The following is a 60948-nucleotide window of genomic DNA, read 5'->3' on the forward strand; positions in this document are numbered from 1 at the left end:
TAAAGGGTTCATATGTGAACCTTTACCTGCAGTCAGGACTCGGGTTAAAGGGTTCATATGTGACCCTTTACCTGCAGTCAGGACTCAGGGGTGAAAGGGTTCATATGTGAACCTTTACCTGCAGTCAGGACTCAGGGGTTAAAGGGTTCATATGTGACCCTTTGCCTGCAGTCAGGACTCAGGGGTTAAAGGGTTCATATGTGAACCTTTACCTGCAGTCAGGGCTCAGGGGTTAAAGGGTTCATATGTGACCCTTTACCTGCAGTCAGGGCTCAGGGGTTAAAGGGTTCATATGTGAACCTTTACCTGCAGTCAGGACTCGGGTTAAAGGGTTCATATGTGAACCTTTACCTGCAGTCAGGACTCAGGGGTGAAAGGGTTCATATGTGAGCCTTTACCTGCAGTCAGGACTCAGGGGTTAAAGGGTTCATATGTGACCCTTTGCCTGCAGTCAGGACTCAGGGGTTAAAGGGTTCATATGTGAACCTTTACCTGCAGTCAGGGCTCAGGGGTTAAAGGGTTCATATGTGAACCTTTACCTGCAGTCAGGACTCGGGTTAAAGGGTTCATATGTGAACCTTTACCTGCAGTCAGGACTCGGGTTAAAGGGTTCATATGTGACCCTTTACCTGCAGTCAGGACTCAGGGGTTAAAGGGTTCATATGTGACCCTTTACCTGCAGTCAGGACTCAGGGGTTAAAGGGTTCATATGTGAACCTTTACCTGCAGTCAGGACTCGGGTTAAAGGGTTCATATGTGACCCTTTGCCTGCAGTCAGGACTCAGGGGTGAAAGGGTTCATATGTGACCCTTTACCTGCAGTCAGGACTCAGGGGTTAAAGGGTTCATATGTGAACCTTTACCTGCAGTCAGGACTCGGGTTAAAGGGTTCATATGTGACCCTTTGCCTGCAGTCAGGACTCAGGGGTGAAAGGGTTCATATGTGACCCTTTACCTGCAGTCAGGACTCAGGGGTGAAAGGGTTCATATGTGAACCTTTACCTGCAGTCAGGACTCAGGGGTGAAAGGGTTCATATGTGAACCTTTACCTGCAGTCAGGACTCAGGGGTGAAAGGGTTCATATGTGAACCTTTACCTGCAGTCAGGACTCAGGGGTGAAAGGGTTCATATGTGAACCTTTACCTGCAGTCAGGACTCGGGTTAAAGGGTTCATATGTGAACCTTTACCTGCAGTCAGGGCTCAGGGGTTAAAGGGTTAAAGTGTCCCTGAAACACATCTCTTCAGAGCTCCTCTTCCTCTTCCTCTCAGACACTAGATGCTGCTCAGAACATCTCAGTCGTTCTTTCCTTTACACACACACACACCACTGAGTTGCATCTTAGCCACAGCACCGTTGTCATCAACATGCAGTCTGCGTTCTATTTATTACAACATCAAACCTAAACGACCCCCCACACACACACACACACAGATGCATAGTCAGCTCTTAATGTTGGTTTGCACCAGTCGTCATCTGAATCTGACATAACTCGATTAGCATGGGGAGGCGCTGCATCAGTGAACCCCCCCGCCCCATGCTGCTGCTCCTCTCATTGCTCATATGTGTTTCCCTGTGTCTCAGTGTCAGTGTGCGGACCCCCACCCCCACAGGTGGCCAAGATGAATGAGAAGCTGATGGAGGCCAGCAGTCAGTTCAAGAAGAAACAGTCTAAAGGCACCATCGATGTGTGGTGGATGTTCGATGATGGAGGTAGGTGCTGCTTCCCCACCTTTACGTCATTAAAATGCAACAAACCTCCTAGCTGTTGGTCCCAGTTGTCGGTCGGAGCGGAGGAAAACCATATTTCCTTCTGTAAACACAGAGTGTATCTGCGTGGTCTCGTATTCCATCAGGACCTCTTTAGTGCATATGGGTCACTTCAGGACCTCTTTAGTGCATGTGGGTCACTTCAGGGTCACATTCAGTTCAGATTCAAAACTGATAGAAGTAGGGTGACCAGGTGTCCCGCTTTGTGCAGGACTGCACAGCATTATGACCCTTTTTTCCACGTCCCACAAACTGAGATGATGTCCCACATTTGATTGGCTCTGGCTCTTCAAAGTGCAGGACAGTCGCCTTCCTCCAAACATGACTTTCATTTTATAGCAGAGACAGCATGATCACCATTGGCTGTATCCGCTGCCAATCAACCAACATACACGCGGGGTCAGGAGTCCATCAACCTGTCACCGGCGTCCTCCTGAGCTCCGCCCACTGGCACAGAAAACCAAGACAAAAGCCTCAGACACCAACATGCAAATATTGGCAGAAATCATGGAAACTCCGCGCAAAAAAAGAAAATGCAACTACAGAAAAGAATGGGAAAATGTTTATATATGTGGGTGAAAGCGGGGGGGGGGGGGGGGGTTCACATAGGGTATTCTGCGAACTATGTCAAACTTATTTCTCCATCGCGTATGGAGGCGAGTAGGACTTGAAGCCACACACTGTAATCATGTGATGTTTGGTTGTTTGGTTAGATTTGATCCATATTCCTTTTGCCTGTTTTTAAGTTTGGAGTTTGAACTGAGAGACTTGAGGTGACAAAATATGCTTTTGTTAATTGTGTGGATTTTTTTTTTTTTTTTTACAAAATTCAACAGGATATTTACCTTATCTTATTCTATTTTTATGACTGTGTTAGAATGCTAAATGTTTGACTGTTCTGTGTTTGGATCCAGAAAGGTTTTTGGTCCAAGTAATTTTAGGTTGGCTGGAAGTGGAAACAGCTGTTCTAATGTTGTCAGTTCTGCCTTTTTTGTTTTATTGCACATAGATTAGTTTACCTTTGAGGGATGAGAACATGTACTCAAATTACAAAAAAGCTGATTTTCTAGAAGAATTTAATTACAATATTTGAAACTAGAGTTGTTGTTTTTTTTGTTTTTACAAGTAGATTTTTTGTTTTGTTTTTACAAGCAAAAAAAGTTGTTGAAACCTGTGGAAAAAAAGCAAAAAATAAATGCCCAGTGCAAAAGTCTGCATACTGTGTGCAACCAAATCAAATTGTAGTTATTCATATTTATAAGCTCGACAATAAGATGCACATTGTTTACAAATCTAGACTTTGCTCCAGCATTACGGTTACGTGTCCCACATTGTCCCACACAAACACACTCCTTGTCCCACATGTGGCTCGTAAGCGCCTGGTCACCCTAGATAGAAGTCACATTTACTCGTATGTCCAGTTTTGTTTAGTTTTTAGTCATAAAATCATTCTATTGGTCAGTTGTCATTGTTTTTAAAACATTTAACCAATGAAAAGTGTTGAAAACGGCTTGTGACTACATCTCAGAACTCCATTCATTTATTTAGAATACATTTTAGTTTCCTGAAAAACAACTGTTTTGGACATAAGAGGTTTCCGCCCGACAGCGACGATCTTTTGTGTTCTGAAAGCAATTTGAATGAAATGTAAAAACACAACACTTCATCTGTTTGTCAGGCCTGACTCTGCTGCTCCCCTACATCCTCACAACGAGGAAGAAGTGGAAGGACTGTAGGTTGAGGATCTTCATCGCAGGACAACCAGGACGCAGCGAGCTGGATAAACAAGAGTATGTAAAAAAACAAACAAACAAACAAACAAAAAAACAACTGAATGAGAGAGGTTCCATCATTGATTATATTTTAAAAGGTAGATTATTTTATATCTCATCTTTTCCACTGACCCTCAAACTGTGTGAATATAACTTGTGCATTAAAATTTGCCTAATGGAAAAACGAAAATTTCTCTAAAACTCTCATTTTTCGATGAAACATTTTTGTTCTTGCAAGAGGTGGTTTTTTCGGCGTAGCGAAATTGGTATATCCTGCAAAACTGCAATGAATATACTTTTTTTTAACAACTTTATTTATCATTTTTCCATAACATTGACATCATTAAGGCATTTCTTACACAATTTGAGAAACAATGAAAAGACCTTTTTGCGCAACTAGAGTCACAAGAACAAAAAACTACGGATGTTGATGGATGCTACAACGAGAGAAGAAGAAGAGTTGAACCCAAACGTGTGTGTGCATGTGTGGACACACCAGGAAACCACGTCAGTTTAGAATTTAGTAGGAGACAGAGGGGGAACCAGCATTCTAGATTCAAAACAACACAGATTTATGTTCCTGTTTATGGAAGGACTTCTACTGACATCTCGTGATAATAAATAAACAAATCATCACATTTGTGATTTAATGGAAAAACCGACATTACGCACCTATGTTTTTTCGACATTTAGTAAATATGGGTAAAGTTTAGCTCATACGTCCAATGGCAAGGCCAATAAAATGTGATCATCTGTTTTTCAGGATGAAGACTCTGCTGGAGAAGTTCAGAATTAACTGCAGCGACATCACTGTCATCGACGACATCCACGTCAAACCCAGCTCCAGCAGGTACCAACAGCTCACAGGAAAACCATTATCACAGCCATGAAATATCAGCATAGTTCACAGTAACAACAGTAACCTAACCTCTTATTGTTTTCCCTCCAGCCTGAAGAAGTTAGAGGACATGATTGAGCCGTTCCGTCTGTTCGAAGGATCTAAAGACCCGGGTCAGGCCGAGGCCTTGCGGAGAGAACACCCCTGGAAAATCACAGATGAGGAGCTGAGCATGTTTGAAGAAAAGGTCAAATACAACAACACTTTAAACACACAGACAACGTCCTGTAGATCAGGGGGCTGCATTTGGAGTTATATATGTCCATGCAAAAAACTAACTGTAAGCTGCTCATCAGCTGTCGGCTGCAATGAATAATGTCCGGCTGGATGGTAAGGTCACAGTTAGTCTTTAACGTGTAAAGACTGTGACTATGTTCTTTTCAAAATTGACAAGTATAGATGTTGATCCTGTAGTGACGATGCAAGGAAGAAAACAGGAAGTAGTAGACAATAGAGCTGGGTATCATGGCCAATTTCCATAATCGATTCGATTTCGATTCATAACGTTCTGAATCGATTAATCACGATTCGATTCAATTCAATATCAATTCGATTCAGTATTAATTGATTGATTCAGAGTAATTTAGAGATACCAAAGTACAATTTTGAGTTGTAACCTGATTATTTGAGTACCGCAGTCATGCAACACATCAATACTGGGATCAGTATTGATATGAGAAAGGAAATAAATATGACATTTCAGCAGTAAATTGCTGAATGTGCTCTTAAATAATGAACGGCACAGAAACATTGACATGTTTTTACAGTGGCTCAGAACGGACTTCGTCATCTTTACTCTGTTTTATGGCTGGAGGCTACTTCACACTGGGGGGTTGGGTTGGGGGGGGGGGGGGTGCGCTCCGTGATTGTTGGTCGGGGGGGTGGGGTAGCAGTCGGACATTGTCGCTTTACTATTCCTCTACCTCCATACTCAGCCATAGGTCATAGTATGGATCCAAGTTATTATTCCAAGAACAACCGGCTTCCGCGACTCGCCGGGCGGCCAGTTCCTTCACACTGCAGGTTCGAGTTTGAGGCCGGAGGACCTCCAGTGGAAGGGGTTTCCCCACCACGTCTTTTTCGCTAGCGAGACCTAGTCTTCCCCAGGGGTTCACAAGACGGAGCCACCCGCGGTTCTGCGTACTCCCGGTCCTGCTCTGAAAAATCGATCTCATCCACTATTAATCGATTACGCAAAATTAAAATGAGATCGAGCTAAGATCGATTAAATCAATTTTTTTACCCAGCCCTAGTAGACAAGGTCAAATACTTAGGTGTGACCATCGATTCTAAACTCTGCTTCAAACAACAAATCAACAGAAAAGGTAAACACAATGTGATTTAATTCATCCAGTTTCAGACAAATCAGAAATAACTTGAGACCTGTATTTAATTAACACAGTGATCGTTTCACACCTGACCTACTGCATAACACTGGCATGGAAAACCACTTTAAAACCTGTAGAAACAACAAACAAACAAACAAGCTCTGGAACATCTTGGGTGGGCTGAGCCCCTTATTTATTGCACATGCTCCATTCAGTTTATAATAAACTAACTAGAAAAGCACTCGGAGAGCGCAGACCTCTGCCAAGAAAGATCAGTCCCCCCCCCCCGCCCCGATCACCACCAACATTTAATCATTTCCTCCTTGTGCCAGTATCAACATTTCCTGAAAATTTCATTAAAATCCATCCATAACTTTTTTGAGTTCTCTTGCTAACAGACAAACAAACAGACAAACCCTTGGCGGAGGTAAAAAAAATAAATAAATAAAAAATAACAAAAGTCAACAGAGTGTAACGGAAGAGAAATGGAGCAGTTGAAGCTGGGTACCAGTCATGTGTATGTCAAATTATATTACATTCCAAACAATGTTTGTTGAGGTCTAATGAAAAATGTGTGGTAAATGGGATTTTCAATGTTAAATGTAAATGTCCACAGAGTCCACATTCCTCAGTGGATGTGGACAATTTTGTGCCAGATACAAGACATTGTTATAAGCTACGGGTGGATCAAATTGGAGGCTAATCGGAGTGGTTTTGAATTTTCTTTTATGAATTTTCGAAAATTGCTCAATGATGAGAGATAGGAAAATTGTAGATTTTGTGACCTTGAACTTTGACCTACTTGGCCCAAAATTTAATAGGTTGGTCCCAGGGCCTCAGCCTATCCATGGGTAAAATTTGGTAAATAAGACTACAAAATAGGTCACATGTTGCTGCTGTCCTTCATTTAACTGTTCATGTTGTTGTTGTGTAACTTGTCTTTATAAAAAAATTTTTTTACACATGTGCAAATATGAAAAGTTGAAATAAATTAGATTAACCTGTATACATGCATGAGGACATCAGAGTACTGGGGTGAAATTTAGGTGTGTTAATCCGATTTGTCATAATCAGATAACTGCTGTTATCAGATGAAGCCGATCAGATTATCCTGTTTACATGATCAATAATAATCTGAAAACTCCAGAAATCAGATAATGATGGGAGGATTGGTGTGGATGTCGCCACTGTTACTAGTCACAAGTGTTTACTATTGGAGGATTCTGTTGGGTTTCTGTAAACTGGCTTAGAGTCTGGTTTTAACCAACGCGATATGCAAAGTGTCATGTGATAACTTTTGTTATGATTTGGCGCTATATAAATAAAATTTAATTGACTGAACTGTAAACAGGCTCGTTCTAATCACTGGCTCTTGTTCTTCACAGACCCACCTGCAGATACGACTGAATGAACTACTCCGGGAAAACTCCATGTCTGCCAATCTGATCCTTGTGTAAGTACAAACAGCTGTTTCTGGATCACTGAGCTGCAGACGCTCCGTCCAGTCAGACCAAACCTAAACTCAAACCCAGGCTAACGTCCTCCCTGTCCTCTGTCGTCCCTCTGCAGGAGCATGCCCATCGCTCGGAAGGAGTCCGTGTCAGATTATCTCTACATGGCCTGGCTTGAATGTTTGACAAAGGACCTTCGTCCCCCCACCCTCCTGATCAGAGGAAACCATAAGAGCGTGCTCACCTTCTACTCCTGAGAAGACTCTGATTACTGAGCACAGTGTTCGGTTAGCCGGGAAGGAAACGAGGGACAGAACGAGGACAACAAGCTATGTTCAGAGTGATCCAGATCCAGAGACAACACTACACAGCAGTTCCACTCCAATCGAAGGGGTGCAGGGATACTTTCATCTAGTTGGGAGTAGGGATGTAACAATGTGAAAATTTCATATCACGGTTATTGTGACCAAAATTATCATAGTTATCATCATTATCACGGTATTGTTGAAATGTGCTCAAAATGTTCAAAAAGTATTTGTCTTATACACAGCCTGAAATAATTTAACCAAGTTGTATTTTGGAAAAAAAACAAAAAACAAAATAATTGGCACAATGAACCTTCTGTTGCAGAAACATTCACATATTAACCCTTAGTGGTCTGAGCCTATTTTGTCCATTTTTCAGTCCTTTTGATTTTGCCTTTATATACTGTATAAACAAATGTTTACTATACCCATGTTTGGGATCTGTTTTTTTCAGCACAACTTCATTTATATCATCTGTCTATTTTTTTTTTCCACTTTAACCTACTATAAAAACATAAAAGGACAAAAAACACAAAAAATATATAAAATCCGATTTGAAAAATGTATATAATTTATTGCATAAATAACACAAAAATGCTTAACCAACCTTTTCAAAGACTTTGAAAGTGAATATTGGTTCCAAATATTAAGTATAGAAAATTAAAATTGTAATAAATTAAAACTATACTCAAATATTTGACATAAAAGCAGATCTTTATATAGGGCTTTTTCCCCTAAAAGTGCAGTAATCAAACACGGTTATCATGATAATTAAAATTTAAACTGTAATACTAACCATCTGCAATTTTACTGCAGTTTATTGTTATACCGATTATCGTTACATCCCTAATCAGTATCTACAACAAAAAAAATACAAATGTGTCCTGAAAACTCAACTAGTTCTCCACAACTAAAGCGAGTTAATGTTTTGTCCTTTGGTTTGTTGTTTAATGAAGGCATTTGGCATCATCCATCAGATCCACTGGAATTAAATGACGCTGTAGCCTCAGAATAATGTTTGAATATAATAGGAGGAGCACTGCCAAAGTTTAAAGTATCTGAACCAATGAACCAGATAACCCTTACTTTTCATTTCATACAGTCCCTTAAAGCTGTAAACTCATCCCATCACTACGATGGCCCAGAGGTGCAACAAAAAAAAACAAAAAAGAACAGCTCCCCCAAAAATTATCCACTATAAGAAAAAAAAGAGAACAGCCCAAAAAATTATCCACTATATATTTTTAAACTAACTTGATTTTTAGTGCACTGACCTCCACTTCCAGTGTATTGCTTCGTTAGCATTAGCCACATTAGCTGAAGGCCTTAAAAATGTTCAGCCTTTGCCTTTATTTTTTGTGGTGGCCTTAATTTTAAAGCAAGAGACCTTCTGGGTAAACAGCGCCCCCTGAATTGAAAAGGTGGATGATGTTTTTTGTCTTATAGTGGATAATTTTTGGGGCTGTTCTCTTTTTTCCTTATAGCGGATAATTTTTTGGGCTTTTCTCTTCTTTTTCTTATAGTGGATAATTTTTGGGGCTGTTCTCTTTTTTTTCTTACAGTGGATAATTTTTTGGGCTGTTGTCTTTTTTTCTTATAGTGGATAATTTTTTGGGCTGTTGTCTTTTTTTTCTTACAGTGGATACTTTTTTGGGCTGTTCTCTTTTTTTTCTTATAGTGGATAATTTTTCGTTCTCTTTTTTTCTTGTAGTGGATAATTTTTTGGGCTGTTCTCTTTTTTTTCTTATAGTGGATAATTTTTTGTTTTTGGGTTGTTGCACCTCTGGGCCACCGTACATCACACATCCTCCTGACTCCGAATAAAAAAACAAAGCCCAGACAGAACACACTGACCACATACTAACAACTGTGACTGTAAAATACATGTAAATAAGCCCGTATCAATGGAATGAAAGGAGCAGATGACAAGTAATTAGTATGAAAGACACTTTGATTCTTTTTTAAACTCCGTGTTAATATTTACTGAGTACAATACACTGCTATTATTCAGCTGAGTCACTTATTTTTAAAGAAAATTAAGCATGATACATATGTACCCAATTTTCTGTCATTTATTATTTAACTATGTATACTGTGATGTGTAACTATACTGTGATTTTCTAATATTCTGAATTAATAAAAAAAAAAATTGTATTCTTATTTGTGTGTCTTATGTGTCTGTGTTTTGTACATTGGACAATCACATGACAATAAATGATATCTATATATGAGATCTTTAACCCTTAAAGACCCAAACGTCCTCCTTTAACCCTTACAGACCCAAATGTCTACCTTTAACCCTTACAGACCCAAATGTCCACCTTTAACCCTTAAAGACCCAAACGTCTGCCTTTAACACTTAAAGACCCAAACATCCACCTTTAACCCTTACAGACCCAAATGTCCGCCTTTAACCCTTAAAAACCCAAACGTCCACCTTTAACCATTACAGACCCAAATGTCCAACTTTAACACTTAAAGACCCAAACGTCTTCCTTTAACCCTTAAAGACCCAAACGTCCACCTTTAACCCTTACAGACCCAAATGTCCGCCTTTAACCCTTAAAAACCCAAACGTCCACCTTTAACCCTTAAAGACCCACATGTCCACCTTTAACCCTTAAAGACCCAAACGTCCACCTTTAACCCTTAAAGACCCAAATGTCCAACTTTAACACTTAAAGACCCAAACGTCTTCCTTTAACCCTTAAAGACCCAAACGTCCTCCTTTAACCCTTAAAGACCCACATGTCCACCTTTAACCCTTAAAGACCCAAACGTCCACCTTTAACCCTTACAGACCCAAACGTCCACCTTTAACCCTTACAGACTCAAATGTCCGCCTTTAACCCTTAAAAACCCAAACGTCCACCTTTAACCATTACAGACCCAAATGTCCAACTTTAACACTTAAAGACCCAAACGTCTTCCTTTAACCCTTAAAGACCCAAACGTCCTCCTTTAACCCTTAAAGACCCAAACGTCCTCCTTTAACCCTTAAAGACCCACATGTCCACCTTTAACCCTTAAAGACCCAAACGTCCACCTTTAACCCTTACAGACCCAAACGTCCACCTTTAACCCTTACAGACCCAAATGTCCGCCTTTAACCCTTAAAAACCCAAACGTCCACCTTTAACCATTACAGACCCAAATGTCCAACTTTAACACTTAAAGACCCAAACGTCTTCCTTTAACCCTTAAAGACCCAGACGTCCTCCTTTAACCCTTAAAGACCCACACGTCCACCTTTAACCCTTAAAGACCCAAACGTCCACCTTTAACCCTTACAGACCCAAACGTCCACCTTTAACCCTTACAGACTCAAATGTCCGCCTTTAACCCTTAAAGACCCAAACGTCCACCCTTAACCCTTCATTGGTGTAAAATACAGTTCTTCATCTTTTCATGGTCATCAGATATGACCATATTTGGACATTCAGGGGCTCTGTAGTTACCATGGAAACACAGTCATCTTCTACAACATTGGTTCCCCAGTCAAACCCATGCAGTTGGATCAATGACAGTGGATGAAAACACTGGGTTTATGTTCAGTTAATGATCTATATTTAGCAGAAAAAACACTTATTTGGGTGGTGGGCCAAGTCAGTCTATCTCGTTTCGTTCAGTAGTTGATCGGTACCTCTTCGCTGTGAAGCTGATTTTCTCAAAACAAATTGACAAAATAAATTAAATAGCCTTACTGATTGTTTCCCAGCTGACCGTTTGCTCCGTAAAAGAATAATACACAATTCTTTATGAGCAAAAGTGTGTCGGGATAAGATCCAATCAGAATTCTTGTTGTTTCCTCGTGTAATTGTTTTGGCCAATCGTGCAGTTTGTTCAAAGAGCGTCTTGGCAGAGCCGGAACATAAACAGTCTACAGATGCACGCTTCCTCCTGAGACAACCATCAGGTACGGCTTGCTCTGTAAGTACTGAATATATCTTGAATATGTGCATATTGTTGTAGTTATTTTCATAGGCTACAGACTGTGAGCATTGCTTGCCCTTCAATGCGTTACCATGGTGACAACAATAACTGTTCAGTGTGCTACTCTGTACAGCGAGTTAGCCGATAGCTCAAGTGCAAACTCTAGAACACAGGTCTCAAACGTGCGGCCTGGGGTCCAAAACCGGCCCCGCCAAAGGGTCCAATCCGTTCTGCGGGATGAATTTGTGAAATGCAAAAGTTACACTGAAGATATTAACAATCAATGACATTAGGGATGCACCGATACCACTTTTTTCCAGACCGAGTACGAGTACTTACATTTGAGTACTTGCCGATGCCGAGTACCAATACGAGTACTTAATAATCCCATTCCAGTTCTTAGTTCCTTTTGTAAATGTGCTTTATTGTCATCATTAGTCTGACTGGAACAAAGTGCTGCTACTGACATTTAATGTGTTGGAATGAGCGTTTTTCAATTAATCCACCAGGGGGCACCGCTCTGAATTAACCATACTGGACAAATACCACGAAGAAGAGAAAAATCTTTTGAGAAGAAGAAGAAGAAAGTCAGTAATAACAAACATGGAGACGACAGAGGTAACACTAATGTGATACTAATATTGCAGCGTTTTCTCTGGTAAGGTTTAAAAGTTTAGCTTCAGCAGGAAGAGAAAAGAGAAATGAGTCAGAAGTTTGGTTTTCACTTCTGTTGGCGGCAGTCCGCACCGCTCCGTACTCCCGCTGGTATTCTCATTCTGTTTACGCATCTGCGAGCACCTGGTAAACGGATGGAATGTATGCAGAGGACTGACAGAACGCTGCGTCCGTATCTGTCTGTGTCTGTAACGTTACTTGCAGTCAGCGTTACTTTTATCACCGTCATTTATTTTGAAAAATCTCCACACTCTTCACACATTATTCCACCGCCGCGTACCTGCTGCACTGAACTGGGAATGTCACACGGCCGTAAGTGGTATCGGTGCATTTGTATCGGATGTCTTTTACAAGTATGAGTACACACACTGAGTATCAGAGCCGATGCCGATACTTGTATCGGGGCATCCTTAAATGATATTAAAATAATTTTAGGTCAATTCAATCTAAAGTGGGTCAGACCAGTAAAATACTATCATAATAACCGACAAATAATGAAAACAGCACATTTTTCTCTTCATTTCAGTTTTTAAAAAAATTAATACGACATAAAAATACTGACATTTACAGACTAGCCTTTTACAAAAAATGTGAATAACCTGAAATGTCTAAGCAGGATTCTAATTTTACTAATATTTTGCCTGTTACTAAATGTTTTGTGCATTTGTAGATCCACTGTGATCTGTTTGTTATAATGCACATATGTATAAATTAAAAATTAAGGCATAATATTATTGTACGGAAGCGTATTGCATTCACAAAAAAAAATAATTTCGGCTCTGTTTTTCTGAATTAATGAGATAATTATCTCGTAATTACGAGAAAAAATAAGTTAAAAAAAAAAAATCTGTGCTGTTTTTCTGAGTTTATGAGATACTGTTTCCTGAAAAAAAAAAAAAAGCTCTGTTTTTCTGAGTTTATGAGATACTGTTTCCTGAAAAAAAAAAAAAAGCTCTGTTTTTATGAGTTTACGAGATACTGTTTTCCGAAAAAAAAAAAAAAAAAAAAAAAGCTCTGTTTTTATGAGTTTACGAGATACTGTTTTCCGGAAAAAAAAAAAAAAAAAAAAAAAAGCTCTGTTTTTATGAGTTTACGAGATACTGTTTTCCAGAAAAGAAAAAAAAAAGCTCTGTTTTTATGAGTTTACGAGATACTGTTTTCCGGAAAAAAAAAAAAAAAAAAGCTCTGTTTTTATGAGTTTATGAGATACTGTTTTCCGGAAAAAAAAAAAAAAAAAAAGCTCTGTTTTTATGAGTTTACGAGATACTGTTTTCTGAAAAAAAATAAAATGTGGCTGTGTTTCTCTGTCAGTGGGACAGTGGTCCCTGGTCCAGGCAGGAGCTCCTTCTATCTGTGCTGCTGAAAGCCTCGCGGGGGAGCGTGAAGTTGTTTCCGTTCTCGTAACCGGTTCCGATTACGGATCATGGAACTAGTTTCGTTCACAGAAAACAGAACCAAGCCCCGCTTCGTGCACAGATCAAGCCCTTCAAGCACACCGGCGCTCGGAGCCTGTAGCCCGGCTTCCTGACATGGGCACGACCGCGGTGATGGGAGTTGGCATTAATGAAGTCAAATAAAATGACATTCACCAGCATTAAAGAAAATATACACAGCAGAAGAGTGCAAATGTGGATTCATTTATTTGTCGGACCTGATGGAACGCATTAGTCAGAACTAGATCCATGGAGGAGCGGCTTGGTGTACCGGTTCGTCCCCCCTCCAATAACTTTCCATCAGGTCCAGGTGGACAGCTATCCGCTCCCCGGTGTGTAAGCTGGACTGGAGCGGGTGGACGGAGCAGCTCAACTCGACAGAACCCCGGCGCTCGGAGCCTGTAGCCCGGCTTCCTGACAGGACAGGACGCGGTGATGGGAGTTGGCATTAATGACTACCACTACTACTAGGACTCCTGCCATGGGGCGGGTGTCCTGTCCCGGTGCATTGGGCCGACCAGGTGAACCAGTGTTTTCCATGGCTGGTGGTCCTGTGCCAGCTGCTCTGCGTCCTCCATGGTAACTCCATGTTGTTGGAGGTCGCCTGCAATGACGTCGAGCCATCGGGTGCGGGACTTGCCTTGTGGTCGTTTCCAGTCTGCGGCCTTTGGGTCAAACTGAAGGATGGCTCTGGTTGTATGGTCAGGAGGGAGGCGGAGGACATGACCGAACCAGCGGGGGCGACGTTGCGCGGCCATGCTGGATGCTTTGGGCTGGCGTGTGGGGGCTCAACTCGACAGAACAGCGGCGCTCTGAGCCTGTAGCCCGGCTTCCTGACAGGACAGGACGCGGTGATGGGAGTTGGCATTAATGAAGTCAAATAAAATGACATTCACCATGATTAAAGAAAATATGCGTCTTGGTGTCCCGGTTCACCCCCCACCCCCGGACAGCTTTCCATCAGGTCCAGGTGGAAAGCTACGGGGGTGGGGGGTGAACCGGAGCACCAAGCGCTCCTCCACGGATCTAGTTCTGACTAATGCGTTCCATTAGGTCCGACAAATAAATGAATCCACATTTGCACTCTTCTGCTGTGTATATTTTCTTTAATGCTGGTGAATGTCATTTTATTTGACTTCATTAATGCCAGGACCTGGAGTACGCTGCTGACACCATCCTGCTCAGCACATCCTACAGTCAGCTGACAGATGCTCTGGGCAGTTACAGTGAAGAGGCACAGAAGCTTGGCCTCCAAGTGAACTGGACAAAAACCAACCTCACGCATGTCGGTGATGGGCCGGATCCACCTCCCTTGCAGCTTGGTAATGACATTGTAGAACCTGTCAAGAGCTTTGTGTATCTGGGGTGATGACAGACAACGGGGACCTAAAACCAGAGATTACCCGCAGGAGAGCCCTGGCAGCATCAGCTCTGCAGTCTCTCTGGAAACCACTGTGGCGGCACCAGACCATCTCACGCAGGACGAAGCTCCGGATCTACAACTCTGCCGTCCTCTCCATCCTGCTCTATGGCTCGGAAACATGGCCCTTAAACCAGACTCTGGCTGCCAGAATAGATGGCTTTGATAGCAGGGCTCTCAGAACCATCGAAAACATCAGGTGGACCCGGCGGGTTTCCAATCAGGTGCTTGGAGCCCGCACACGCCAGCCCAAAGCATCCAGCCTGGCCGCGCAACGTCGCCCCCGCTGGTTCGGTCATGTCCTCCGCCTCCCTCCTGACCATCCAACAAGAGCCATCCTTCAGTTTGACCCAAAGGCCGCAGACTGGAAACGACCACAAGGCAAGTCCCGCACCCGATGGCTCGACGTCATTGCAGGCGACCTCCAACAACATGGAGTTACCATGGAGGACGCAGAGCAGCTGGCACAGGACCACCAGCCATGGAAAACACTGGTTCACCTGGTCGGCCCAATGCACCGGGACAGGACACCCGCCCCATGGCAGGAGTCCTAGTAGTAGTGGTAGTCATTAATGCCAACTCCCATCACCGCGTCCTGTCCTGTCAGGAAGCCGGGCTACAGGCTCCGAGCGCCGGGGTTCTGTCGAGTTGAGCTGCTCCGTCCACCCGCTCCAGTCCGGCTTACACACCGGGGAGCGGATAGCTGTCCACCTGGACCTGATGGAAAGTTATTGGAGGGGGGACGAACCGGTACACCAAGCCGCTCCTCCATGGATCTAGTTCTGACTAATGCGTTCCATCAGGTCCGACAAATAAATGAATCCACATTTGCACTCTTCTGCTGTGTATATTTTCTTTAATGCTGGTGAATGTCATTTTATTTGACTTCATTAATGCCAACTCCCATCACCGCGGTCGTGCCCTGTCAGGAAGCCGGGCTACAGGCTCCGAGCGCCGGTGTGCTTGAAGGGCTTGATCCGTGCACGAAGCGGGGCTTGGTTCTGATTTCTGTGAACAAAACTAGTTCCATGATCCGTAATCGGAACCGGTTACGAGAACGGAAACAACTTCACGCTCCCCCGCGAGGCTTTCAGCAGCACAGATAGAAGGAGCTCCTGCCTGGACCAGGGACCACTGTCCCACTGACAGAGAAACACAGCCACATTTTATTTTTTTTCAGAAAACAGTATCTCGTAAACTCATAAAAACAGAGCTTTTTTTTTTTTTTTTCCGGAAAACAGTATCTCATAAACTCATAAAAACAGAGCTTTTTTTTTTTTTTTTTCCGGAAAACAGTATCTCGTAAACTCATAAAAACAGAGCTTTTTTTTTTTTTTTTCCGGAAAACAGTATCTCGTAAACTCATAAAAACAGAGCTTTTTTTTTTTTTCCCGGAAAACAGTATCTCGTAAACTCATAAAAACATAGCTTTTTTTTTTTTTTTTTTCGGAAAACAGTATCTCGTAAACTCAGAAAAACAGAGCTTTTTTTTTTTTTTTTCTGGAAAACAGTATCTCGTAAACTCAGAAAAACAGAGCTTTTTTTTTTTTTTTTTAGCAAACAGTATCTCATAAACTCAGAAAAACAGAGCTTTTTTTTTTTTTTTCAGGAAACAGTATCTCATAAACTCAGAAAAACAGCGCCGATTTTTTTTTTTTTAACTTATTTTTTCTCGTAATTATGATATAATTATCTCATTAATTCAGAAAAACAGAGCCGAAATTATTTTTTTTTTGTGAATGCAATACGCTTCCGTATTATTGAAATTGCACTTTTCTTTTTTTTTTTAAGAATTTTCAGGTTCATATTTGTTCATGTTGTGTTCAAGTACACTTCGTAGATATAAACATTTTCATTACGGAATTTGACTTTTTTTTCACTCAAAAACAGAGCAAACTTTGGAGTTAACGTTATTTATAAGTTGTTATTCTATTATTTATATTATTTTACTGGTCCGGCCATCTTTATAAAATATTAGGTTGCATGTGGCCCCTGAACTGAAATGAGTTTGACACCCCTGATCTAAAAAATTAAATGAAATAGTCAAAAGCATGAACTGAATACGGTTTTGTATCATTCGTTACATTGTCATAGTTGTCAGAACAGTACAAACAAGCAAAGTAAAACCAAGCACTATGTAGTATATGATGGAGAAGAACCCCAATTCTACTGACCAGAACACTTTTTTTTTTGGTTCACAGCTTGGCAAGGCACACTTGAAAGGTTTTCTCTTCTCCTTTTTCTGTTCCTGTCAGTAACATTTGGATTCTTCTCACATATTAGAAACCAACTGGGAGTAGATGTGATGCTCTCCTGGATGGATGGGAACCTTCGGAGGCTGAGCGCAGAATCCGATCCTTTGCACTAACCTTTGTCTAGCTGTGGTCTCAGAAAAGGAGGTGACGGGGCTTTTCTTATCTGGGACTAGATGCATACAGCACTTCCTGTTCAATAATATATGTTATTATGAAAATAAGAACAAATGTCTGCAGTATTTAGTTAAGTTTTTCATTTTATTGGGAAAATATTACAGTCATAAGGAAAATTTTTCAGCCTCCAAACCAACCTTTCCTCATTTTTTAACTGAATTTAACTCAATTTAAAAATCATTAGCCCTTGTTAATAATAAAAATTAGGACATTTCTTGATAGCTATGATAAGATATTTAATGTATCATCTGACATTTAGTGAAATTTAAATGAGAAATTATTTATGTATTTATTTTTTGTATATGAATTATTGAAAATGTATTCTGTATATTTACTGACTCTGTAATCTATTTTTGTACTAAGGGTGTAAAAGACTATTATATAGAAAAGAATAAATAAATGAATAGGCCTAAATACATTAAAAAACAAACAAACAAAAAAAAAATTTCCTTTTCAATAATGCTAGTGAAGCAGGGTTGGTTCTGCTTCTCTGAATGGACCTGATGTTCTGTGGTGCTCCAACAGATTCAGTGGCGCTGGAGCAGCTGGTGTTCCATTGAATGGTAGTGGGTGGGACAGGGACATGTCCCCTTTTCTGGGGTCCCTTAACTGTGTGTAACTTTTGCCTATGATGGACAGACAGAGGTATGTGGTGTTGCCCTTGTGTGTAATTGTCTATTGCCTTCTGAAATGTATTTATTATTTTAATGCCAGTTTTTTATGTTTTATCATTATGAATATTGCATTATTACTTTAATGCCTTAAGTTTTTTTTGTTTTTTTTTTTTGTAAATGCTGATATATGCAGTGCCTTACCATGCCCTTGTGTCTCTATGAGAAATTGTATCTTTTGCTATAATAAAAAAAAACTAAACTGTCTATTGTGTTGATGAAAACTTGAATGTTGAGTGATTGCTATGGGTGCTTTCATTAAGTGTTTTTGTGTAGGTTACAATGCACTGATTGAGAGGAGCACGAGTTCATATACTAATAAGATATACTTTATCTGAATAATCTGTGAAGTCAAAAACCATACAACTGGCATACATACACACGTACAGGGTGGGGAAGCAAAATTTACAATGAACATTTAGTTGTTTTTTCTCAGCAGGCACTACGTCAATTGTTTTGAAACCGAACATATATTGATGTCATAATCATACCTAACACTATTATCCATACCTTTTCAGAAACTTTTGCCCATATGAGTAATCAGGAAAGCAAACGTCAAAGAGTGTGTGATTTGCTGAATGCACTCGTCACACCAAAGGAGATTTCAAAAATAGTTGGAGTGTCCATAAAGACTGTTTATAATGGAAAGAAGAGAATGACTATGAGCAAAACTATTACGAGAAAGTCTGGAAGATACTATTAAAGAAGAATGGGAGAAGTTGTCACCCGAATATTTGAGGAACACTTGCGCAAGTTTCAGGAAGTGTGTGAAGGCAGTTATTGAGAAAGGAGGACACATAGAATAAAAACATTTTCTATTATGTCAATTTTCTTGTGGCAAATAAATTCTCATGACTTTCAATAAACTAACTGGTCATACACTGTCTTTCAATCCCTGCCTCAAAATATTGTAAATTTTTCTTCCCCACCCTGTACATGCATGTATACATATACACACATACATACACACAACCGTAAGATACAACATACTATCTAAATAACCTGTTGCGTTTTCAAGCATTCATACCATACGTTCGTGATACACCATCGCATCAGAAAACATGTCTAAAATGCAAAGCTAATCCGTTGGACTGCTTGGATACTGTCTGTCTCATCCGGCAGATCGGTTCCAACTACATCCCAACAAAAGATTTTCCCATCAACACACTGTTTTAGACGATAGCAAAGACATGGTGTTCACAGGAGACAGAAGTGACAGGCAACCTGAGTTGTTTACTTCCTGGTTGTCCATGAAACTTAACGCAAATCGCTCATTATCATTTAGCTGTCCTGCAGGTTTGCCTGCTCAAAACTAACAGTTTTAAAAAGACATACTTAACATCGGTGCGCGAAGGAAACAGTTTCTATGGAGTTTGAATGATTTTTTACTACATCATCATTCAAAGAAATCACACACAGCTTCTTGGTATTGATCAAAAACGAGATATTGGGGTCCGGCCCACCACCTATTTCTCTTCAGTTTTCTCTGTTTTGGATATAATAATGTAACCCACTTCTAAGTATGTACACGACACTACCTAGGTTCATAGGAGCTGAGAGTAATAGCAATAACTGATAGACACAAGTAATTGTAGTTATTGTGAACTTTTACAGGGTGGGGAAGCAAAATTTACAATATTTTGAGGCAGGGATTGAAAGACAGTGTATGACCAATTAGTTTATTGAAAGTCATGAGAATTTATTTGCCACAAGAAAACTGACATAATAGAAAATGTTTTTATTCTATGTGTCCTCCTTCTTTCTCAATAACTGCCTTCACACGCTTCCTGAAACTTGCGCAAGTGTTCCTCAAATATTCGGGTGACAACTTCTCCCATTCTTCTTTAATAGTATCTTCCAGACTTTCTCGTACTAGTTTTGCTCATAGTCATTCTCTTCTTTACATTATAAACAGTCTTTATGGACACTCCAACTATTTTTGAAATCTCCTTTGGTGTGACGAGTGCATTCAGCAAATCACACACTCTTTGACGTTTGCTTTCCTGATTACTCATATGGGCAAAAGTTTCTGAAAAGGTATGGATAATAGTGTTAGGTATGATTATGACATCAATATATGTTTGGTTTCAAAACAACTGACGTAGTGCCTGCCGAGAAAAAACAACTAAATGTTCATTGTAAATTTTGCTTCCCCACCCTGTAGTTAGAACAATATTCAGAAAATACACAATACAATACAGTACCTATGGGCCCACTAACCTAAGAAAAGAAAAGAAAAGAAAAGAAAAGAAAAGAAAAGAAAAGAAAAGAAAAGAAAAGAAAAGAAAAGAAAAGAAAATATCCCTTTAAAGATGTTCCTTCCTAGGAGTGTTGTGTTGTAGATCCAATAAATGTTCAAGTCAGTAAGTCAGGGAAATAGTCAAGTCAGGAAAATGTCCAAAGGGGACTTTTGTTGGTGTCTGTCAGAGAGACAGATACAGTCCTACCACAGGATCCGCAGTGTAGTAGGTGGAGGCTCAAAGTTCAACTGGGAGGCTCGCTATCAACTGGATCAATGGTCTTCTTCGTTGAACATAAGGACTGAAGACTCCCTTCTTTCCTCCCATCACAAAAACCTGACCTGCATTTTACAAAACAGGCTTACAGTATATATTCTAATGCAATATTATTAGGGCTGGGCAAGTTAACGCATTATTACCGCGTTAACGCATTCATTAAATACCGCCGACAATTTTTTTAATTTCCCGTTAATGCTGTTCTGCCTTTCAAGGAAGTCTTAGTTCATTTATACATATGGATTTCTATTTTGAAACTCATGCTTTTATTCTGGTGCTCCACATGCACCAAGCGCCGGTGCCAGTGTAGCTGAGAGGGGAAAAGAGCGAACTTTCCGAGTAATGCTGAATCAAACTGTGTTTAACTCCTGCAGAAGCAACGCCTGTATGTATCAATCATTCTGTTTTTTGCTAAATAATTTCACATGCAAACGTGCCGTTAGAAACATGTTTATGACGTTATTTTGGATGTGTTTATTATAATGTTATTAACATGTTTAAGCTATTTTGTTTATGCTAGCAGTCGGAGATGGGTTGCTAATTCTTTATGCAGGCTCATGTTAAGTTTATGTAAATTCATTGGTTGTGTTTAGGTATAATATGCCAGCCTTTGAACTAACCTTTACTTATTTACGATGTGACTGTTGTATTAACAATCAATTTAAGTTTATAATAATTACATCTATGCATTCTCCATGAATATGCATATCATTAGATAGAATTCAATAGACATAACTAATTGATTTGTTCTGTCTTTATTTTATAGGTTCATAGGCTCAAAGTACATCTAAAATATGCAGGATAGTGGCTCTCAAGGACCAGGGTTGCTGACCCCTGGCATAGGGGGAATCCCTCTAGTCTGGGGCGCCCAGTCACAAAACAGTACAGGAGAGGGTTAGCGCTGCCTCTCTGTGGTGGTTTGTTTACAATGGATGGTTTTTAATTAGTTGTACAGATAAATGACCATGCGGCCATCAGGGGCCCTCTTCAGCAAGGGGGCCCTAGGCAGCTGCCTACCTTGCCTACGTCATCCCGACGGCTCTGGGTACACCCTGGACAAGTCGCCAATTCATCACAGGGCTGAACATATAGAGACAAACAATCACTCTCACATCTATCGGCGATTTAGATTAACCCATTAACCTATCAGTGCATGTCTTTGCATGGTGGGAGGAAGTTGGAGTACCCGGAGAGAACCCACGCAGACACGGGGAGAACATGCAAACTCCACACAGAAAGGTCCCACCCCCTGTCGACTGGTGTTGGAATCGAACCCAGGACCTTCTTGCTGTGAGGCACGAGTGCTAACCACTGCACCACCCTGGTCAGTTCTCATTTCATGTTAAAGCGACACAAAACTGGACCTCACTTCCCACCCACATTAAACATACACATACATACTGCACTTTTACAGCCAAATTAAAAACATGGTTTGCAGACAACTACACCTGTATACACTTACATATGTGTGTGTTATTTGTGTCATGATCATAGCTGCTGTTTTTCTATATGTAATGTCTGTTTACATCTGTCTGTGATTCTGTGCTGATGTATTCTGTGTGATTCTATTGGATGTGCTGCTTTTATACACTCACAGTCAATGAAAACTTTGAGACCATATTTTTTGACATAATTTTTATTTTGAAACCCTAAACTGGATTTTTTTTTTCATATGAATCATTTGTGTAGGATATTGGAATACAGAAACAAAAATCTAAAGTTTCAAGAATAATTTCAAAGCAAAAAACTTAAAAGAAAAGGGCACCTGCCAAACACAAAGTCCCAACAGTAGCGGTCCTGGTCTGCAGTTGTCACTCTCTTGGACCCTGGACCCAGTCTATGGTCAACAGAGCCTGTGGTGTTGTGGCGTTCAACCAGGTTTCTGATTTTGGGCTGGGAACAGCCTGTACGTCTGGCTATATCACTGGGGCTCAAACCGGCCTCCACCATACCCAGTGCCAACCCCGAGACATTGTTCACGTGGTAGACGTGGCATGACGCTGTTCACTGGACTAACAATGGCGGCCTTTTTTGGGCCTTAATATAGGCCTTCAAAACCAATCCTCAAATTGTGCAGATACCCACTGAGTATTGCTCAAAGTGTATTTGGTCCACTTTTGCAAAGAGACCAACCCACGTGCAATGAACCGTGACAACATGACAACTCATCATTATCTCAACTACCCGAGCACTAAGTCAGCAATAAATCCACAATGAATAATTACAACCCCCCTACAAGTAGAAATATGCAGACATTTCTACCTCAAAGTTTCTATTGACTGTCAGTATATGTTTGGATTAGATGTGCTGTCTCTGTAGGACTGGACTGATGCTTCACTGTTCTCTTTTATCTTTGTTAGGGACCGAGCAGTAAGACGCCCAAGAGACAGGTGTGGGTTTTTATTCACCCAAAATTATTTAAAAAATGATTACAAATGATAGTTTTAACAATTAAGTATGTAAAAGAGGTCAACATAACAGAACTGTACACAAAAATAATAGCAACTAAGGCTGAGAACAAGAACTGATGTACCAAACAAACTGACAAAAACTGACCCAACAAAATGAGACACAGTGGGAGCATATATAGAGGTTTGGTCCAAGCATTAAACAAAAAAAGAAGAAAACTAAATGGACACAGACTAGAACTAAATACAGATGAAGCTTTGATAACATTAAATCCGCCCCATGACAGATCTACCCACAGATGTTCAATGATGTTCAAGTCTGGGACTGTGAGGTCTGTTTCAAAACCTTCAGCTGCAGTCTCTGAGGTCGTCCATGGTGGATTTACAGATAGGTTTCAGATCATCATCCTGTTGGAAAATCCATCCTCTTTGACACTGTTCATTTGTCGGATTTTGCTGCAGTGGTTTTGATTTGATTGTTTGGATTTTCTTTGGTTTGGAGGACAGACTACTGCTGTGAAAAATTTGTCATCACAGAACACTAGAAATACAATAATGAAGAGTCTAAAAGCATAGTTTGAGTGGTTTGAAGTGTGTCGATTTCTATTGTATTTACCTGTTTCATATATTCAAGAAGAATAAGATCAAGCCTCCGTTTAGGAGTTTGACTTTGTCATGAAAAATTTACTGCCGCGGGTGGGAGACATCTTTGGTCCCTTTGACGCTCTTCCTCACTGTACTCTGGCATGTTGAATTTACGTCTCTGTACTCCCATCTACGTAGTGGACCTTCGTCAAGTAAATGCACACAAAGTCAAGTCAAAGTCGGAAATTGAGCAGAATTGGAGCCGCATGAAGTGTTTATTCATGCATAAAATAAACACTGAGTTGACATCCGCAGAAGCAACTGACTTTTTTGCCCCGGGAGACCATTTTTATATTATCAGAAGTAGGTTGGGTTTAGCTACAAACCATACCCATTTTTTATCATATTTTGAACATTAATCTAGACACGTCGGAAACCCCCTTTTTTAGCTTGTCTCCGATAGGGTACGATTTTCTTGGTGTCTATCAGGATTGGTCAGAGAATATACATATGCAGTTGATTCCTAGAATTAATTTATCATATATTAATATTAAACTTTTTCCCAGAAAATGTAAATTATTTCCCAGAATGTCCAAAATTTTTCCTCACGTGTACTTCTCTTGTATACCACGTTCGCCGAAACTTTCCATGAGCTCACATGCTCTTTCTGCCCGCCCTATTTTGTAACTTTCCACCATTTCACGTGATCTTTTGATGGCTTCATGTGTTCGTTCTTTCAAGGGTCTCCCAGGAAAAAAAGTCAGCTACTCTGGTACAATCCACACATTACACTAAGAATAACTTCTGGCATGCAATGAATACAGGTTGAAAAATTTTGAACACAGGTTAAATACTTTTGAATACAAATTGAATACTTTTGATCAATATACTGATTTTTTGATACCACAACTTGATAAATAGAAGCACATACACAACAGATCAATCAAGCACGTTCTTCAGCTTCTGCATCTTCTCTTATTGGAGGAAATTGATATGTGATCTGAGATCTGTCTGCAGAGGAGACAGAAGACAGAGACCCACATGACCTCTGACCTGCATCTGAATGCTAACCTTTGACCTTCAGCTCCACTGTTTTCCATCTTAGGGTGACTCCATCTCTGATAACTTTACATTCATATCTTCCAGAGTCGTCCTGTTGGATGTCATTCAGGGTCAGACTGAAGTCTCCAGTCATCCATGGGTCTTCATTCATCTTTGTTCTGTTTTCGTATCTATAGTGCTGTTGATCAAATTGAGCTGACATCTTCTCATACACATGGACATGTATGTAATTCAAGACATTAGTACCTCCACTCCACTGTGGCGTCCTGAGGCAGGTCAGGGGTTGTGCTGAAGGGGCAGCAGGGCCGACCTTGCCCCCTCCTCTACCTCCACCTCTTAATCTGGGAGGAAACATGACATCAACACAGGACAGTTTTTTATCATCAAATCTTCTATATGGAGGAAAATCAGCCTCTTTAAAAGGAAAAGATTGAATAATTGCTCAACTTAAGTACTTTGACCAGGAACAGCAGAGAAGGATGATAAGATGACTACACTCAGAAATCCATGGTTGTCTAATGCCCCGTTTCCACTGTGTGGTATCGGCTCGACTCGGCTCGGCCTTTTTGCGTTTCCATTACAAAAAAGGACCTGGAATCTGGTACCCGGTACTAGTTTTTTGGTATCACCTCCGCCGAGGTTCCCAGACTGGGGACCAGATACTAAAACGCGACGTGTAAACACTGCAGACCACTGATTGGTCAGAGAGTCTTTTCTGTGACCCGCCGTTTTACAAAAAACAGATGCAGAAGTGGACAGTAAATATAGCGGTACATTAATACACATGATAACAGCCCAAAACTACACCATGGTCGGTCGAGGAGATTCAGTCTTTAGTGGCCGATGTAAAAATTCAGACAAGACAACACGCAATGAGCGAGTTTATCAGCAACTCTCTGAACAGACGACATGAAAATCATGTGCCACATCGCTGTGACGTCCAGGTACAGTTAAGTTGGTAGTATCTTGTAATGGAAACGGTCTCCAGGAATACCGAGTCGAGCCAAGCTGAGCCGAGTCGAGCTGGTTCCACGTAGTGGAAACGCGGCATAAATTGGCTCTAGGGACACAGAATGCTACTGTCCTGGTGGGGAAGGAGGCTGAGTTGTGGCAGATGGTTGAGAGGTACAGGACTTGGGCTCTGGAACCGATCTCCTCAAGGGTGGTGGGGCTTTTCTTTTTTTTTTTTTTTTTTTTTTATTTAATTCAGGAGTTGTTCAGGGTTAGAGGTGTGCAGAAGGTGTGGGGTTACTCCTACCTGCTCTGCCCTCTGGTTGTGTGCTGGAAGGCGCTCCCCTCAGGGACTCCACTGTTCTACTGAGAAACTTCAACATTCACATGGTCAATGACAATGAGACCAGGAGGAGTGTGATTGGGAGGAATGGTCTGCTGGATCTGAACCTGGGGTTTTTTCTATTATTAGACCTCTGTACTAGACACAGTTTGTCTAGAACAAACACTTTGTCACAACAGTGTAATTAAGAACACATGGCACAAGGTGTTTTGGGCAGGTCCAATGAGGACGAAACCCCCTGGAATATGTAGGAAATGCTATATGACACAGCTGGACAGGGAACACCTTGGTGTTCTGATGGAGAAGCTGCACAGGGTGGGTGGGTAGGTGGATTATCCAGCATGATTAAAAATACTAAAATATATATCATTAAAATCTGCACCATGAGTAACTCCACATTGTGCTGTTTGTGACTGTGCAGGTTAGACAGGAAAGGGGGAAAGAAGGGCTCAGTATTCTAGAACTAGGACTGACCTGTGTCTACAGTACTGACCTTTGACCTTCAGACGCACTTGTTTCCTCCTCAGGATCTGCTTGTCTCTGTTGTAGACGGTGCAGGTGTAGGTGTGGGTGTCCAGGTCTGTGGGGTGTTTCAGGATCAGACTGAGGTCTCCAGTTCTCAGTGGGTCTTCTTTCATCTCTGTTCTGTTTCTGTATTCATCGTCCTGTTCATTAGTTCTGTCAGAGCCGTCCTCATACACATGGACCTTCCTGGCACCATAGGCCGTCCACTCCACTGTGACCTGACTGACGTCCTCTATATGTAATGTGGTTTTCCAGGGCAGCAGGACAGACTTAAGCCCTGAATCCACCTTCACCTGTTGGACTGAGAACAACAACCATACCATCAGACAACAGTAGAGGAAAACATCTGCCATGGACACAGGTCTAAATGATGATCCAATCAGCAGCAGAACCAAGTACTTATGTGTGTGTCTGAAGTTTTTTATATGTTTATGAATGTCATCAGGATCAGAGCAATTCCATTTCAGTCTCAGAAACTGCTCTGCTGGTATGTTATCTGTCATATGTTTGGGATGACTGCTACTAAAATGTCTTTTCAACAGATGTGTGAAGAACTCCAGTTTCATCTTTATATGTGGTTAAATCTAGATAATTGATTGGATTTGCTCCATGCTGTATTCACAGGTGGTTTCCTAAGATGTTTGTGGATTTTGGGGAAATAATAAATAATAGGAGTGACTCAGTGAGGGTTCAGCCAATAACCACACTCCTTTTTTATGATCCAGTTTGATTTGAAAGTAACTCTCAGGATATTAAACATCAGTAAAGACAATGTCGCACAAGGAAACTTTAACCAACAAACCACAGAGTAAAACGAGAATTAATAAAAGTGTGGCATTCCATCAAAGCCAGTTTATACAAATGTGTTGAAGAAGTGGTTTCAACAATCTGAACAGAAAAGACCAGAAGGAATGACAAGAAAAACTGACACTTGTGAAGGACTTGGAGGTTTTTTGTGTCCCCCTAAGAGAGGGTGAGCAGAATGAAGGATCAAACAGTTTGGAAAATGAAGGAATATTTCTGTTGTTGTGTCAAAGGACTGTAGAAACAAACCCATAAGTTGATGCTATCATCCTGATCTACATAGTGTTAATGTGAGACTTGATGTAAAATATTTGACAAATTCTTTTTTATTTTGGAATGTCAGGAAAAAATAACAAGTACATTTTTCAGAGTTTTGAAAGAGCAATTTATGACATTTAAATACTAATGAATGCTGCAGTGTTTTTGGTTTCCCTTCAGCGCACTGACCTGTATCTAGAGGACTGACCCACGTCTAGAATGCTGACTCTAAGAAGGGCTCAGTATTCTAGAACTAGGAATGACCTGTGTCTACAGTACTGACCTTTGACCTCCAGACGCACTTGTTTCCTCCTCAGGATCTGCTTGTCTCTGTTGTAGACGGTGCAGGTGTAGGTGCGGGTGTCCAGGTCTGTGGGGTGTTTCAGGATCAGACTGAGGTCTCCAGTTCTCAGTGGGTCTTCTTTCATCTCTGTTCTGTTTCTGTATTTATCGTCCTGTTCATTAGTTCTGTCAGAGCCGTCCTCATACACATGGACCTTCCTGTCACCATAGGCCGTCCACTCCACTGTGACCTGACTGACGTCCTCTATATGAAATGTGGTTTTCCAGGGCAGCAGGACAGACTTAAGCCCTGAATCCACCTCCACCTGTTGGACTGAGAACAACAACCATACCATCAGACAACAGCAGAGGAAAATATCTGCCATGGACACACTTCTAAGTAATATTTGTTCAATCTGTGTTGAATCATCAGCAGAACTGACTGCTTATTAAACTGTTAACTCCTATTCTCAGTTCAACTACATTTGACATTTGTGTCTGATAATCCAGGCGCCTTTAGTTTTCTCATCTTCTGTCTACAGCACTGACCTTTGACCTCCAGCACCACTCGTTTCTTCTTCAGGACCTTGTCTTTGTTGTAGACAGTGCATGAGTAGCTGCTGGTCTCCAGGTCTGTTGGGTGTTTCAGGGTTAAACTGAAGTCTCCAGTTCTCAGCCAGTGTTTCTTCATCTCTGTTCTGTTTCTGTAAATCTGGTCCTGTTCATCAGGTTGGCCAGAGCCGTACTTATGCACAATGAGCTGATCGTTTTCTAAGTTCCTCCACTCCACGCTGATTTGTCTGAAGTTCTTTGTCAGGTGAGCTATAGTTTTATATGGCAGCAGGACAGACTCCTCCCCTGAATCCACCGCCACCTCATAGACTGAGAACAAACAAATAAAAATAGGACCAATGGCCACATTAAAAGCTTTGGGAAATGTATCCAGATGCCATTTATTATCACCCAGTTATGTGTATTTATTATATTACAGAAATAGTCCGTGTTTTGGTCATATTCCAATCAGATCTGTAAAAAATTCAAATTCCAACTTGATATCATTGATACTTACTGATTCAATCCACTTCCTATCTCTTATAATGGAAACATTTTTCGAAGTCACACCAAATCCAGAATCAGATCCGAATCGAAATAATTTCAATACCTTGTGTTGACATCATCATACAGAAGCTGTATACCAAGTTTGAAGTCAGTCGGAATTGTAGTTTCGGAGAAGAAGACGATTGTGCTGTGATCAGACTGTTGGATGACCCGTAGAATGAACTAATGTGTGAGTTACACAAATACTAAATCTATATTTACCTGGGGGTGATCTGAGTCAGCCCTGTCAGACCAGTGTCACTCACAGTAGTGGTCACTCTCCGCTCAAACGGGCTGAGTTCGTCCTCTTCTCTACTTCCGCCTGTTTCGTCCTCCACTTCGCGTCCACCTTGATGTCATCATCTGATCATGCAGAGAGGGGAATCCCAGAGGGAATCCCATCTGCAGACCCTGTTTATACCAATTTGCATATTTAAATGTGGGCGTGGAGAGGGAGGAGTCTGGTACTCCAACATATGCGCTCAATTCCAGCTGATTGATTGGGATGTATAAAGGAAATGTGCTTGGATTCTGGCGTACGCTCAGTTTTATTCATCTGGATTTTTTTCTGCATTTGGACTTTTCTGGATTTAAGCGTACGCCAGGTTTCAGTATGAAACCCACGCAAGTCTGTATACATGAGGCCCCAGGTGTTTTAACGCCTCTTCTATTATTGTGGAAGAAATAAATTTATTCTAATCTATGTTGATGTGAAAGGTGAGCACATGGTCTGTGTCTTATGACTGTATCATCTGTAAGTTTGTTGTGTACCTTAAATATTATGGTCCAATTGCTGTTGATGGATAAACGATTAGAACTTAATTTTTAAGCTCACCGTCCCAGCCTCCACCTGCCAGTGGATTACAAACTTCCTAACAGATAGGAGACAGCAGGTGAGGTTAGGAAAATTCACATCTAGCACCCAGACAACCAGCACAGGCGCCCCCCAGGGATGTGTGCTCTCCCCACTGCTCTTCTCCCTCTACACCAGGGGTCGGCAACCTTTAACACTCAAAGAGCCATTTCGACCCGGTTTCCACGGAAAAGACAAGACTGGGAGCCGCAAACACTTTTTGACATCTGAAATGAAGATGTTACCTATATATACCGTAAATTCCGGACTATAAGCCGCTACTTTTTTCCCATACTTTAAACACTGCGACTTACACTCCGACACGGCTTATACAACGATTTTACCGGTACCACGGCTTGGTGCCGCGCTGCGCACCTCGGTGGTGCCACGCCGCGCACCTCGGGGCCAACGCTAGGTGCCGTTGCACCACCGTACCATGGCTCAATGCCAGGTGCCGTGGCACCGCGGTGGTGCCACAACTGGGTGCCACCGGTGCCACGGCACCACCGGCACCTCGAGCCGAGGCACCACCGCGGTATACATATACATACATACATATATATATATATATATATATATATATATATATACATATATAAAAATTATTTATTTATTTATTTATTTTACAGACAGTATTCCTGTATATATCCACTCACTGTGTAAAAACTCCAATTTGCACTCTGTACATGTTCCATTGTAAATCCACTGTAAATCTCAACCCATCGTTGCCTCTGTCTCTAGTGGACTGTTGGTCTAGATTGTGTCCAGGTCCACATGTTATTCTGTTGGTCTTCTTCTCAATGTAAAAACCGAAGCCAAATTCCTTGTATGTGTTCACATACTTGGCCAATAAAGCTGATTCTGATTCTGATCAACATCATTTAAAGGAGCAGTTTAAGGGGCTTTCACATCAAAGGTGTTTGTTTGCTTTAAGTAGACCAGTTTGTTTTCCTCTGATAATCTGGTTCATTTGGGGACGTGTGAACATGCAACTGAACTTGAATGTTGGAACCCCTGTCGAATCAAACTGAGTCCCCGATCAAACATAATCCCCAAACAAACCTATTCCCACAAACCGATTCCCCAATCGAACCGAGCCCCCAACTGAACTGAGTCCCCAATGGAACCAAGTCTACCATTAGGTATGAAAAAGACTTAAGACACCAGTTTGACTGTTGTTTGTGTCTGTGTACTGTAAAATTATACACATTCTCTGAAGCATTTCTCTGATCAGTCCACTGTGACTCCTGACTGTTGACCTCCTCAGCAGCGACGACACAGACACACATTACAATCACAAACTTGGTATGTAGGTTTCTATATGTATGAGTGACAGTCTGCTTCTATAATCACATGAGACAAAGAAAAACGTGATAAAGAACAGCACAATGGGTAATATAGGAACAGATGTGACATACCTGACAGAAAATACCCACGTAAAATAAGTAAAAGTCTTAGAAGGATTATAAGAGCAACAGCAACCAGGAGAACTGTGGCCCAGGTTGGAAAACCACCTGTGGACGACAAAAAACACCCACATTAACTCCAGCTAAGACATGATCGTATGATGACGGGCCAATTAAATCCTAACAAATCTTTAAAGACATTATCAAATACCCTAAAACCTGCTTTATATGAAGCTGAAAAGAGAGATGTGTATTATTCTGTGTACCTGTTTGACAGCTGATCATATGAAAGAGCCAGAGTTGATAAGGTGGAGTACTGACTGTAGTACTGAGTAGTGATAAGTAGTATTGACAGTAAGAGTATTGAAAAGTGTCTTTCCTACATTAGCATGAAATGGCATCAGGACATGGATCTCCATATTTAATGTTTTAGACCCAGAAGTGTGAGCTGCAGAAGAAGGTGTGTGTTTTCAGACTGGAGCTGTTTCATGTGGTCTATCCCAGCACTGACCTTGGACCACCTGGAGCAGGACTTTAGACCTCAGGACATCTCCTTCCCTGTAGACGGTGCAGATATACACACCTCCGTCTCTGTCTGTGGGGTTTTTCAGAGTCAGACTCATGTCTTTATTCATCTCTGTGCGGCCACAGTAAAACCTGGCCTGTGTTTGAAGATCATCAGCTTTATTCTGGTACACATGGACCACCACCAGTTGTGGATCAAAGTGAGTCCACTCCACTGTGGTGTCTTCAGGCAGATCAGCTGAGGCTTTACAAGGCAGCTGGATAGACTCCGCCCCCTGCTGGACCTCCACCTCCTCCTCGTCATCTGACAGGAAACAGACCACAATGATTAGAACATACAATAAAGCCCTCTAGAACTTCAACAACACACACTATTCACATTAAATGGAGACAAACAATAACAATCCAAGATGTGTTTTTTCAGTAACAGATTGACCAAAAGTTCAGCTGAACCCTTCATCCTGAACCAGTGACAAAATGGAATAATCCAGTCAGTAGCTTCTGTGCATAAACAGTCAGGGTGAAGTGGTACATGTTTGATGAAGGTTGTGTTGTGAAGAAAACAGAACTGAAATGAGCTGAATACAAAGACACATGTATGTGTGACCTCTGACCTGTGTCTACTGCAGTGGGTGTGGTTTATATCTGACCTCTGACCTGTGTCTACTGCAGTGGGTGTGGCTTATTGAGGTTTTGCACATGCGTCACATGATCATGTGGTTTTCTGTTTACGACACCATATCGGTAGGCAAGCTTTCCTTGGATCGTACAACGTGTTAAACGATGGACCTGCTAAACTCCTGTGTGCCGTTTATTACTTAGCTTTCACCAGTTATAAGTTCGGCAGAAAGACCGCTCGGTTCCATTGGTGGCAGCGGTGGTTCTGTTCTGCCGACCGCTGTTTATAGTTATTACCGCGATTAGCGTAGCTTCTCAGTATAGTTAGCCTGTGTGCCTGTTGTGGTTAGCGGCGCTGGAAAAAAAGAATTGTCATCATGTGGTACGGTGATGAAGACCCCTTTAAACCTACCAGGAGGGCTTCCCCTGGCTTATCACCCTATAGAGACAGAGTGATTGTGGATCTACCTGCTCCCTTTGCCAGCGATGGCAGCCAGAGTTTCCTCAGCTGGGTGAAGCAGCTGGAAGTGGCAGTCGGAGCTACGGCGGCCGACATCGCTGAGTTCAGCGGGGAGCTGGTCACAATACTCCCCACCCGTCTGTGACAGTCTGCTTTTCTACTACGGGACAGCCTTCCCGATGCGGTCAAGTCAAATTATGCTGCCGTGAAAGAGAAGATGGGATCGGCTTTTGGACAGAGACAGTTAATGGACCGTTTTAGAGCTAACATATCGACTCGTTCACGAGTTCCGGGGGAGAGCCTGGAGGTGTACGCGGCTGATGTGAGCCGGCTGGAGCTGGTACTCCTGTTTTTGCCTCCAAGTTGTGTGCGCATCACTGTTGTTAGTAAACACTGAAACTCATCTATGGTGCCTTTATCACAGGCAGACATACTCGCAAATAACAAAACACGCTAACACAAGTCCAAAGAAAAACACGATATAAAGCAACAGTTCTGACTTTCTGGATCCAGATAGCGTGCCTACCAATATGGCAGCGTAAACAACAATCACATGACCAGTGACATCAGCTGCAAGTCCTCAATATCTGACCTGTGTCTACTGCAGTGGGTGTGGTTTGTGTCTGACCTTTGACCTGCAGCTGTACTTGTATCAGTCTCCGTTCTTTAGTCTCCTTCCACTCGGTTTCCCATTGGAGGTTACAGGTGTAGTTGCTGCTGTCAGACAGTTGTGGTTTCTTCAGAGTGAGGCTGAAGTCTCTAGAATCCAGAGCGTTGGTCTTCATTGACGTGCGCTCACTGTAACGGTATTCCTTTTTCACATCGCCACTTTTGTCTTTAAGCAGGTGGATGACTGTTTGGTTGAGATCAGAGCGTCTCCAAACCACTGAAGGAACCTCCGGTAACATGCCAGAATACTGGTAGGGCAGCAGGACCGACTCCATCCCCTCATACGCCTGCACCACTACAGCTGATGCATGCTGGGAAACTGAGGACAGACACAGAAACAGTGTGTTCATCTGTAAATGGGACCAGAAGAACCCAGGTGAGTCCTCCTCAGTTTCCTCCTTCTGATTGTTGTTTATCATCCTTATCTGTTCCACACTCACATAAATATGGCTGGGATTTTCAACCTGAACTTTTGTCAAATTCGTCCTGTCATAACATACAGGGTGTGATTTGTTGGGGGGGATGGGGGGACCCATCCCCCCTCTGGTTTTTACATCCCTAATTCTGCTGAATGAATTTCATCCTTGGGGGGTGGACAGCTAACTAATGTAAATCCCATAAGGTTGTGTCAGTTTTCTTCCTCCTATATCCTCCAATACTGACACTAACGTTCACCTGAACTCAACTGTCACAGTCTCAGAATTCATGCACTGGGGCACCGTAAAGGGGGGGTAAATGGGACAAATTCATGGGGCCCAGCGGGAAGGGCCTCTCTCTCCAGTCTGAGGAGAGAGACTTTTCCCTTCAAGCCCCCTCGAGAGGCTCAACAGGGTCAGGTTAATCAACCCCTACATAGGGAGTCACACAGACAAATTGTGTTGAGTTTGTTTATTACTGTGTTCCATGTTCATTCCCTGTCGGTTCTTACAGGGAGGGGGAAGTGCACCAGGTTTTTGAGTGAGATGAAGGGGGAAATCACATAAATGCAAAATAGGTCTTTAAAAATAATATCATTTAATATAAATGGAGTACTCAATCCAATTAAGAGATGGAAAATATCAAAATTAAAAAAAGATAAAATCCAAGTGGCTTTCTTACAGGAAACACACCTCAATGACTCTGAACATGCTAAACTAAATAAGTCAGGATTTAAACATGTTTATTTTTCTTCCCATGTGTCGGGTAGGCGGAGAGGGGTGGCGACTCTAATAACCAGTGCTGTAAATTACGAACACATATCAGAACATAAGGATAAGGAAGGCAGATTTGTCATGATCACAGGCAAAATAGAAGGTATTATGATAAGTCTCCTTAACGTGTATGTTCCTCCGGGTAGCCACTGGTCCTTCTATAAACACATAGTCGATTTAATGACAACTAAAAGTCAAGGGATTTTAATATGTGGTGGAGATTTTAACATCCGATTAAATCCGAAAATTGACTCATCAAACGGGAAATCTGATGCAAAAAATATTAACAGAAGATTAAACACTTGGATGCGTGAAGTGGGGATTGTGGATGTATGGAGAGAGATAAACCCGACGAGCCGAGATTACTCCCATTACTCGTCCGCTCACAATGTTTACTCGCGCATTGATTACTTTTTTATGCTTAAAGGAGATCTGTTTCGGGTGGATAGCTGTGAAATAGGACTCAGTACCATTTCAGATCATGGTCCCATCCATATATCAGTTCATCTGAATAATAATAAGAAGTCCACTCTTTGGAGATTGAACTCAAACATTCTGAATAACCTAGGTATCAAAGAAAATTTGAAAAGTGAAATTAAATCATATTTGGAGATTAATGATAATGAGGAAGTGACTCCACCTATTCTCTGGGATGCGTTAAAAGCAGTGATTAGAGGTAAAATAATAGCCATCTCCTCTTATGAGAAGAAAATAAGAGAACAAAAACTTAAAAAATTAGAAGAGGACTTGAAGACACTACAGAAAGAACACGCAAAATCTCTTAAAGAGGACAATAAAAGTAAGATTATAAAAATAAAAAAAGAAATAGACGAAATAAACACTCAGGAAATCCAAAAACAAACTCCTTTTTACTAGGCAAAAATACTATGAGACAGGTGGAAAGTCACTTAAACTCCTATCCTACAGATTAAGAAAACAACAATCGGATAGAGCCATACACAAAATAAGAAACTCCTCAACAAATGAAATAGAAACTAGTTCAGAGAAAATTCAGCAGTGCTTCATAAAGTACTATAACATATTATATTCTCAACCACAGACAAACAGTGATAACCAGATTGATACCTTCCTGAACCAGATTAATCTACCAAGGATCACTGATGAACAAAATGGAAAATTAATATCTAAAATAACAAAAGAAAAAAATCAATCAGCAATTAAGAGAATGAAAGGGGGGAAGTCTCCAGGAACAGATGGTTTTTCCACTGAATGGTACAAAACAATGCAAGAGCAGCTAATTCCAACGTTATTAAAAACATTCAATTGGGTTTTGGAAAACAACCCCCCCCCCCGCCCCCCCTCATGGCAGGAAGCAGTGATTTCAATCATACTTAAGGAGGGGAAGGATAGATTGGAATGTGGGAATTATCGTCCTGTAAGTCTTTTAAACAACGACTATAAATTATTCACCTCCATATTATCTAAAAGAATAGAACTGATACTACCAGCATTAATACATAAGGACCAGACCGGCTTTGTCAGACAGAGACAGACCCAAGATAACATCAGGAAAACACTGCACGTTATGAGACAAGTTACACAACAAAGACTGGAGACACTGATTTTAAGTTTGGATGCAGAGAAAGCATTTGATTCAATGAGGTGGACATTTTTATATAAAGTACTCTCAAAATTTGGCTTCCATACATCAATAATTGACACGTTTGCAGCGCTGTAAAATAAACCAACAGCTAGAATTAAAATCAACGGAGATTTAACCAATTCGTTCATCCTGGAAAGAGGAACGAGACAAGGATGTTGCGCGTCGCCGCTCCTTTTCGCCTTGTTTATAGAACCCATGAGTCAATTGATTAGGTAGAGGTCAGATATAACGGGAGTAACAATGGCATCCGGGGAACAAAAATTGGCCCTATTTGCTAATGATTTATTAATAAGTATAACACAACCTACTCAGACACTTCCAAAATTGATGAAATTGTTAGAAGAATTTGGTTCAATCTCTGGTTATAAAATTAATATCAACAAAACTCAAGTATTAACATTTAATTATGACCCTCCCTCTTCAATCAAAACCATGTACAATTGGAGTTGGGATGCTGAGTCCATTAAATATTTAGGTGTCTCATTACCTAGGGACCTCTCAAAATTATATGACATCAATTACAACGCATTAAATTCAAAGATAAGGTCTGATATACATAGATGGAATGTTATTCCATTTTTAAGTTTAAGCTCCCGAATAGAGTCAATTAGGATGAATATTCTTCCACGGATGCTGTACCTTTTTCAATGTTTGCCAGTTAAAATACCACCTAAACAGTTTTTAGAATGGGACAGATTCATAGTGAGATATTTGTGGCAAGGGAAAAGGGCCAGAATTAAATTTAAGACGATGCAATTAAGAAAAGAAGAGGGTGGAATGGGCCTTCCCTGCTTAAAAGATTACTACCATGCAGCTCAGCTGAGACCTTTAGTCTGTCTGTGTTCACCAACATACACTGCTGCATGGAAGGAAATAGAAGGGACCATGATAAAGGGGATTCCAATGATAGCATTACTAAGTGACAGCAAATTACAAGGAGATCAGGAGATCCCAGAGGACTCTGTAACAGGCAGTTTTCTGAAATCCTGGCAAGAAATAGTTAAAATTTGTAGATTAAAAGATGCATCTAAACTTATGAGGTGGTGTGCTTATGATTCAGACTTCATATCAAATAGAACTGATGGCAGATTTAAGATATGGATTTCAAAGGGTTTAACTACTTACTATTCATTTGTCCATAAGGGGGTATTTCAGAGTTTTGAAACCCTACAGAAAGATCATAGACTGGGTAAAGAAGATTTTTTTTAGGTACGTGCAAGTGAGACATTACTTTAACAAAAATCTTAAAGTAGTGTTTAGAAAAAGGTGAGATAGGGTTCATAGAGGTGCTTATGTCATTAACTAAACCCGGAGCAAACAACAAAATTATTTCCAAATTATATAATGCCATACAATTGTCTAAACAAGAAAATACAGAATACATAAAGAATAAATGGGAAAAAGAAGTGAAGGTAAAAATTACACAGGAGAGCTGGGAGAAAATATGCCAACTACAATGGTTCTCAACTGGGTCAAACACATGGCGCAAGTTCTGCTGGAAAAACATTGCAAGATTTTTTGTCACACCCACTCAGAAGCAACATCAAGGAAGCTTGTTGGAGACTTTGTGGAACTAATGGAGCCAATCACTTCCATATTTTTTGGGACTGCCCGGTTATAAGACCTTACTGGAAAGAGATTCACAAACACATACAAAATGTATTTGATGTAAACATTCTGTTTAAATGTGAAACCATGTATTTGGGCAATCTACAGTTTGAGTCATGGAACTTTAAAGACAAAAAATTATTAGCTATACTGTTGGCAGCCAGTAAGAAATGTGTCACGAGGAAATGGTTAAAAGTAGAACCACCCACCATTGATGAATGGATTGGAATTGTCTATGAGATTTAAGTTATGGGGAAGATATCCTTCTCCCTCAAAGTTGAAAAAGAAAAATTTTATATTATCTGGTCCAAATGGACTGAGTACATAAAACCAGCCAGATCTGATTTCATCTGATCATATTTGTGATGTGTGCTTTGTGTGAATCTATTCGCTGTTATGTGAAACTGAGATTGTTGAGGTGGTGCGCTCCCCTGTTCTGTTCTGTTTTGTTGTATAAATGTTTCACCAGAAATTAACGGTCCATAAAGGAAAATTCTAGAAGGGCAATATGGATATAAGTGATGAAACTTTCTGTATTCACCCTATTACATATATATAGATATATATGTATATTTTTTATCTTTATTAATGATTAAGGCTGTAATTAATGTATGTAAAGGACATTTGCCTTTCCAATAAAAAGATAATTAAAAAAAAAAAAAAAAAATTCATGGGGCCCAGCATTTGTGTGTCCAGTGGATACAGGTTAGAAGTTCTGAAAATTTCGTTTAAGATCTGCTGTATAATAGAGGAATAGAACCAGGGAGTTGGACGTTGAAAGTACACTCTAAAAAATGATATGCTGGCTCAATGTAAAAAATTGATGTAACAATTTCCATTAATCTTTTTAAGCTATTTCAACTTGGTCATATTTGTGTAAATGCCACAAGACTTCTCTAGTTAGGCAAACTCTATTACTTTAGTACAAACAACATGATTTGCTTTGTACTCTATAAGTTTAATTAAGTCAAACCAACTTAATTTTAATTGTGTCAAAACTACTCCATTTAATTATACTGACTTATTGTTTTACTTTTATTCTACTAAACAATGTCCATGCAAATTGTTACCTTAGTTTTTTGAGTAGGTCTAACTTATTTCTGTATGTCAGAATAACTTACACATAGACCTTACAGTTTCGTGATCAAACTGATTAATATATCCTAATGCATCTCATTTACCAGAATAAGCTACAAGTTGTCATTTCAATTACTCACAATGCTATAGCCTCTATATAATAAATAACACTAATGTGTATTTGTTAGGGAATGAGGAATTACATCGAACAAAATAATTACAAGTGTTGATAAACAGGAAAGGCATTGTTTGGCCTGTGGCTCTGACTCATGGTGCAGTTCTATAAAAATACAAAAATAAACACAAAAAGGCCAATAAACATTAACATGCACACATTAACTCCAAATTAACACCAACACCACAACCCTGCTGAACCCCTGCACAGAAAGTAACACAGTTTCAACACTATACCCAATACCCACAATGCAATGTGGCAAACACGCCAATATATATACTACCATTTTAAATTAGAAAGCAGTAAAACATGTGCTATCCAGTCCTTGCATAATTAAAACTACTGTTGCAGAAATTCAGGGCCAGTTAATAACCATAACACCATTCCGCTTCCGTAAAACAAAATCTAACAGACTAATGTTATGGTGGAATTGCTACGTCAATTAGCTAAAAGTCTTACGTTACTAGCTTAAATGTTGCCACCTCTAACTGAGGAAAAGACTTTAGAGTGGTGTAAAAAACATTTTTTGTCATTTGTGTTGATTAGCTGTTGTGAATAAAACGAAGCTAAATTCTACTTATCCAGCCTTAACGTTTAGTGAAGTTCTGTGTAAAATCATGTTTCTCCCTTTTCTTTCTGTGCTTCCCTCCATTTCTTCTGGCAGGTGCGGTCTGTCAGTAAAACATATGAGGGGCCATATGGGACATTATTCAGAATGACCATTCACACACACATGTGAAATGCACTCACACACACACGTGAAAACGCACACATACACATGTGAAATGCACTCACACACACATATGAAAACACACACATACACATATGAAACGCCGCTTTCCTCCAACAAAAAGAGGAGTAGATGACTTAAGTTGATACGGTAAGTTGGATCTCAAATGAACATTACAGCTTAGTGTAGGCTAGCGTCAGTTGCTAACATTAGCTACTAATACTAGCGCTAAACGTTAGCTTATATAACGTTACCTGTCTACATGTAACTTTGGGTGTATTCACACCTACCACGTTTGGTCCGGACCAGAGTTCGTTTCCCCAGAAAGTCCGGACTTTTTTTTCGGTGTGAATACAAACATGCAAACTCTGATTCGAACCAAACAAGCGTACCAAGACCACCTAGAAGAGGTGGTCTCGGTCCGCTTCCAAACGGACTCTGGGCTGGTTCACTTCTGGTGTGAATATAACCGACCTCGACCCGAACCAAACCAAGGAATCTTGAGCCTTTTTGTGCTTGACGAGCCACCGTAGCCGCTGGAAGTAGCCGAGGTTTACGGGTGGTCAGAGCTAATAGTAGCAGCTATGAGCTGTGGACAGTCGTGGAGCAATGAGGAAATTTAATATGTCTTTGACATTTGGTCAGATGCCCATATTACGAAACTGGCTCCGACTGAGCTTTTCATGAGTGTTAACATTATTTTCGTAAATTTGTGTCTGTAAAAAAACAATTTATATTCCGAAAATGATAACTGTATGTAGGAGCATCACGTGTATTTTCATCAACACCGGCCCTCTCTGATTCACCCCACCCCCGACTTTTCTGTCCAATGCCAGCGCAGTTCGTCACATGCGTGCTTCTGTTCACGCATTTTGGTCCACTAGCAAAAAGTGCAGTGTGAATGCGATCCGACCCAAATGAAAAAAATAAAGTCTGCATTTGATCCGAATCAAATAAGCAGACCAAAGAACTTTTCAGGTGTGAATACACCCTTTAAAGCAAAATTGTGTGTATGTGTGTGAGTTGTCGGTTACGTTGTCAACTAACCATTTGGTACTTATTCCATATAGCTAATTAAATGCTAACTTAGCTTTATTGCTAACACCCTTAAGTTCACTAGCTACTCGATCTCACTAATGCTAATCGCTTAAACTAGCTCATATAACTAACTCAATTATAAAAGTTAGTTTAATGCCAGGTGGAAGTCTGATGGGGAAAGTTCAGGGGTCAGTGAAAAAGAGGAGCTACGAGGTTGAAGTGAGAGCAAGTAGCTAGCGGACTTAAGGGTGTTGGCATTGGCAATAAAGCTAATGTTACTGTACCTGAGTAACGTTAGCATTTAATTAGCTATATTAGAATAAGTACCATGTGGTTAGTCGACAACATAACTGACACACATAATTTTGCTTTAAAGGTACATATAGACAGGTAACATTATAGAAGCTAACGTTTAGCGCTAGTACTAGTAGCTAACGTTAGCTACTGATGCTAGCCTACACTAAGCTGTATTTATCATTTGAGATCCAACTTCAGCCATGTTCTCTTCTTTTTGTCGGAGGAAAGCGGAAATGAGAGTGTTTTATTTACATCATTTCTGTTGTTACAACATGGGACACAGCACTGCACCATTTTACAACATTTTGAATATCCCACGATTTGACACTGACGTCCAGCAACCGACTTCTACGACACAGTCGGTCTGACCTGTAGACAACCACCTAGCAACATCCAGGCATATCTGCAGATGAAGGAAGAAGGAGATCCCCGGGGAGCTCCGGAGATGTTGCCAGCTTGACGTGAGGGAAGAAGCCTTGTGAGGTGGTTGTCTACGGTCCCACCCACTGTGTCGAAGAGGTCGGTTGCTGGCCATCTGTAGACCTATTTGCCGTCTGTAGACCTGTTTGCCGTCTGTAGACTTATTTGCCAGAGCTGTCAGTGTCTGTGCAGAAGCTAACAAATTATATAGCAATGTCACTGCTTCAGATAAATTGTTTGCTGACATCAGTACGAGCCGAGCCTGCAACTGTTTAATCTACTGATAGCCGAATAAAACAGGAAATATGCCAGTAAACAATAGGCCCTTTCCCACCGCAGGAACTTTTGCAGGAACTTTCTGTATTACCCTGAACTTTCAAAGTTCCTGGTGCATTTCCACCGAAAATTACCCTGGTCACTGACCCGCCCCCGGCCCCGAATTTACCCCGAAGAAGTTCCTGGTACAGAGGTAGTACTTTCCAGATTACCAGGAACTTTAAGGGGTGGAGCTGTGTTCTGGAGAAGGCTGAGTGGTGGACTAGACTCGCAGCATTTCCGCATTCTGTTCACCGCCAATATTTAACTCATTTAATTTCTACAAGCTTTGTATTTTGATAATTCAGAAAATGGACCAAAAGAGAAGCTACAACAAGTGGACGGACGACGAGGAAATTCAGACGGACTTTGAATTGCCGACATGAAACGACAGAGTAAAAGGTGTCGGAGCCAAATATAAGATACAAGCCTAAAGAAATACGAGTAAAGAAGAAGAAATTTATGTAGGATTAAAAGAAACTAAAGGACCACGACGGTTGCCGTGGATCTGACTGTTGAACAAACCAATGGTCTGTATATGACCGAAATATTCACTGTTTAGTTGGTTCCATGCTGTAACAGTAGTCGGAGGCATCAGCTGTTTTAGACAACAGTGAAGTCCAGTTAACCTAACACTAACTGGTCAACAGTCTGACACTAAACCTAAATCTGAGAACTGGGTGTATTCATGTTGTCGCCGTGAGCTGAACACCGATTTATTCTGTATGTTTGTTATTTCCACCTGAAATGGACCGGACGGACTCACCTCTTTTTCTGAACCTGTGGCTTGTTTGTGTCCTGGTCCATCATCTACTGTTGTTTACAACAGCCCAGGTCAGACAGGTCACATGACACATCACACTGGTAGGAATCTGTCATCATGTCTTCTGGGATTCATTTATGTATTTTTATTACTTTTCCTGTAGGAAAGCGAAAAAGGGACCAGGACCATGGAGTTCCAGACCGGCTGTCCTGGACTAGCTGGACCACACCCTGGTCCAAAAGCCTGAACCTTTCACATGTGTTTATTTCCCTTTTAATCTCAAGGCACCTCATTTATTTATTTATTTATTTATTTAATTTAATTTAATTTAATTTAATTTTGTTTTTTGCACCTTTTGTTTCAATTTTTAATTTAAAAAAATCTAACCTAAAACCGTCTGTTCATTTACAAGGCATCACAATATAAGTATAAGTACTTTTATCAGTCATTTACAGTTGAATTAAATGCAGGCATTTGAGTAAACCTGTCTGACTTTAGGGTTGAACCTGGACTATATCTATAAAACAATAGAAATGAAACAGAAACATCCATCACAATGAAAGTTAGATGTGATTTAGTTTAAGGAATGAGAAGTTGAAAATACATGTTCTACCATTTTTAAATACAAATTAAGGATATATAATGATGGTTAACTTCTTTTAAAATGTACTCCAGATGGATAAAGTGATTCAACAACCAGTAAAATGTTAAACCCAACCCATCCACTTACAGTACTGTGTCATTTTATTGAAGTAGAGCTGAGTTTGTGAATGGACATGAACTGGACTACAGTTTCTGCTACTGCTCCCTCATACATCATCAACCTGATTTGAATAAATTACCCTGAACTTTCGGGTTCGGTGGAAACGCAATTACCAGGAAATCTTTTACCCCAAAAAGTTCCTGGTAAATAAGTTCCTGGGCCTTTTGGTGGGAAAGGGCCTAAAATAAAACTGGGGTGGGGGGGGGGTTATCTGGTTTCCTCTTCTCTACCTTCCTGTTCAAGTGAAAAATATATGTTTGAGAAAGTATTTCCCGTGTGTGTGTGTGTTTTCACATGTCTGTGTGAATGCATTTCAAATGTGTGTGTGTGTGTGTTTTCATGTGTGTGTGAATGCTAATTCTGAATTTTGTCCCATACGGCCCCTCATAAAAACATGTTCAGGCTCGTCAGCTTTGTACTCAGCTTTTAGAGGAAGTTTTTTTAAACTGTAGGAACTTAATATACTTCTATGTTAAGTTAAGGCAGAAATATCTGTTCAAAATCGATATGTTACTAAGTTCAGACTGTTTTCCTTATTTTTCATTTAGACCAACTTAATAAAATCACTTATCAGCTGATTACAATGCATACATGTAACAAACCGAATTTTTTAAGCAGAAAAACTGATTTTAAGCTTAACTTCCTAACCCCGTGAATCATCAAGTTTCACTTTGGTTTCATTAGTGACGTCAGTGATGGACCGCACCCTCACTTATCGCATATTACTGCCCGCCCCCCCTTTTTATCTGCCTTCAAATTATCCACAGTTGGTCTGTTTTCCTCTCAGAAACATCGTCTGTGAAACATTTGATGTATTTGAGTAAAATGTCCCAGACCCCTCACAGTGCAGTAACAGTACAGACCTGCTGCAGCAGATGACACAGAGGAGGGCTGTTTATGTTTGTCTTACCGTGGATGAGGATCACAAACACCACCAACACTTCCATCTTCCTGCACAAAGTCCACAGCTGTAGTTTCATGTCCTTGTGACTGAACTGAAGCAGGTTTCAGAAGCACACATGTGTCACTGCACTGCTTCCACTCAGCTCCACTGTGCACTGGTTCTAGGGATGGGCAGAAGATGCCGAGGGGTATGGAATCACAGGAGTGCCAAAATTAAAAGGAAATAAATGTGGAAATAAAAAGAGAATCAATAAAAGAAATTTGGAAATAAAAAGAGAATCAATAAAAGAAATGTGGAAATAAAGAGAATCAATAAAAGAAATTTGGAAATAAAGAGAATCAATAAAAGAAATTTGGAAATAAAAAGAGAATCAATAAAAGAAATTTGGAAATAAAAAGAGAATCAATAAAAGAAATGTGGAAATAAAGAGAATCAATAAAAGAAATTTGGAAATAAAGAGAATCAATAAAAGAAATTTGGAAATAAAAAGAGAATCAATAAAAGAAATTTGGAAATAAAAAGAGAATAATGCTTGTAATGCCATATATGTCTTATTGTGTGGAAATATGGGGCAATGTGTATAAGACTAATTTAGACCCAATAATTAAACTCCAAAAAAAAGCTATTAGAGTCATAAACAAAGCTGGTTATCTCCAATCAAGTAATCCACTTTTTGTAGAATCTGGTTTGCTAAAATTTCTTGACATTGTATATTTAAAAACAATGGAATTTATGTTTCACGTTAAAAGTAAAAACCTTCCTTTTTGTATTCAGAAAATCTTTAAGTTAAGAAAAGGACATTATAATTTAAGAGGGATGTTTGTGTTTGAAAAGTGTAAAGTAAGAACAAACGTTAAATATCACAGTGTTTCAGTTATTGGTGTCAAGCTATGGAACGAATTGAAGGATGAAGTGAAATTGTGTAGCTCACTGTTGAGTTTCAAAAAGAATTTAATTGGTCAAATTATGAAGGGCTATGAGAGTAATATGTTTACAAAATAACTTATTACACTGAATGTAGTATAATTTAAGTTTAAGTATTTATCTGTTGCAACTTAAGGTGTGGACATGGACTAAGGGTGTAAATAGGAGAAGCAGAAATAAGCCTCCGGCTTCAGCTTCTTCCTTTTTCAGTTACAAAATGTGTTAATTTTATGCTTGTTTGTTTCTTTTTTAATATGTAGGTGTTTTGTTTTGTTGTCTTTTTTATATGTGTGTGTTTTGTATCTTAACTGAAATAAATAAAACATTCAATAAAAACATTCAGAATCAATAAAAGAAATGTGGAAATAAAGAGAATCAATAAAAGAAATTTGGAAATAAAGAGAATCAATAAAAGAAATTTGGAAATAAAAAGAGAATCAATAAAAGAAATTTGGAAATAAAAGGAGAATCAATAAAATAATTTTGGAAATAAAAAGAGAATCAATAAAAGAAATTTGGAAATAAAAAGAGAATCAATACAAGAATCAATAATAAAAAAATATGCAAATGCAGTCATATCATTGCTTTTGCTTATTCCATTTTGACGTTGTCTTTTCCATTTACGTTTTGTCATTGCTTTTACCTGATGGCTCAAGCTGTCAATCAAATGGCTGTGGGCGGGTCTTTCTGTCCAGGCTAACTAGTCGATACCTGATCAGACAATTCCGGCTTGACAGTGGCTATGCAATAGCTCTGTTTATGTGTTAGCTCTCAGCGCGGGAGACCAGAAGTAGCGTCACGGACAAGACGTAGACACACATACACATTTATCTGTAGTAAAAAGAGGGAAAGTTAAATATGGTTGACGTGGACAAATTGAGAAGAGGTGTTCAACGAGAATTATTAGCAATTGCTCGGTATGTGGAAGAAAATTTTCCAACGGACTATATTTTAAGGTTGGTGGAAGATGTAATGGAAAGTCTTGGAGAAATATCTGCACTGACGAATACAGACATGGTTCTAGTTGACACGTGTATGTGTGTCTACGTCCTGTCCGTGACGCTACTTCTGGTCTCCCGCGCTGAGAGCTAACACATAAACAGAGCTACTGCAAAGCCACTGTCAAGCCAGAATCGTCTGATCAGGTATCGACTAGTTAGCCTGGACAGAAAGACCCGCCCACAGCCATTTGATTGACAGCTTGAGCCATCAGGTAAAAGCAATGACAATAAGCAAATGGAAAAGACAATGTCAAAACGCAAATGGAAAAGACAATGTCAAAAAGCAAATGGAAAAGACAATGTCAAAACGCAAATGGAAAAGACAATGTCAAAACGCAAATGGTAAAGACAATGTCAAAACGCAAATGGTAAAGACAATGTCAAAAAGCAAATGGTAAAGACAATGTCAAAACGCAAATGGTAAAGACAATGTCAAAACGCAAATGGTAAAGACAATGTCAAAAAGCAAATGGAAAAGACAATGTCAAAACGCAAATGGAAAAGACAATGTCAAAAAGCAAATGGAAAAGACAATGTCAAAAAGCAAATGGTAAAGACAATGTCAAAACGCAAATGGAAAAGACAATGTCAAAAAGCAAATGGAAAAGACAATGTCAAAACGCAAATGGAAAAGACAATGTCAAAAAGCAAATGGAAAAGACAATGTCAAAACGCAAATGGTAAAGACAATGTCAAAACGCAAATGGTAAAGACAATGTCAAAACGCAAATGGAAAAGACAATGTCAAAAAGCAAATGGAAAAGACAATGTCAAAAAGCAAATGGAAAAGACAATGTCAAAACGCAAATGGTAAAGACAATGTCAAAAAGCAAATGGAAAAGACAATGTCAAAACGCAAATGGAAAAGACAATGTCAAAAAGCAAATGGAAAAGACAATGTCAAAACGCAAATGGTAAAGACAATGTCAAAACGCAAATGGTAAAGACAATGTCAAAAAGCAAATGGAAAAGACAATGTCAAAACGCAAATGGAAAAGACAATGTCAAAACGCAAATGGAAAAGACAATGTCAAAATGGAATAAGCAAAAGCAATGATATGACTGCATTCGTATATTTTTTATTATTGATTCTTGTATTGATTCTCTTTTTATTTCCAAATTTCTTTTATTGATTCTCTTTTTATTTCCAAAATTATTTTATTGATTCTCTTTTTATTTCCACATTTATTTCCTTTTAATTTTGGCACTCCTGTGATTCCATAGAGGCAGAGCTTGTGTCAGAACAACAGCGGCACGTGATGACGCACGAAGCTTCGAACGTCATCGCTGCTTCTCCTCGCGCTTCATTGCTTCAAAATGTTGGAAAACTATTGTCAAGAAAAAATGGGTTGATAAAGGAATCATATATGTATGTGCTCTCTTTGATGCCAATGGACTATTGCTCTAAAGCATTTATTCACTAAAGCATTTCCTGTAACAAGCAAAGAATTCAGTTCAGTAATGAAGGCTGTCCCTGAAGGACTGATCTATTTAATGAAGAGTCACCTGCAGTTTCAGGAAGGTTTGAGGACTGAACCTCTTTTGATGATAAATGGTATTGATGTGAGGGATGCCAAATGTAACAATAAGCGTATACGTAACATATTCTATGCTAAGAGGAGAATTACTCCAAGAGGAAAAGCTTTCTGGAATAATTTATTTTTTGACATCAGTTGGCAGAAGGCATGGCTGTTACCATATAGATTTTGTATAAACAATAAATTCAAAGAAATACATATTAAAATTTTGCACAATATATATGTGACAAACTCATATCTCTCTAAGTTTTTAGATGTTGAGAATAAATGCACTTTCTGTAACAATGAATCAGAAAAAATAACACATTTATTTTATTACTGTGTACATTCAAGTGAGTTCTGGTCTCGATTAGAAAATTATATTCTGTGCAAAATTAAAATAAGTATGAAGACTGGCTAATCGGGAGGACCGGGACAATTCCGGGTGGCCCGGTATAATATTTAGGCCACGAGGGCCGGAGTTCACTTAAAATAAATAAATACATAAATACATAAATATATTACGGAGCCCGGGAGGGGACATGCAAAAAAAAAAATATTGCGTTATAATGCAAAAACTATTGCGATATAACGCAAAAGTACTGCATTGTAACGCAATAGTTTTGCGTTATAACGCAATCATATATGCTCTCTCTTGATTGAGGTCCGTACATAATACATTGTAATCCAGTTCGGGTCCGACCGTGCCAGGTCTGACACGCCCCCCTGTCATGTGTAGTATGATCATAACTCTTTCATTATTTGTCTGATCAGAAAAATTCCAACGGTTTCTGAATGAAATTCCTATTTGCCCAGCTTCACGTCTGTGTGCAGCTTCATGGATACAGATGTATGTGCGCCAGGTGTGAATGGATTAAAATCCTTTATACTCCTGAGCCTAAGATGGTCCACCTGGACTGGTTTTCTTATTTTGATCATAAAAAGGTCGGAAAATATGCTTTGAGTCGTTTTGTCAATTTTTTTGCAGACCACTTCGAACGTTCAATATAGCAGTCACTGTTTGTTTTAATACTGTAATAACAGTTTAAAATGACGAAAAACTCAAAAACGGAATTAGTTTTTTTTTAGTTTTAGCAGAAAAACACTGAAATTACACATGGATACAAGATCTGAAAGTTAAATATGAACTTTGAAAGTATAAAAAGTATTTAAAACAAACTGTGTGAGTATTTGCCTTTTATTGTGCAAAAACAGGGTAAAAATGCAAGCTCTACAGGTGTCCGTCCCCCCCCCCCCCCCCCCACACACACACACACACACACGGGGCATTTGTCTATTCTATGTCTACAGAGTGCCTTCATGTTCGTGGTTCTGCAGAAACAGTTGTGTCAGTTCACAGCTCTGATCCAGGCAGTGCTCCTATGGCCCAGTTTGCACATGGAAAATAGTCTGTTCACACCAAAAGTCAGTCATCCTGTGGATGTGTTGAATGTCTGTGGTATTTGGACTGATCATCATCAGGTCTGCCTCCGTCCTTCATCTGTGTGTGGACAGTCTTCAGTCTCTGCTCTCATCACCAGAGCCTTTGCGCATCACCGTGGCTTCTCCCTCTTCATCCTTGAATGTAACTTCCGGTGGACACATGGAAAAATAACACACACAGAACAATGTATCAGACAAACAAAACATGGTCAAATTGTACTATTGAAGAAAAAAGTCACCGAACATCAGCGTATGCGCTCTTATTTTGTAGAGCGTCATGCGCACTTTTACGCACAGGAAGTCCAACATACTCCAAACTAACACATATTCTACATGGTTCGTACTTTATTCTATAAAACCACCATGCAGTATAAGCGTCAATTTACACATACAATAAAATAAAACGAGTAAAAACTACATGGAAAAAAGCAGACAGTGCTTCAGTCATGTAGACAGTCCACTAAATGGAACTGGGTGAACTTTACCTTTCTTCTTCAGATGTTGCTCCATCAGTCGCTCCTTCGGTCACAAATCTATCCATAAACCTCCAGGGTGGTCTTGGAACTGTGGATATCCGTCTTGCCTACATTTTCCAACGCCAGATCTAATCCGTTCTCCACTCCGTTATGCGCTCTGCTGTGTGCGTTCCCAGTCACAGAATGGCTTATTTTACGTCTTCTAGGACGGGTGCCCGTGAAATTTTCGCATTGACCCGAGAATGTCCATAAAGCACAGTGTCTCAGGTTTCACAAACTGTTGGAATTTTTCCGATCGGACAAATAATGAAAGAGTTATGGTCATCTGAACTACACATGCATAGGGCACAGGACTGCAGGTACAGGTGTGTCAGAGCTGACCGACCTGTCTGATCCAGAATGCAGATCCCAATGCAAAAACTATTGCATTATAACGCAATACTTTTGCGTTTAAACGCAATACTTATGCATTATAACGCAAAAACTATTGCATTATAACGCAATACTTTTGAACTATTGCGTTATAACGCAATAATTTTTTTTCTCTTCATGTCCCTTCCCGGGCTCCTAATATATATATATAATATATTATATATATTATATATATTATATATATATATATATATATATATATATATATATATATATATATATATATATGAATGTTTTTTTGTTTGTTTTTTTTTGTTTTTTTTGGGGGGGGGGCGGGGGGGGGTTCAGTCACAGCACTGGGTTGATCACGTAAACTGCACCCGCTGTTCCTGGGCCACCACCCCCTGTACTAGCAAGCAGACGCAGACGCACCCTGACATAACATGTCCTTACATACAGTTAGTAGCTCTATACTGTAGCAGTGATCATATATGATCTGTGCTCTGTAGGCTGTGGATGGTCAGCTGTGTTTGCTGTTTGAAACATGGATAATAGAAAGAGCAAGGGTGGCAAAGAGAAGGCAAGAATGAAAAAGAGGAAAGCTCTTGAAGCAAACTCAGCCAAATGTGACAAAATCGGCAACTTTTTCACAAAAATGACCTCCGGTTGGAAACAACTAATGAGGACGATGAAACGGGTAAACCACCTTTCAAGTTAGTTAATTATCGAGTCAGTGAATTGTGTGGCATCGTGGCGTGGAACATAACGTTATGCAGTTTGAATAATAGTATGATGCGACGCCACAGAACTGGGAAACTTTGTCTTGTAGCTCCTCAGAGTCAGAAAGCAGATCCAGCAGCAGACACCAGCCATGAGCCCACAAGTCCAGAGTGGGCAGGTAGGACTGCTCAGAGAGGGAAGAGGATTAGAAGAAATAGGCTCCAATGAAGAGTATGGTGTAGGCCTGTTCAGTATGAAAGGTGCTCTGAGATGCTCCAGGATTCAGCACTACATGAATGAAACTGACACCAAGGCTTTGAAAACAGAAGATTTGTGCTGAGAATTATGAGCATTTTTAAACTGTGCTTTAGTGTCAGAAGCAGAGCCAGGAGCCAGTAGTGATGAGGGGATTGTTCCTGTCAGGATGGAAGGAAAAGGTGAGTTGTTAGAACAGACTGTGTGAACAAGCAGTAGTTCCAGTAAAACCACTTTCTAGACCCAAACCATAGTCCTGACTTATTTTATTTTTTATTTTTAAAAGTCAGACAGTAAATACACAAAGCCCACAACTGAAAGGCAATAGCATAAAGTAATATTAAATAAGCCTGCATATTTTGCCAGTGTAAATATCTGAATTGGTTCAGTAAGTCCAAATGTCTGTAGATATTATTTTTTATTGTGATCCAGGTGCAGGTGAGTCTAGGGAAACTGGAGGAAGTGTGAAAGGGAGAGCAGAGTCTGCTGATGACAGAGGAGCAGCTCAGCAGCACAACCCTGAACCACTAGGCACAAATGACACAGATGAAGAGGAGTCTGCTGTTAACTTTGATTACTTTGCTCACCCTCAGTCACAGGACATACAGACATTTTTTTCTTATCATCCTCATCAAACCCCTAATATCACTACACCAAAAGTTTTCAATAGCAAAGATGGAACAAACTGCAAGTAAGTTGTGATGGAAATCTTTTGTTGGAGAGGATACAAAAATGATAGTTATTAGAAAGTGCAGCAAGCTTTATTTTTTTAAATGATTTTTTATTTAATATTTTTATATATTCTTTTATTTCATTTCAAACATTTTAAAGGTTTGAAAAATGTTAACACTTATAAGAACAAAAATATAGATTCTGTTGTTGTTGTGTTGTGAGGAATAATAATGTTGGAGATGTGGATGTGCACTCACTGTTGAAATAAATCCACATTGTGAAGCAACCTTTACTTGTGCTGAATTGGAAATATTTTAGAAAATACACTGAATTACAAGGCTTTGCAGAACAGTGTGTAGACCTAACATGTAAGGTTATAATTCCATGATTTTAATAATTGGTCGTGATCTAAAGTGGGCCGGTCTGAGGTATGAAACTCCAGGGCTGAAAATGAGTCTGGCCCTGCAATAAACCGTCATGTTCAGTCCTGTGTCAAAGTCTGTGGTCCACATCGATGTCAATTCATTCATTCATTTTCTGAACCCGCTTTATCCTCACTAGGGTCACGGGGGTCGCTTGGAGCCTATCCCTGCTACATGGGGGCGAAGGCAGGGTACACCCTGGACCCTGGCTGAACAGATAGAGACAAACAATCACTCTCACATTCACACCTATGGGCAATTTGGATTAACCAATTAACCCATTAGTGCATGTTTTTGGATTGTGGGAGGAAGCCGGAGTACCCGGAGAGAACCCACGCAGACACGGGGAGAACATGCAAACTCCACACAGAAAGGTCTCACCCCCCATCGACTGGTGTTGGAATCGAACCCAGGACCTTCTTGCTGTGAGGCACGAGTGCTAACCACTGCACCACCGTGTCGCCCACATCGATGTCAATACAAAACAAAATGAGGTCTGTTCTATTTCTTCCTAATCTGCGTGTTCCACCAGTAAGTTTAGTCAAGTCATCCAGTAATGTGCGTGTGATGAAGTCACACAGTAATGATGTAAAGCCCTTTAAACACATATAAGGCAGGGCTGTCACACTCATTTAGTTCAGGGGCCACATTCAGGCAAGTTTGACCCCAAGTGGGCCGAACCAGTACAAAAATAACATAACTGGAAAAGCACTCGGAGAGCGCAGACCTTCACCAAGGCAGATCAACCCCCCCCCCCCCCCCCCCCCGCCCAAGGATCACCACCAAAATTTTATAATTTCTTCTTTGTGCCAGTATCAGCATTTCCTGAAATTTTCATCCAAATCTGTCCATAACTTTTTGAGCTATCTTCCACACGGACAGACAGACAGACAGACAGACCAACGCCGACAAAAACATCACCTCCTTGGCAGAGGTAATGATACATAAATAATGTCAACTCCAAACTTTATTTTATGTTTTAGAGTGAAAAAGGTCAAACATTACATCATGAAAATGTTTTCATCTACAAACTATCCTTTGAAACAATGTGAATAACACAAACAAACTGAAATTTCTCAAGAAAAATAGATGCAATTTTTCCAATATTATGCTTCAGTTTATCATTTACACATGTACATTAAAACTTACAGATCACAGCTGATCTACAAATACACTAAACATTTAATAACAGGCAGAATATTTTCAAATTGCACTTCTTAACACATTTCTGGTTGTTTGTGTTTCTTCAGGTTACTCATGGTTTTTGAGAAATGATAGTTTGTTTTAGTGTAAATACAGTAAAATTACATGAAAATATTTACATTTTCAAGGAGAAAATCTGGAGTTGCCATTATTTATCGGTTATTATGACAGTATTTTACTGGTCTGACCCAGTTGAGATTGAATTGGTCTGACTTCCGGTTGAAGGCTCATGGAGTGAAGTCGTGTGTCAGGTGGGCTCCCGCTTTAATACTTTTATTACGCCCCACTAGTCGCTACTTGCCGCAAACCACATTTATTTAAACTTAACTGGATTTTTTGTCGCTTTAAAATGCCTCCCAAATCGGGCAAGACTGCAGATAAGACAGACGCCGACGGGGCCATTAGCAAGGCTGATTCGGTGGCAACATTGGCTGAACACAGAGCGGCTTTGCTGTCGGAGATTAAAACTTCCTTTAATGAGGTTAATGACAAACTTGATGGACAACAACAAGCCGTGAACAGTCACGATGGTCGCCTGACGTTGCTGGAAGAAAATGCTGAGTCCATGCATCAACGACTGGAGAAGGTAGAGGCTACCTGTGATAAGCTACTAATGGAGAACCAGAAGCTAAGAGCTAAAATGGCGGATTTCGAAGGAAGGAGTAGGAGGAATAACGTTAGACTGGTCGGCCTACCGGAGGAGATTGAAGGATCTTAGCCAAGCAAATTCTTTTCCCAATATACGAAGTACTCGGCCGTGTTATTTTCCCCTCTCCTCCCGAGTTGGACCGGGCTCACCGTAGCCTAGCCCCTAAGCCGAAGCCCGGTGATAAGCCCCGACCCGTTTTGATCTGCTTTCACCGCTATTACAACAAGGACCTGCTTGTTCGAGAAGCTCGCAACAAAACTCAACTGGTTTATCAAGGACATACTTTCAGAGTTTATGAGGACTATGCGCCAGAAGTGGTAAGCCAACGAAGGGAATATAAAGCGGTCATGTCATCTTTGTACGAACTGGGACTCAAACCAGCGCTCCTGTACCCAGCGAGGCTTCGCATTACACAGGTGGACGGCAAACGCAGGTGGCTCAGATCGGTGGAAGAAGCGGAGAAATATGCCCAAGAAGCTAATAGCAGTGTATAAAACTTTTTTTCCTGCGGGTGTTGAAGAGGCAGGTTTGTCACTCTGTGTGTGAGGGTTGTTTTTTTTTTCTTCAATATCGATCAGGTTGTATCAGACGTGGATGATGGTCAATACATATCATGATTATTATTAATTAGTTATTCTACCTGACCCATATCTCTAATCCGATCTATGTGGTTTGCAAATATAACTTTTTTTTTTTTATTCAATGCAATGGGGCCATTGTATGTCTTATAGGAATAAGGGAGTAGGGCTGCTCGATTATAGGAAAAAAAAATAATCACGATTATTTTAGCAATAATTGAAATCACGATTATTAAAAACGATTATTTTTTAACCTTAAAGTTGTTTATTTTTTTTCTTGCAAAGCAATGTAAAATATACTCTTTAAACATAAATGAAGCTTTTAACCACTAAAACAAAGTATGTTCACTTTTGTATGAAACAAAAAAATCTTTGAATGCAAATAAGTATACTGTAAATTCAAGTATGTTTCCTTTTGTAAATAAATAGTGCACTGTAATTAAACTGCTATAGACTTGCCATAGAACTGTAGCAATAAAAAAAAAACACGTAAAGTGCAAATTATAAATTCAAGTATGTTCAATGTAGTATGAAACATAATAAATTCAGTGGCGTGCCGTGAGGTTTCAGTTCAGGCCTTCTGTTTACATCAGCCATCAAGAATACGTACGTTAAGGTTATACGGGTTAGGGTTAGGTTAATACGGGAGTTACAGCATAAAGAGATTCGGAGACTGAAGACTGCATTGCGGACGAAGTTGTTTTTATGTGTTTTAGTTTTTCATAAGATTATGATAAAGGTGGGGGTGGTTAAACTTTAGATGGTTAAAAAGGTTTGTTGTGTTAGCAGTCGGTGCGGACACAACTACGAAACACTTTTTGCACGTGATGTGTTTTTGCTCTTCGTCTTCTTCATCAAACCCAAAGTGATTCCATACAACTGAATTGGACTTGCCTTTTTTGTTTACCAAGCACTTCTGCTGTGATTCTCCTGCCATTTGTCCAGACCGCTAGGTACAATTTTCCTCTTGGGGTGGACCTGCCGGCTAGCAGGCAGCTGTAGCTTAGAGGGGGGCGGGGCAGAGCAGCTCATGGTAGCTTGCGTGCGCGTGAATTAAAACAACTCAAAATTAATAATCGTTTTTTCTCGATTACATAATTTTTGTAATCGTTGTGTGTAATAATCGAAATCGTAATTGAATTTCGATTAATTGCACAGCCCTATAAGGGAGTACTAGAGTAATAGTTTAGTTCAGACTGGAAGATGTTAGATTAGATAGGGAAGGTGTGTTGCTTGTTTTAGCAGCTAGAGTCACCTTTTTGGGCGGGGTGGGATTTTGTTTGTTTGCTTTGCTATCACCATTGATGTTTTTGTTTTTCTTTATTATTATTATGGTGTTTGCATTGATGTACTTGTGTTAAATGGCACTGGTTACTGTAGGATCATTTCTATTGGATTTTATTTTATTTTTTGTAACCCTAAATGAGTAGTGGTCTTAATATTATTAGTTGGAATGTTAAGGGATTAAATCACCCTATTAAGAGAAAGAAGGTCTTGTCACATTTGAAACAGTTAACAGTTGGGGTAGCGTTTTTACAAGAGACTCATCTTAAAAATTCAGACCACTTACAATTGAAAACAGGATGGGTGGGACAACTTTTTCATTCTTCTTTCCAGGCAAAAGCAAGGGGAGTTGCCATAGCAATAAATAAAGATGTGCCATTTAGTCACTCTACATCTGTGGTAGATGTTAACAGCCGCTATGTTATAGTCACAGGCTTACTTTACAGTATTAAAGTTGCGCTAATTAATATTTATGCTCCCAATTTTGACGATCCCCTGTTTTTTCAGCGCATCATTAAACATCTCCCTGATTTGAACTCACATTTGCTTATAATGGGAGGGGACTTTAATTTATGTATGTGTCCTACATTGGACAAATCATCTATTAGACCAGGCAGTGTCTTAACAAAAGCAGCCTTTTATATGCAGACCATTTTAGCAGAATACGGTATCTCTGATATATGGCGATTTCTTCATCCCCAGGATAAACAATTCTCTTTTTATTCCCATGTCCATCACACATATAGCAGGATAGATTATTTTTTTATTGACAGTAAACTTACTCAATTTGCTCATACATGTGAATACCAAACCATCTTAATTTCAGACCATGCTCCTCTGGTCTTGGCTTTGAATCTACCTGGAGTGAGAAGCAATAGGAGACACTGGAGGTTTAATTCTTTGTTACTGTCTGATAACAGTTTTGTTAAGTTCTTGTCCGAAGTAATACGTTTCTTTTTAGAAGTTAACATTACTCCAGATGTATCTATCTCTACTGTCTGGGAGACCCTTAAAGCCTTCATAAGAGGGCAAATTATATCCTATGTTGCTAACAGGAACAAAACTGCCAAACAAGCACAAATGAAATTAGCCGAGAAAATAGCATATATTGATGCAAGTAATGCTCAGGCCCCATCTCCTGATTTAGACAAAGAGCGCCTTAAACTTAAAACTGAGTATGACCTACTCACCTCTTATCAGGTAGAAAACTTGTTGCTTAAGAACAGAAGTGTAACCTATGAACATGGTGATAAAGCCGGGGAGATTTTGGCCAGACAGTTGAGGGGTGCGAGGGCTAAACAGCTAATTAATGGAGTAAAATTACAAAATGGGGAAGTGGTTACTAATCAAGAAGAGATAAATAATGCTTTCAAAGATTTTTACTCCAAGCTCTATACTGCATGCAATCCAAGTTTTGCCCTCATTAATAGTTTTCTTCAAAACTTGGACATTCTGACTATATCCCCAGAACAGGCTTCAGTTTTGGATAACCCAATATCACAGGAAGAAGTAATTGCTGCTATCAAGTCACTAAAAACTAACAAATCCCCAGGCCCCGACGGCTTACCTAACGAATTCTATCAAGCTTTTTGTTGTCAGTTATCCCCAATTTTAACACAAACATATGCTGACTCCTTTATGTCAGGCCAGCTTCCTCCTACTCTAAATCAGGCAGTTATAACACTTTTGGCAAAGAAAAATAAAGACCCGTTGGATTGTGCCTCCTATAGGCCAATCTCTCTGCTTAACTCAGACTATAAAATTTTAACAAAAATACTTTCCAGCACACTTGAGGACGTATTACCCAGTATAATCTCTACAGATCAAACCGGATTTGTTAAACGGCAACCATCTTTCTTTAACATTAGACGACTATTCAACATTATATATTCCCCCTGTCAGTCTACGTCAGAATGCCTTCTCTCTATGGATGCAGAGAAGGCATTCGATAGGGTAGAATGGAACTTTCTCTTTGAAACCCTAACTAGATTCAGATTTGGACTAGGGGTGGGCGATATATCAAATATACTCGATATAACGCGGCTTGCTCCACGTGAGATATATAAAATTACTATATCGCTATCATCGAGTACAGATTGTCACATAAATGGTTAAGACGTGTCAATATGTAATTCTCTTTCGAGTTTCGCTTCTTTCTCTCTCCTGCTGTTCCTCTCACGGCAAGCAGCAAACTCCCCCGCCCATCCAGAAAACTGTTCTGCGCGCATGCGTGTTTCTGTATCAGGAGAAGCGGGAGGAGAGCATGAAGAGAGCGAAAAAGAAAGTCAAGAGCCAGGCGAGTGTACAACTAAGAGACATTAATTGGAGATGGAGACGGACGACTTTGTTCCAAAAAAGCACAGCACTGGCTCTATCATCTGGCAGTGGTTCGGGTTCCACAGGGAAGACGTAGAACAAATTATGGTTTTCTGCAAAATATGCCTCAAAATCGTGGCCACCAAAGGTAGTAGTACCACGAACTTATTTCACCACCTGAAATCCCATCCACTTCAAAATGAAGAATGCCTTAAACTCCGCATGTCCACACCCCCCCCCCCGACACCACATAAAACTTCCAAGGAACGAGCACCGAAGCAAATGACTCTAACTTCTTCGTTTGCCAATTCAGTCCCATATGACAAAAAAAGTCCAAAATGGAAAGAGATCACGACTGCAGTGACACAGTACATCGCCAAAGACATGGCCCCGGTTAGTGTTGTAGAAAAGATGGGATTCAAAAATCTCATTAAGACACTTGACCCAAAGTATGATTTGCCTGGTCGCAATTTTTTTGCAGAAAAAGCGCTACCAGACTTGTACATTTTAGTTAGAGAAAAGGTGGCCCACCAGCTCAAAAATGTGAACCACTTTGCTACAACTACGGATCTGTGGTCCAGCAGAACCTGTGAGCCTTATCTCAGCTTAACAGTACATTACATGGACAACTGGGAGCTGAAAAGTTTGTGCCTTCAAACGAGCTTTTTTCCGGATGATCATACAGGAGAGCTCATTGCACAAGGGCTGCAAGATGCTCTCATGTCATGGAACTTATCAGAAACTCGTCAAGTGTGCATCACCACAGATAACGGGGCTAATGTAATCAAAGCTGTAAGCCTGAATGGGTGGACAAGACTACAGTGTTTTGGCCATCGGCTGCACCTTGCAATTGGTGAGTACTTGTGTAGGTTTGCCCCCTTCTAGTGGGAAAATAACAATTACTTTTATAATCAACAATTTTAAATATAACTAAGACAGCATTTCATGATTTGTCACGTGCAATTAAAAACTACGTCAAAGTATTTCAAGATTTTTTATCATTAAGTTTTAAACTGTGAGAATGTTTCATGATTTTTTTCATGCAGTTAAACGTTGTGTGACAATATTTCATGATTTTTTTTCATGCAGTTAAAAACAGTATTTCATGATTTTTTTTTTTCATGCAGCTAAAAACAGAATATTTCATGTTTTTTATGGAGTTAAAAAATTGTGTGTGTGCGTGCGTGTGTCCACATAATGCATTTATTAAGTATATAATATATAAGCATATATTACCAGTAAACTATTTGGTTAAAGCAGATTTGAAATCTGTCTTAGATCTGTAGGAAATATATATAAAACTCATTTCCAATTTTAGGCTAGTGTTAAGCTGAGTAACTGGATTGCTGAATTTCTTTAAGACATATTAGTATAACATTTTAAATGTTTGTTTTTATTTTCAGAAAGAAGCTTGAAAGACCCCCGTATTGAGCGTGCTGTTGCTGTTTGTAAGAGGATTGTGAGCAGCTTCTCATTCAGTTGGAAGAGGAGGAGAGACCTGGCCACAGCGCAGAAAGAGCTAAATATCCCTGCACACCAGCTGATCAGTGAGTCTCCTACCAGGTGGGGATCCCACCAGAAGATGATTGGGCGGGTGTTGGAGCAGGAGCGGGCCATTTCTCAGGTATTGGCCTCAGACAAGAAAACACGGCATCTCGTTCTGACCTGGCAAGACCTGGAAGTCCTTGAGTCAGTGCACAAGGCTCTAAAGCCCCTTGTCGAATTCACTGATGCTCTGTCGGGTGAGGACTACGTCACAGTGTCCTGTGTCAAGCCTGTGCTTCATCTCCTCCACTCCAGCATTTTGGCAGTTCAGGAGGATGACACTCCACTGACCCAGTCCATCAAAAGCTCCATCCTGGATTACCTGAGGGAGAAATTTGCTGACCCTGCCACCAATGCCCTGCTAGACATGGCATCTTTAGTGGATCCCAGATTCAAGACTACACACATTACAGCAGAAAAGGTGGAGGAAATCAAGTGCAGAGCCATACTGGAGATGGAGATGGAGGCGTTGCTGATTGACCAGGGCACAGCAGGGTCAGCACCTCCACAGCCTCCTGAAGCACCAACAGTCTCAGAACCAGAGCCACCAAAAACAGAAAACCCTCGGAAGTTTCTTCAAAAAGGCAACATCATCCTCTGCCACAGCCACACCATCACTCAGGGAGCTGATGAAAGCAGAGTTGTCTGCCTACTTGCAGTCTGTTAGTGCTGACAGTGAATCAGATCCCCTACAGTGGTGGAAGGACCATGAGGAAATGTTCCCAAACCTGAAAAATTTGGCAAGAAAGTATCTGTGTGTGCTCGCCACTAGTTCCCCATCAGAGAGGGTATTTAGTACCAGCGGTAATGTGGTAACATGTCACCGGGCGTCACTCAAACCAGAGGCCGTTGACAGGCTTGTGTTTTTGGCACAAAACCTCCAGACAACTGTTTCTACTGTTTCTGTCTCAAATACAAACAAACCATAAATACACACATGTTCCCATTCCTGTTATATGACTGTTATTGTTCATAGTGGTTTTCACAGTCACAACCTGGACTTCTGCCTCTGTAGTTTGCCCGCAATGCAAATTTTGTTTTACCTTTGTAAAATGATCAGGTGTTACAAACATGATCAAGCAGAAAAAGTGCACTTTAACATTTATAGTTTTGAAATGTCTTTCTTAGAGATTCTTGTTGAATGTATTTTTTTTGTTGCTTTGAGCTCTGTCTTTTGTTAAGGGTCTTTGAGAACTAGGCCACAGTAGAAAGGCCTACCAT

The 60948-nt window shown here is 40.2% G+C and overlaps 3 protein-coding genes across 3 annotated transcripts in view; 1 reads left to right on the forward strand and 2 right to left on the reverse strand.

Annotated features, from left to right (window-relative positions):
* Positions 1 to 7561, forward strand: part of slc12a1 (solute carrier family 12 member 1) — a 55839-nt gene extending 48278 nt beyond the window's left edge. Inside the window, exons 18-23 of the mRNA XM_030125913.1 lie at positions 1583 to 1711; positions 3447 to 3558; positions 4304 to 4390; positions 4490 to 4625; positions 7152 to 7219; positions 7336 to 7561. Coding sequence (XP_029981773.1) covers positions 1583 to 1711; positions 3447 to 3558; positions 4304 to 4390; positions 4490 to 4625; positions 7152 to 7219; positions 7336 to 7474 — 671 coding nt within the window. The 3' untranslated portion in view covers positions 7475 to 7561. The remainder of the gene's footprint in view (positions 1 to 1582; positions 1712 to 3446; positions 3559 to 4303; positions 4391 to 4489; positions 4626 to 7151; positions 7220 to 7335) is intronic.
* On the reverse strand, positions 7486 to 30491 carry LOC115413184 (uncharacterized). Its single transcript, XM_030125937.1, has 6 exons — positions 30488 to 30491; positions 28367 to 28699; positions 27819 to 28151; positions 26423 to 26774; positions 24901 to 24995; positions 7486 to 7628 (listed from the first exon to the last, which is right to left on the reverse strand). The coding sequence occupies exons 1-6, from the start codon at positions 30489 to 30491 to the stop codon at positions 7486 to 7488; spliced, it is 1260 nt and encodes a 419-aa protein (XP_029981797.1).
* Positions 30492 to 31569: 1078 nt separating this feature from the next.
* LOC115415372 (uncharacterized) lies at positions 31570 to 44491 on the reverse strand. The gene is made up of 3 exons (XM_030128925.1): positions 44357 to 44491; positions 33406 to 33765; positions 31570 to 32003 (listed from the first exon to the last, which is right to left on the reverse strand). The coding sequence occupies exons 1-3, from the start codon at positions 44424 to 44426 to the stop codon at positions 31645 to 31647; spliced, it is 789 nt and encodes a 262-aa protein (XP_029984785.1). The 5' UTR covers positions 44427 to 44491; the 3' UTR covers positions 31570 to 31644.
* Positions 44492 to 60948: the final 16457 nt, after the last annotated feature.

The sequence above is a fragment of the Sphaeramia orbicularis genome, chromosome 3 (genome assembly GCF_902148855.1).
Source record: "Sphaeramia orbicularis chromosome 3, fSphaOr1.1, whole genome shotgun sequence".
In the NCBI taxonomy this organism is placed as follows: domain Eukaryota; kingdom Metazoa; phylum Chordata; class Actinopteri; order Kurtiformes; family Apogonidae; genus Sphaeramia; species Sphaeramia orbicularis.

Bases quoted from the DNA above. Each gene is read 5' to 3' on its own strand.
- LOC115415372 (XM_030128925.1), bottom strand. From the start codon at position 44,426: ATGAAACTACAGCTGTGGACTTTGTGCAGGAAGATGGAAGTGTTGGTG. The intron at 33,766-44,356 runs GTAAGACAAACA...GTCTGTCCTCAG, and splicing joins GTTTGTGATCCTCATCCACG to TTTCCCAGCATGCATCAGCT. The intron at 32,004-33,405 runs GTCAGACACAAA...GTTTCCTGTCAG, and splicing joins AGTACAGCTGCAGGTCAAAG to ATGACGAGGAGGAGGTGGAG.
- LOC115413184 (XM_030125937.1), bottom strand. The intron at 24,996-26,422 runs GTCAGTCCTAGT...GTTTCCTCCCAG, and splicing joins GGTCAGTACTGTAGACACAG to ATTAAGAGGTGGAGGTAGAG. The intron at 7,629-24,900 runs GTACTAATGTCT...ACTCCCAACTAG, and splicing joins GACGCCACAGTGGAGTGGAG to ATGAAAGTATCCCTGCACCC.